This window comes from Diospyros lotus, chromosome 13, assembly GCF_014633365.1.
Source record: "Diospyros lotus cultivar Yz01 chromosome 13, ASM1463336v1, whole genome shotgun sequence".
NCBI classification, from domain to species: domain Eukaryota; kingdom Viridiplantae; phylum Streptophyta; class Magnoliopsida; order Ericales; family Ebenaceae; genus Diospyros; species Diospyros lotus.
Genome location: NC_068350.1, coordinates 17,083,460 through 17,151,052, shown reverse-complemented (window position 1 = coordinate 17,151,052; position 67,593 = coordinate 17,083,460). Strand labels below are relative to the sequence as shown.

Sequence of the window (67,593 nt, the reverse complement as noted above, 5' to 3'; positions counted from 1 at the left end):
CAGCTTCCACTCGGGCTCGTCCATAGTTAGGGGAAGCTGCCAAAGTATTGGCACTCATCTTGGCCATGATATTCGTATCAACCACCCCTAGGCAAAATTGGAATTCCTTACCCCTTAGTTGTGTGCCATAAGGAAGCTGAATCGAGGTCATTGAAGGCTCCCCAATGGAGGGTTGCTTATCAAGGACCTTTCCTCCCCTAATCTCTTTCGGTTCTTGCAATGGGGAACGACAGTTTGGCAGCACTCTTTATGGATCCAGTGGAGATCTTCAGCAAATCAAGACAAAGTAGCTTCTCCTCCCTGGGAACTGGGAACTCAAGGAGGGTCCTGAACTGTGCTTTCAAAAAGTAGAGGCGCCTGCACGAGAACCTCCACTGATGGGGTAGACTGTTCCGTGTCAGGAGCGTCTACGAAAGCACCCGTTTCCGCATCTCTGAGGCGCTGACACTTATGAGATGACGTGCATGTCCTTTTGGATGACACGCCTATCTTTTTTCGAGCTTGAGATCCAGCGGGCTGGCAAGCACCCTCCGGATTGGCGTCTCCCTTAGGTTGGCAAATAGGATTGGCGCTCCTCCAGGATCTGTGAGCATCCTCCTCGTGCCTTTGACGGTTCGTCTCCCTAACAAAAGCAAGAGAAGAGAGGAAGAGTTAGTTAAAGGAACTGGCAAATGAAAAGAGACTTCAACAACATGGAGATTTCGGTTAATGAAATATGAAAATAAAAATATTATTTTTGTGTTTCTACTTTTCAAAGAAATAATTTTTTTTTTAAATGTAAACATCATTTGCTGTTTTATTTTCCAAAAATTAAAAATTGAAAACAACAAAATAGGCCTTAATTAGTTGAACATATAAGGTGTGATAAAGTTATTAATTTTACTAGTGAAATTCATTTTTACATCAATAGTATATTATATATTACTTACCTATTAGAGTGATACATTCCCCCCCCCCCCAAAAAAAAAGATAAATTACACTTGGAGGCCCTATTATTCGAGTTACTTGTACTGAGATCCCTATGGTTTAAAATAATTGTAAAGATCTCTATGGTTTAATTCTTTTTCTCAAGCAACCCTTCTGTCTTGAATGGTGTTACTTAAACATAATTAACTTAAATTAAATGAATTTAACTAAAATAAAATTAAAAAATTAACAAAAAATAAAATAAGAATGAAAAAAAAAAAGAATTGACACATCAACTGACAAAACCCATAGAGGGAGGGAGAAAGTGTTATGTTGTGTAAATAATGTCACCACACATTTAACCGAAGGATGAATTGGATGTTTTAAAAATTATTGAAGCATTGAAAAATGTATTCTTGGCGATGAGCTTTTAGTGCAATAAGATAATGAGTGTAAAATGATGCTTAAAAAGATTGAGGAAATGAATGATAAATATGAAAATGGCACAAGTGATTTAAAATGGTTCGACTAAACTGTCTAATCCACTACCTTAAATTTTCACTAAAGATTTTCAAAAATCATTAAAATCTACTACCAAGTAAGCCTCCTAATACAATCACTAGGATTATTACCTCTTACTTCACAAAATAGGCCTTCTAACAATCTTGTTAGGCAATATATAATGAATTTTGAAAAAAAAAAACCTAAGAGATAAATTTCTCAGTTACAGTATCACTAAAGATAAAGTTACTAATTTTACTAGTAAAAATCATTTTTATGTATATTACTAATTTTATGTGCCTTCAAGAGACGAGATGGGTAGGGAAAAAAGCAAAAACTTTGTCAGAAAATGGATATAAAATATGGTACACAGGAAATGATCGAGCAAAAAATGGAATGGGGATCATTATGGATAAAAGCTTAGTAGATGAGGTAGTAAATGTAAAAGAAATAGGGGATAGGATTATTATGGTGAATGTTATTTTAGAAAGAATGACTATGAATATCTTTAGTACATATGCACCACAAGCGGGGTTAGGTGAGGAGATAAAAGCAAAATTCTGGGAGGACCTAGAGGGACTCATACAAATGATACCAAGATGAGAGAAAGTGATTATAGGAGGTGACTTAAATGGTCACGTGGGTAGAGACGGAAACGACTATAGAGAGGTACATGGAGGGTATGGATTCGGGGAAATTAATAATGAGGGTAAGTTTATTCTCAATTTTGCAATGGCATATGGGCTCATCATAACCAATACTAGATTCAAAAAACGGGACGAACACTTAATCACATATAAAAATGTCATATCAAACACCCAAATAGATTACTTTCTCATGAAACAAGAGGATCAGATATGTTGTAGGGATTATAAGGTAATACCGGGAGAGTATTTGACTACTCAACATAGATTTCTAGTACTTGATGTTCAAGTAAGAAATTGGAAGAGAAAAAATCACATAAAACAAAATCCAAGAATCAGGTGGTGGGATTTAAAAGGGGAGAAACAACTAATCTTCAAAAAAAAATTAAGGGGTAGAAGAGAATGGAATGGAGAAGGACAGACAAACCAAATGTGGAGAGAAATGGCTAATGCCTTGAGAAACACAGCAAATGTAGTGCTTGGAGAGATAAATGGTAGAGCCCCTAACCCTAAGGAGTCTTGGTGGTGGAATGAAGAAGTGCAATTGAAAATTAAAAATAAGAAAAATTGCTATAAGTTTATATATCAGTGCAACAATGAAGAAAATCAAAAAAATTATAAAGAATCAAAAAGGCAGCAAAAAAAACTGTTAGTGAAGCAAGGTCAAAAGCATACGAGAATCTATATAAAAGACTTGATACAAAAGATGGAGAAAGTGATATATATAAATTAGCTAAAGCAAGAGAAAGAGAAATAAGGGATTTAAATCAAGTGAAATGCATAAAATATGAAAATCAAAATATATTAGTGAATGAGGGAGCGATTAAGGAGAGATGAAATGAGTATTTCACAAAATTATTCAATGATGATGGCGACACAAGAGTTAGGTTGGGACATCTTAGTAACTCCGAAAGGAACGTGAGCTATACATTTTATCGACGCATAAGTCCAAATGAAATAAGGCAAGCATTAAAAAAGATGAAAAATCATAAGGCGGTGGGACCGGATAATATACCAATAGAAGCATGGAAATGTATGGGAGAAGAGGGTATCTCCTGGCTAACGAAATTATTTAACGCGATTCTTAAATTAAAAAAGATGTCAGATGAGTGGAGGAAGAGTACTTTGGTCCCTATATATAAGAACAAAGGAGATGTTCAAAACTGTGAAAATTACAAAAGAATTAAGTTAATAAGCCATACCATAAAACTCTGGGAGAGAGTAATAGAGCAGAGGCTCAGAAAAGAAACAGAGGTCTCAGAAAATCAGTTTGGTTTCATGCCCGGTAGGTCAACAATGGAAGCTATATATCTACTGAGGCGCTTAATGGAAAGGTATCGGGATCATCAGAAGGACTTACATATGGTGTTTATAGATCTAGAAAAGGCCTATGATAAGGTCCCTAGAGAAGTATTATGGAGGGTTTTAGAGAAGAAATGAGTCCGAATAGCCTATATACAAGCCCTTAAAGACATGTATTATGGTGCAGAGACAAATGTCAGAACATGCGGAGGGGATATTGAACCGTTTAAAATTACAATAGGATTGCATCAAGATTCTGCACTAAGTTCATACTTATTTGCTTTAGTAATGAATGAACTCACTAAAAATATTCAGACAGAGGTGCTATGGTGTATGCTATTTGCAGACGACATAGTGTTGGTGGATGAAACAAAAGAAGGAGTGAACACTAAGCTTGAGTTATGGAAAAACAATTTAGAATCTAAGGGATTTAAACTAAGCAGAAAGAAAACAGAATATATGGAATGTAAATTTAGTAAGAATGCAAGAGTGGAGGATGTTATAATAAAATTGGAAGACCAAATCTTACAAAGAAAAGACCATTTTCAATATTTGGGATCAGTGATTCAAAAAGATGGAGAAATTCATGAGGATGTCACACATAGAATTAAGGCAGGTTGGCTAAAATGGAGAAATGCATCGAGAGTGTTATGTGATGGTAAAATCCTATTAAAATTGAAAGGAAAATTCTATAGGACAGCTATAAGACTAGTTTTGTTATACGGCTCAGAATGTTGGGTAGTCAAATACCAACATGAGCAAAAGATGAGTGTAGCGGAGATGAGGATTTTAAGATGGATGTGCGGTCATACAAGAAAAGATAAAAATTAGAAATAAAGTTATTCGTAATAAGATAGGAGTAGTGCCAATAGAGGAGAAGATGAGAGAGACTAGACTAAGATGGTTTGGTCATGTGAGAAGGAGACCAAGAGACACTCATGTGAGGAGAGTTGATGAAATGGAACAATTAATCAAAAAAAGACGTAGAAGCAGACCTAAGAAGACTTTGAGGGAGACATTAAAGTTAGATATGAAGTGTATGAATTTTAATAAATATATGACAAAAGATAGAAATACATAGAAGTCTAGAATTCATGTAGCCGACCCCACATAATGGGATAAAGGCTGGATATGTTGTTGTTGTTGTATTAGATACTCCAAAAAAATAAATAAATAAATAAATTACACATAGAGCCCTATTATTCAAGTTACTCTTATAGTTTAAAATAATTGTAAAGATCTCTATGGTTTAATTATTTTTCTCAAGCAATCCTTCTATCTTGAATGGTGTTACTTAAAAATAATTAACTTAAATTAAATAAATTTAACTAAAATAAAATTAAAAAATTAACAAAAAATAAAAATAAGAATTAAAAAAAAAAGAAATGACACATCAACTAAGAAAACCCATACTGTGAGGAAATGTTAGGTTGTGTAAATAATGGCATAATACACCTAAAAGGGTGATGAATTAGATGTTCTAAAAATCATTGAAACTTTAAAAAAAGATTGCTTATTAATGAGGTTTTAGTGCAACAAGATAATAAATATAGAATGATGCTTAAAGAGATCGAGGAAATGAATGATAAATATGAAAATGTCACAAGCAATTTATAATGGATTCATTATTTTAACTTCTCACTAAAGATTTTCAAAAATCATTAAAATCTCCTACTTGATTCCAAGTAAGCCCTCTAGTACAACCACTAGGATTATAACTTTTTACTTAACAAAAGTTAAGATTGCTAGGCTCTCTAGCAATCTTGTTAAGCAATATACAATGAATCTTGAAAAAAAGATAACTCGAGAGATAAATCTCCCTATTACAATGTCTCTCAAGATTATAGACAAATGTTTAAACAAATAATACAAATAATATACAAAGTCTTTTTGAAAGAAAAATTTGAAATCGTAAGTGCACTTGAGAATAATATGACTTGAAGGTTGTAATAGTTTCTCTAACCCCTCAATTGAACAATCTTGCTAGTATTTATAGGTTTCTCTTGATAGAGTTGTTGGTCACATTTAATGCTAGTAAAAACTAGTCGTTTAAGGGAACTGTCGAAAGATACAAAATTCGGTTGACAATTTTCATTGAAACATTTGAAATAACCCAAAGCTTTTTACAAATAGTCGGCATTCTTGATATAAAAGTTGACTTCTTTGAATAAATTGTTGACATTATAGAATAATAGGACGACAATTTTTAAGAAATGTTGGCACTATACAATCATTATTGTTGAATAATTTTGAACGAAAATCAATTGGATTGAGAACATCAATTTCGGTTGTCGATAGATTATGAGGGTGGCCAATTATTTTTTGTCAAAGATAAAAACGATCGGACTTCTTCTTTAAGAAAGTCGACAGTTGATGAAATCAATTTTTCAAAAATCTTAAAGGTATAAATCAATCGACTGTTCTAACAAACAAGTTGATAGTCTGTTTCTTTGAAAAGAAAGAGATGCAAGATTCTTGAAAGAATTTTCTTGGGGTTTGTCATGCATCATTTCAAAAGCATATGTGCATACCTTATGATAATTTTGCAACACTTATGATTTATTTTTCAATTTGAATTTTCAAACATACCAAAGATTCATTTTTCTTCTTATCAAAATAAATCCAAAAGCAAAACAACGTGAAGAAGAAAAGAAAGAAGAAGAGGATTGATCAAGTCTAACAGCGCTAGGCATCGGTGAATGTAGATATGCAAAGCCGACTGGATTTTCTCCAAACCGTGATGGATGAAATAAAGCGTTGGTTGACGGTTGTAGTGGCTTACAAATGTTAGGTCTTCATTTTCTTTGCTATTACTGCACTATTTCTTCTTCCTTTTTTACTCTTCTCCTCCTTTACGTGAGTTTAATTTCTAAAAATGGTTACGAAAGCATAAGTAAAAAGTTAAGGTTGCGTTCTCTTTATTGTTTTCAAGTTATTTTTAGTTTTTAATTTTCTAAAATAATGAAAATGCGTTATCTTTGTTATTTTTAAAAATATATTTTTGAAAACAAAAAAAAATTTGTAAAGAAAATTCAAAACAATAAAAAATTGTTTTGAGTGTTTTCATCCAAAATAAACTCTAAACTCAAAACACATTTATTTATTTATATTTTATTATTGTAATGGAAAAAAATATTACAAAATTTATTAACTTTAAAATATATATATTTTTTAATAATATATTAACATTAAATATTTATAATTTACTAAATAATCAAATTTATTGAATAAGATATCATTAAAAGATTATTTTCAAAATTTCAAAAATAATGCACTTTTTAATTTTTTGTTTTGAGAAATAGTTTTTTAAAATAATAAAGAGAACGCATTTTTAATTTTCTAAAAATAGACTATTAAAACAAAAAACTGAAACTAAATTTAAAATTCAAAATTAAAAATTGAAAAGTAAGGAGAACACAGCTTAAGGGATTGTTTTTTCGTGTTTCATTTTTTAGTTTGAAGTTTTAAATTAATTTTTCAATTTTTTATTTTACGCATTTATTTTAAAATTACTAAAAATACATTTGTTTTGTTTGTAACATTTTTGTATTTTAAAAATTTTGATCGTGTTTATGATAAAAAAAAAAGTTAAAATGACTTTTCAAAAATGTATTTTTTAAAATATAAAAATAAACATATTTTTATTATTTTAAAAAATTAAAAATAGTAAAGAGATCAGTACCTAAATAACGAGGACCTTCAAAACTATTTTTATACCATAACGGATCTCGTGTAAATAACCTAAAGTACGGGAGATTTGAATATAATTAATTTTAACAAAAAAACTAACTATTAGAGTTATATTTAAAAATAAAATCTGGGTATTATTGAGCTGTAATGCAATACTATTTGATAAATTCAAAACCACGACGCAATTGGTATTTATAATTATGAGGAACTTTTTTTGTATAGAAAAATAATTTTAAATAAATGAAAGAAATTAAGCTGCATTAAATGAAAAATCAAAATAATTTGCTGGCTTGGCCAAAAAAGCAAATTATTTAATTCACATATATATATTCAACTACAAGTCTACAAATATGCCAAGAATATCTGGTTCCATGTATCTGGAACTCCAGGCAAGCACCAATGGATGCAATCTGCGTAGTGCACAGGATCGGCTTTTTGCTCATCCGTCAACATCTTACCGCCCAGCTCACCGTAGACGGAGGAATGGCCGTCTTTTCTGTACTCCGAGAGCTGAGTTATGTTGATGAAGGTCACCGGAACCTTCATCTTCTCCACCACTTGGGCCACCACGCTCATCATCCCTTTGTCGGAGCCACTTCCCCAGTGGCCCTTCTTCGTGATCGGCATCGTCTCGTTGAAGCATCTTGTCCTCTTCTTGCGCCTCCAGTCTGCGCTCCTGATGATCGCAAGAGACAAATTCGCCCAACCAGCCATTTAGGAATATGGTATATTTATTCTAATATTAAAGCATATCTAAAGTGAGAGAGAGAGAGAGAGAGAGAGAGAGAGAGAGAGACCTTGCGTGAGTAGGGGACATGGTGGTGAAGAAGACCCTAGTTTTGGTGGGATCAATGTTTGAGTCAACCCAATTGGCCCAACTCTTCAATCCTATCTTATAAGCGACCACTGTCTCCAGATCTTCTGACCCTTCTTCTCCATTTGCAAATGATCCCCATCTGTGGCCCCAATCACACACACACACACACACATTCATCCAACATTTTCCATCAAAAATTCATTTCTTCAACTAATTAAAAAATTAATTGTTAGTTGTTATGACAAGAGAATTTTAAATGTATGAATTAAAGGAAATTAATTAATTTTAAAAAAAAAATGTGACTCACAGTGACTTGACCTTGGTGCCACTCATCCACCAAACATAAGTATTGAAGGCCAATATATCCACTCCCACCCAGAACTTGGCATGCTTCGACACCGAATCCACTTTCATTACCCGTTTCTTCGGGTCCCTTATTATCGGGTTATCCGAATTCGACTCCACCAGAAACGGAGCCCAGTAGAACTCCACTGTAGCCTTGTATTCCTTCATCCCATATCCAATCCAATCAGTATCATAGTTAGCTCTTAATCAATTTTTTTTAATCTAATTAATTAATACGTAGAAGTATCACATTTAAATTTTCATAATCTTATTTACACACTATCTTCTACAATTTAATTACATGACAATTAATCTTAATAATTAATGATAAGGTAGTCGTAGATAATTGATCACATGCACCTTTGCACTGAAAACAGAGTAAGAGCGGCCACGGCGCATTGATTTTTGGTTTTCCGGGATGACAGACTCAACCATGCAGACGAACGATTCCCATTGGTTTCGTTGCAGTGAATCCCCGACGAACATCAGCCTCTTCCCCCGGAGCTTCTCCAGCGCAAGTTTTGGATCAAACCTGCATTTATATATATATATATATATGCAAATTATTCTACGGATGCATATATGTGGTCAGAATGAAGATCATGCGTGATGATGATCTGATGCTAACAAGAACCTGGGCAAGATACAGTCGTCGGGCTGCCACTCCCAGCGGAGATAGTCGAAGTCCGGCCGGCCGTTCTTGATGCAAGCAAATTGCGGGTCGAGGAAAGGGCAGGTCCGGTCCGAATACAGCGGCTTGAGCGAAGAGTTGAAGACCCACTTGCCATGAGTGACGCTGCACTCGTTCGGGTCGAACTCAAACCTGTCGTCCACTTCTGAACCGCTCTGGTCGGCGTCGACTGCACAAAATCCCAATCAGTTTAACTAAAACCGTTTTCGGGAACCAATATGTGTGTGTGTGTGTGTGGTTTTTACCTGATGTAATGGCGCCGCCTCGGTTGGAACAGGAATAATTGAGGCTGAAAATGGAGGCGGAAGAAAGAAAACCGATTCTCTGGGAGGAGAAGAGAGCAATGGAGGCGAAGGTGAGGAAGACGACGGCGAGAATGGAGAGAAGAGGGAGCCTTCTCCGAAGAGCCTTGGCATTAATGGCGGCGGCGGTGGAGGCTCCCATTGTCGGCGGAAGCAGCAGAATGACATGGAGGGGAGTAATTTAAAGAGACATGCATGGAAATGATCTGGATTTGTAAGACAACTTCAATTAATTAATTATTATTTGAGTAGGAGTGAAGTTAAAGCCAGCCAGCCAGCCATCTCTCTCTTCTGTTGTTCTTGCTGTCGTCGTCATCGTCGTAGTGGTCGTTGGAATGAATTAATTGATTAATTTCTTCGAAGGAAGAATAAGATGATGGAAGTTGGCAGGTTGACATCGTGAATTGGTGTGAACATACTGGTAATTTGTGTGCAAAAATTTTAGTTAGATTGAGCAGGACTAAGATTAGAAGTCTACCAACCGTCGCTCCGGTTTGGTATATTCGACCCAAATCTACTAATCAAACAAATTGAATTTCAGTAAAAAAAAATTGAACCCAACTAACAGAACATAACCCCCAACCCCCCAAAAAAAAAACCGAAAAAACCAATAATCCAAACATATCGAGAAATTGAAAAAATTGACTAAACCGAAAAGAACTAAAAATACCAAAAAACTGAATAAGAGCACTTACTGTAAATTACAATCACTTGCTGTAAATTTGTGCAGTTCATGCAGCTTACAAATTACAATCATTGATCGGTTTACAAATGAGAGCAATTGCTGTAAATTACAATCAACAATCAATTTACAAATTACAATCAATAATCAGTTCAGAAATTACAATCAATAATCATTCCAACAACCACTTTTGTAAAACAATTGAAAAATGAAAACCCTAACTAAAATCCAATGAATGTGATCCAAAACTACAAAACAATTGAAAAATGAAAAGGTTAACTAAAACCTACATTTCTCAGTCACCAATCACAGTAAAAAGAATGGGGAAGGGTGATTAATCGTGAGTCACCGATCGAAGAAAAACAAAAGGAAAGGCAGAATGGAAGGAAGGTTAGAGATGAGGAAAACGACAACGACAATGAATGGAAGACATGGACAACGATGGTCATTGATTAAAGGTCAAAAGCAAAAGGTAAAAAACTCGAAGGGAGACAAAGGGTTAGGATTTTTCTTCTCTTTGACTTTTTTTTTTTTTTTTCCTTGTCTTTTTTTTTTTTTCTTTTCTTTTTCAATGTGTGCTATAAATAGTGTCAGCGTAGATCAAATACGACACTATTTAGGAAAAATAGTCGATTCAGTTTGTTCAGTTATTTTCAACCCAAAAACGAAATTGAAATCAATTAAACAAAATTTTTAAAAAAATAAAAAAATCAAAACCAATCAAATTTTATCAAAAATCAAACTGAATTGATAATTTTAATTGGTTTGATTCTATTATTTTAGGCACCTCTAAATAAGATTGATGACTTTAGGTCTAGGTTATAAACTTTAGTGGGATTGGGGGTTGTAATTTAGTGATGTCACTCCTTCGATCAAATTCAATCACTAAGCGAGGTGTTGTTTATATAATAATAATAACAATAGATGATCAAGTAAAAATAAGTTAATTTATGATTATAAAATTTTAATTATTTCTTATTTTACGATTGCCATGTAGAAGTAGAAAGGACGTTTGAGTGGAGAGATGATAATTTTAATTAAGCTGAGTAATGTTATTTGGCTAGCCTAACGCCACCCTCAATGTCACCTCACGATATATCGCGACATATTGACACGAAAAAATCGCGATTTATCGCAATGAAAAGAGCAGCCCATTTCATTAACAAAATTCAAATTTCTCCCCTCCCCTCCCCCCCCCCCCTCTCTCTCTCTCTCTCTCTCAGTGGCTCTCTCGCGACCTTTCCTCCCCCTCTTCTCTCGTTTAGGCCGTCAATGTCTCTCCCTTCTGGCAGCCCTTGGGTCGTTCCAGATGGTGCTCATGATAGTGGGGGGCTCGACTACGGTGCTCGCTGTGGTGGCAGGTGAGAAGGGGCGGTGAGACAGATAGATAAATAAATATAGAAAGAGAGAGGAACTCATCGGCCTTGAAGGAGGAACTCATCATTGCCCACATCCGGCCGACCTCAGCCTTGAGGGAGAAACTGACCACCGTCGTCGCTCACCATCTCCATTGCTCTGATCTACAATGAGGTAAGTCTCTCCCACAATGATATATGTATATATGCATTTTTTGGGTTTGACCGAAACTTTAAGTTTAGATCTACGGAGTTTCGACCGTTAGATTTTATTGGTTTTTGGGTATGTTGGTCGATGGACCCTTGGGTGTCGGGTGGTTGCCTCTGATCGCCAGAAGCCACAGGCCATGGTGGCCGGTGGCCACTGGTAGTGCATTTTTAAGTTTGCCCGAAAATTAAAATTCAGATCTACTAAAATCTAACCGTTAAATAAGTCCAATTTTCTTATATGTTAACTCTCTTGACTTGGTGTTTCTGATGGTAGGCTCTGATCATAGAAAGTTTCGGCCAACAGTGGTCGTTGGTAGGGTTAGTGGTGGCGATTCTTATTTTCGTCCGTGCATATATACATATATTTATACATATTTACATATTTTTTTTGTAATTATTTTAATTTATATTGTAAATGTTGATATTTAATTATAAGTTTGTATTGGAGATGTTGAAGGTTAATATTGAATTTGTGATATTAGAATATTGTGAAGGTTAAAATTAAATTAAATTGATTCAAATTTAAATATTAATAAATTGAATTGGTTTGTATTTGTTTTGTGAATTTTTGAATTGAAATGATTAAGTTTATTTAAGAATTGAATGGTAAGTAGTTATTGTTTATTTTATTTGAATTTAGTTATTTATTAGTGTGTCCATGTATTTTAAATTTATATTAAATAAAATTTAAATTAGTTTAATATCAAATTTAAATTTATTTAATATAAATTTAAATTTTAAATTAGTTTAATATCAAATTTAAAATTATTTATTAATGTGAAAGTTGCTTACGGTGAAAATTATTTTTGTGTAGATGATATAATAATTATACAGTAAATTAATACTTAAAATGTATCATACATTTTATTAAAAAAAAAATTAATTCCTTGCTCGTAACAAAGAAAAGTCACTTAACATGGCGTCATCCACATGTAATACATTTATATTCACCCATTAGCGAGTGGATTTATCCCTTTTTTTTCATTTTTAAAAATAATTTTCTAATTCACTTACTTTAAATCAAAGAAAATATATTTTTAATTATTTTTTTTTCATTTACCAAAACACAAGAAATATTTATGAGTAAAAACTAACTTATTACTTTTACCATCAAGGTTGGTAGGTCCGTTATTTATTTAAAAAGTGTCTTTTATCTTTTATAATTTAGTAATGCTCTGATTATATATATATATATATAATTTATAGATCTTAGTACTAAATAAAATTTTTAAAGAATAAAATTCTAATCAAGTGAGATGCATAATTTGGTAAATTAATATAGAGCCAAACTCAAATGAACAAATTTTTGAACAAACAATTGGTATCCATAGTGGTGTTTCTTCATTTGGTTAGAAAAAATTAAAATAGTACAACTGGTCTCTATGTATTATATAAAATTATTTAATTTAATTTAAAATATATATACACATTAATAAATATCTAAATTCAAATAAAATTAACAATAACTATTTAGCATTTAATTCATAAATAAACTTAATAATTTCAATTCAAAAATTCACAAAATAAAACAAACCAATTCAATTCAATTTTAACCTTCACAATATTCAACTTCAATATCACCAATACAAATTCATAATTAAATAACAACATTCACAATATAAACTAACTAAAATATATGTATGTATGTATGTAACTGCTGTCACCAACGCCACCGGTGACCACTGTCGGTCGATTCTCATACGATTAGAACCTACCATCAAAAACACCAAGTCAAGAGAGTTAACATACAAAAAAATAAGCCAAATTTAATAGTTTGATTTTAGTAGATTTGAGTTTTAATTTTTGGCCAAAACTTAGAAATGCACTGTCAGTCGCCACCGGCCACCGTGGCCGGTGGTTTCTGACGATCAGAGACAATCACCTGACACTCAAGGGCCTATCGACCAATATACTCAAAAATTAGCTAGATCCAACAACCGAAACACTGTAGATCTAAGCTTCAAGTTTCGGCCAAACCCAAAAAATGCATATATACGTATATCATTGTGGGAGAGACTTACCTCCTTGTAGATCGGAGCAATGGAGATGGCGGATGACAATGGTGGCCAGTTTCTCCCTCAAGGCTGAGGTCGACCGGGTGCGGGCAACAACGAGTTCCTCCCTCAAGGCCGACGGGTTCATCTTTCTTTCTGTATCTATCTATCTATCTCACCGCCCCTCCTCGCCTGCCACCACCACGAGCATCGTAGTCGAGCCCCCCGCTGTTGCGAGCACTATCCGGAACGACCCAAGGGCTGCCGAAAAGGAGAGACATCAACAGTCGAAATGAGAAAGAGAGAGGGGGAGGGAGGAAAGATCGCGAGAAAGCCAGTGAAAAAGAGAGAGAATAGAGTGAGAGACTGAGACCTCTGGTGTGAGAGAGGGAAGAAGCATTGGCTGTGGTTATTTTTGTAAGTGGCTTAATAGATAATTTAGTCCCTGAACTAATAAAAAAAATGGCTTTAAGGATATCAACTAAATTGTGTTCACTGTTCATCCCCAGACAAAATAATTTATACACTTTTAGTCCCTGATTTAACCGACCTTAACTGAGATGTTAACTTTGCCACGTTACGCTGCCACGTCACCTACACCTTACTCTTCAGTATTGCCACGTCACCATGGCTTAATGCATTTTTTAGTTCCTGGACTAATAAAAAAAATGACTTTAAGGATATCAACAAAATTGTGCTCACTATTCATCATTGGACAAAATTTTTTTACACTTTTAGTCCCTAACTTAACCGACGTTAACTGAGACGTTAATTTTGCCTCGTCACGCTGCCACGTCACTCATAATATCCACATCTATTGTCCATATTTTTATAAAAAAAAAAAAAAAAAAACATCTCCACAGTTGGGCTCCCCGACCACGGCCATGGGGAGACTGGGTTCCTCGACCCAGCTGTGGCTAAAACCGGGAACCTAATGGTCGGGCGACTGGCCACCATGGCCGTCAGCTGTTAGGGGTCGGGGAACCCCAGAACCTTGGTCCCTGACCCCTAGCTATAACACCTGAGAATAATTTTGAAGATAAAAATGATGTTTGATAAAGGGCATAATTGGAATTTTGAGAAAAATAAGACTATAGGGCACACTAACATAGCTTTCGACTATCGAATTAATCAGAGGGAGTACCTTGGACCCTAGATAGCCAAGGAAAATGGTATAGTATCGACGAGCAATTAAAATTATGATTTTTAGTGATGAAAGAAATGAGATCGGGAACAGTTTTCGGTACAACAAAAATACAGCTGCCAATTAGGTCGTATTACCGAATTGTTATAAACAATGTCCAAGAAGTCAAAGGAGGGCATCCAGGACTAGTATTCGATGTATAGAACAACCCTTAAGAGGTTTCAGGTTGAATCGAGTGGATTTGAGGTCAAATAAATTAGTCGGGCCTAAGTGTAATTTTCTAAAAATGCCCGAGGGAGGTCAAAACGGTAAATTTTTGAAATTTCAAGGGAGAAATGAGAATTTCTAATCTTGTGGGTCTTAGTGGTATAGTTGGATAATTAAGGGCCTTGAGAATAAGGGCCAAAATGTAAAAGGAAATTCAAAGGGGGCCAAATCGCAATTTTTGAAAATCTGCCAAAGCATGGCAGATTTGGCCGAGATTTTGGCCTAATTTTCTGGCGATTTGGGCAGCCTAGGGTCATCAGGGAGTGGCCTAGGGTGGTCTAGGAAGCGTGGGGAAGAAGCCTTGGCTGGAAATCGGCCATGTGGGGGTCGAATTTGGCTATAAATAGCCAAGGGTTTCGGCCGAAAATGAAGCATCAAATTGCTCGGTTTTGAGAGCAAATCGAGGGAAACCAATAAGGGGCTTTTGATCCTTGAGGGAAGAGGATCATTTCTGGAGATTTTGGGAATTTTTTGGGTAGTATAGAGGGTGTTTTCACATATATATACATTCGGCCGTATATATATATATATACATTTTGCGTGAAATACCAAATCGGGTTGTAGAGTGATCGATCGAGCGATCTAATAAGGGGCTTTTGTTCGCAAGGTGATGGGTAACTGATCTGAAAAGTTTCGTGCCAATCGGAGTTCGAATCGAGGGTCAATTTGATTCGCCGGAGTTCGGTGGCGGGATAGCTTCGGCCGACTGTTTTTGGCCAAATCGGAAGGCTTTCGGTGGTCTTTTCCGAGCAAGATTGGTAACATTGGGATCGACTAAGGGAGAGGAACAGCCTGGTGTTGTTGCTTCAATTTTCCGGTGTACCGTCGCCGGAGAAGATGGCCGGAGGTATTTTTTTGTATTGTTTAAATACTAAAAATAAAGAAAATTAGAGGAAAAATAGAATTAAAGGAATTAAAATTCTGGAAAAATATCCAGAAATTCTAGAAAGATGAATAGTTTATTTTGATGAATTTTTATCTTGGAAATTTCTTGAGGAAATAATTATTTTTGATTTTTGAAAGGAAATGTAAATAGAAAATAAATAGGAGGAATTTTTAGAAAATTCTGAAAAAAATTCCAGAAGTATAAGGAATTTATTTTATGAGTTTTCGTTATTTTTCTTGAAGTATATTCGAAGTAAATCGATGAGAAATAAATTTTCTCAAGGAAAAGTAATTATGGAAATTGAGAAAATAGGAAAAAAATCTGGAAAATTTCCAGAAAATCCCAGAGGCTTATAAATATTGTTTTATGAATTATTATGTAAAAATATTTGAGAAAATAGTTGTGTAGATATTTATTTTGGATTCTTAGAGAAGAAAATGGGAGAAAAATAGGAAAATTGTGAGAAAATTAAGGAAAATTATAATTGTTGGATAAATGTGATGATTAGGGTGCCTTGAGGGTTGAGACGAAGTGACTCGTGCAAAGTTCGAAGAAGGCACGCAAATCGAGGTAGGCACGCAAATCAAGGCGTACCGCGCTTGTCGAGAAGAATTTGAAATTTCGCCAAAGGTGAGTGTTCGTCCCCAACTTTGTTTTGACTTATGAGTGGTTCTACCCGAAGGGACCTTGAATGACATGTGAATGGTTTACTGTGAATGCTCATCCCTATGGCTTGGTGTATTATGGTTGTCCAAACAGTTATTTACACATGCATTGAATTTCGTACAGTAAATTGCATACATTGAGATGTTGATTTTTATGCATGTTATGATTTTTCGGCATTGGCTTGTTTTGTGTCGTCCATGTGGGACGTGGGTTGGTAACTTGTGACATAGCCCAAAGTGACAGCACTCGGGATGCGTACCTAGGATTAATGCTAGGTGACCCACTTGGGACGGGGCTGAGACGGACTTCACCCCACGGGACCCAAGTGGCAGGGCTGAGAGTGGACAGCACCCCGGTTGTTGGCTCAAGTGGCGGGGCTGCGAGTGGACACCACCCTAGGTTCCTTTGAGCAATAGCATTAATGCCGAGGTGACGTCGATTTCGAGGATAGTGCTGATGTGACACTCTTGGGGCTAGGGTTGCGTTGGGATTTGGAATGCTTTTGAGTTGGAGCGTAAAGCCTACAATGACAATGGGGTGATTCTCGGGTTCATATGCCGAGGTTGTCCCTCTTAAGTAAGATTGTTTTGCCAATGGGCCAAAGTGGTTGTGTTGCCTTTAGAGAGATTGCATTTTCCCCGGTTAGGGTTAAGTGCTATGTGGGATTCTCTTAGGCTGGTGCATGTCGGGATTTATCGATTTTGTATATGATTTTTCATATCTGCATAAAAACGTTTTTGAACTCTCACTTAGATGATTCAACATCTAATTTGGACTATGTCCCTGGAATATTCAAACGTTCCAGGTGAAAGCAGTGGCGCCAAGGGAAAGAATATCATCGAGATGTAGCGGCTATGTTTAGTTTTCGTAAGTTTTGTCCATGATTACGATGTTCAGAGGTTATGTAATATTTTGATATTTTCATGTGAAACATCGACTTGGTTATTGTAAAGGAATTGTCGGTTATATATCATTGAGGTTTCGATCTTGTTTCCGCTGATGTGATTGTTGATACCTGTCTTAGTTTATTATTAAATTTTGATGTGCTAAGAAGGTACGACCGGGATTGACGGGAAATAATTATGATGAAGGTATATGTATTGAGAGACTTATGTTGTGTGTTCGATGTTGAAAAAAAAAAAAAATATATTCCCGAAATCTCGAGTTAACGCTCGTTGTGGGAAAATGGGGCGTTACACTAGCCGTTCCCTGATTGCTGGGTTTAGGGTCCCCGACCCCCAGTCGTTCTGAGGCAACCGGCAATGGCTGAATCGACGACGGGTGCAGAGGCAAGAGTAGTCCAAAACGAGGAAAGAGGGAGAAGGGGGAAAAATGGCTCCCCATGGCCATCGACAACCATGGCTGGGTGTGTGTTGAAGTTATTTTTTTTTTTTAATAAAAATATAGATAGCATACGTGAATATTATGAGTGACGTGGCAGTGTGACGAGACAAAATTAACGTCTTAGTTAACGTCGGTTAAGTTAGGGACTAAAAGTGTATCAAATTATTTTGTTCAAGGATGAATAGTAAGCACAATTTAGTTGAAATCTTTAAAGCCATTTTCTTTATTAGTTTAGGAACTAAAAAAAACATTAAGTCGTGGTGACATGGCAGTGTTGAGGAGTGACGTGTCGATGACGTGGTAGTGTGACGAGACAAAGTTAACGTTTCAGTTATCGTTGGTTAAGTTAGGGACTAAAAGTATATAAATTATTTTGTCTAAAGATGAACAGTGAGTATAAGTTAATTGATATCCTTAAAACTATTTTTTTTTATTAATTCAGGGACTAAATTATGTATTAAGCCTTTGTAAATTGAATCATGCTAGATCTACAATCATTTTATATATTTTAGGCTACATAAGGGGGTATTATGACTAAAATACTCTGCGCCTCACATGCACCTCACGCACCTTTATGGGTCTCATAAGAGACTTTTTTGTCATTAATATACTTTTATATAACTTAAAATATATACAAAAATATACTAATAATATTTTTCTTATAAATTTACATTATGAATAGATTAGTAATTTGATGGAGGGTGCATTAAGGGTGGCGTTGAGGATCGCTAAATATCATTACTCTTTTAAGTTTACAAAGTGATAATTTCAAGGTGGAGCAGCTTTATCCAATGAAACCAGGAATTGACGTTTTATCTGAGTGACGTATGACTATCTGGCATGGCAGGTTAAGATTATCCATATCCTGCTTCTGTTAACATGTAATTATTAAGGTCGGCCTTTTGATAAAATTGTAATTTTGCTATTTTTAATTTTAAAATTTGGTTCTCCACTTTCATTTAAACAAAATGACATGTTTGTCAATTTTCATCTCCTCTTCTATCATTTGTATGTCTAATAGTTCACATGTTTTCTTCACAATTTATACGAGTTGGACAGTCCTATATTTTTGTCCATAGATTTTTAATTTTTTTTATAATTATTCAAAATTTTCTTTATTTCAATTACATCTCCAATCATGTATTTTTTATTCAATTACACACCTCACCAAATTTGAATTAAAATGTGCAATACACACATGCTAAAATACCCAAATTAATTATCTCTCTCGCATTTTATTCCTGTACTTTTACTTCTTTTTTTTTTTTTTTCATATGATCACTTAAATTTTTCGTTGTTTCGATTATATTCTGAAACTATGCATTTTAAAATTAATTACACATCTCACCAAAACTGAGTTAGAGCGTGTAATACATGTGCACTAAAATGCCCAAATTAATTAACCTTCATGCAATTTGTCTTTGTACTTTCACATTTTTGTTTTCTTATGATCACTTGAATTTTTCGTTGTTTCAATTATATCTCTACATAATGTATTTTCAAGTCAATTACATACCTCACCAAAATTGAGCTAGAGTGTGCAATACGCGTGTGCTGAAATGTCTAAATTAATTACCCCTCACACATGTGCAAACTCTTATTGTCGACCACTATCTCTACCACAACTTCTTCTTTCAATGGTGATGTGTGATTTATGTATAATTAATTTGGACAAGTGTACCCTATTCAAATATGCATATAGTGATGAAAAGAGTGTCAATTCCACGAGAACTAAATCACAATATCAGAACAATTTTAATTAGCCTAAGTTGAACTAATTAATTAATCAGATCAATAAAAAGAAAAATAAATGGAAAATTGGATTCTTTGTGAGAAAAATTAATTAATGAGTGCACTAGGGTTTAGATTTCATTTAATCTGGGTTATGCGATTATTTATTCAATTCAAAACCAAAAATACCCTTACAATATTTTATAATTATTTGCATGTAATGGTGGATTTCCCTCAATTAATTAATAAGCTTTCTCAAATCATATTAATCCTTTATTACTTCAATTTTACTGTCAGATTTCTGAGCAGATATCAACGAAATAAATAAGCATTAAGTTATTTGAAAATCTCTAATTGCGTAAAGGGATTTGACTCACTAAGTTTCCTTGATTTCTACACATGAGCTAATCATCTTTCGATCTCATAATCTAACATGTGATTTATATTGCCTATGAATCTAATTTATAACAATCATTTAATTAGTCATGTTAAACATTAAATCATTAAAAAGTGATCAATCTTTTAAAATATTAAATATAATAATATAAATTTCTCACGCAAATAATAATTAGGTTTTAAATCAAACTAAACAAATAATCACTTAATTCCAAAATCAAAATCCACCCAAACCCTAGCTAAAATAATTTAGTTCGATATTATTAAAATAAAAATAAAATAAGAAAAAAGTTCCCTGCCCAGATCTAAAATAGATCTGGGCGCGAGGCGTCTTCTTCCTTGCGGCTTCCACTTCAAATCCAATTCTTCTTCTTTCTTGCGGCTTCCCAATTTCTTCCTCTATGCGCCGCCCAGAGCCCCCTTCAATCTCACTGGCCTTGTCTCCCCTCAATTCTTTTCTCAATAGATAATATATATATCTATGCGTGCTGCGGCCTTTTTCCCCCAAATCCCCCTTATTATAATATATATATATATATATTTGTGGGCATGGAGTTAGCCCTAGCCAATTCCAATTCAAGTCCCTGCCATGGACTCATTTAATAATATATATATATATATATAAATATGCACATGGCATTCATGCCATTTATTTAGTATAGTATATAATAAATATATATAAATATTATAATTTAATATATAATATAATATAATATATCATATATAGATAAAATACTATAATATATATTTAATTATTAATAAATAAATATTTTTAATTATATTGTAATATTAATTTAATATAATATTAACTTTACTAATTACTTTATAATATTTTCTTTTTTTTTCTTTCTTTTTACGCCCAAATCTTCGAAATAATATCATTTGCTGGATTCCTACAAAAAGAGATTAAAATACTGTAAAATCCATATAAACATAGATTAATTAGGAAAAATAACATAAGGTTAAGACAAAACTTAAGTAAAAATATGTAAATAATTAAGCCTTATCAAGTGGGCAGTGACGATTGATATGCAAAGGATGGAAAAGAAAATATTAGGACGTAAGGGGTAAGGGATTGGCAGATATAATACCTAACAAGGCTGGAATTACCCTTCATGCATCTTGTTTCTGTACTTTCATGTTTTTGTTTTCTTATGGCAACTTGAACTTTTCGTTGTTTCGATTATATTCCTACACCATGCATTTTCGAGTTAATTACATACCTCACCAATATTGAATTAGAGCGTACAATACGCGTGAGCTGAAATGCCCAAATTAATTACCTCTCATGCATGTGCAAACTCCTGTTGTGGACTACTATCTCTACCACAACTTCTTTCAGTGGGTAGTGACGATTGAGATGCAGATGATGGAGAAGAAAATGGTTAGGATGTAAGGGGTAAAGGATTGGCAAATATGGTGCCTAACAACGAGGCTTGGTGGGCAGTGTGGAAAAACAAGAAACAATTAGGGATAAGGCATGAGAGGTGGCTGGTAACAAGTACAAAAGATAAAGGAAATGGTATGGCAGAAGTTGTGGCTGGCAACAAGGCTGTGTGGGTAGTGTAGCAAGACAAGAAGTAACCAGTGACGAAGTAAGAGAGATGGCCGGTGACAAATACAGAGGATGGAAGAAAATGTTTATTCAACATCGTTGACCGCTGTCAACCTTTCATAGACGTCGTCGACTGCATCAGTTGGCATTTCCAATAATTGCGATTGTTCAATCGATCATTGCTGTAATACCCCGAGAGCCCATAGAAGTTAGTATATATCGAGGATAGTGTAAGAAAAGAAACAACACTAGCTGGATATCTTTTGGGCTGAATGTTGGCAAAGAACTCCCAAGTTAAGCGTGCTTAACCTGGGGTAATCCAAGGATGGGTGACCCCCTGGAAAGTTCGTGTAGGCCCATCAGGGTAAGTTGTTCCGGTCCTTCCTATCGCTCGAACGGAATGTTACAGGTAGTATCAGAGCCGACCCTCGAGCCTCTGAGGGCGATGGTGGGGCAAACCTCAACGAAGAGGCTGTATAACATCCCGAAATTATGGAGATAAATATTGATTATTAATTTTGGTGTTTGAAGTCATTAAGAAATATTTGAAGAATTAAGAGAAAATAATAATTAATGTTGTTTGAGGCAATAGGAAATTAAGGGTGATCAATTAAATTATTTGGAAGTATTTATAAAAATAATAAAATAATAATAATAATAATAATAATAATAATAATAATAGTGTAAATTATATTAATTTAATTTAAATGAATGAATTAATATATAAATATATATGTATATGTATATGTATAGGTGCGTAGGGGCATCAATTTGTAAAATCAGAGGGAGCCCAATTATTATATATATATATGTGTGTGTGTGTGGACGCGTGGCGCGTTGAGGGCCGCCGAAATTGCCTTGGCCTCCAAGCTCCTGGTTGTGTCATTTATAAGGCCAATTCAGCCACTTTTGCTACCAAAACGGAGAAGGAATTGAGAGGAATTAATGGGAGAAGAAGAAAGATGCGAGCAACCATGGAAATGGAAGAAAAAAGTGAGAAAAATCAAGGGATTTTGGTGATTAATCGGTGTTTAAAATATTCAGGTAAGTGGGTAAAATTGATATAAGTGTTATATATTTAAATCATGAATTTTATACGGTTAAATTATACAGTTTACGTGATTAGAATTAATTAATTTAAGCCACGGTTGTGTTAACTGCTAGGAAATATTTTACTTCGCATCGGGAGCGCAAAAAGACAAGAATCAGCCAAATAAAAGCAAGCTCCTAACCCTCTCATCGCGTTATTTATTTCTCGTGAAAGTCTTCGAGATTTCTTGTATTCTAAACCCTCCTTCATCGACTCGGTTCCACGCTTTAATAATAATAATCCGCATGGCAACCACCTTATGATTTATATTTTATTAATGAGGTTATTGTTAATGGAATAAGTTAAGCAGAGTTATCTTGGTGTCTTTCATTTTGACCGTTACGGAGCTTTATATCGCTCCATTTTCCTTGGGAATGATGCCGAACCTACTAGGGATAGGTTCTTAGAAAATGATATGATATTATGGAAATATGTTAAAAGTCTATTATGTAAGTTGAGATGGTTTTTCTGCGAATGAGAAGGAAATGAAAATAGTACCATGATGCTATGTGGTTATGTACATGAAAAGTTATGGAGAAATGTTGTGTAATGTTAAGTTTAGAGGATATAAAGTTAATAATGTCAGTAAGTGTGTCTAAGGGTATGGGTACAAAACCACTGATTGTCGATCGTGGGTCGTGGCAGTTGATGGCTGGATATATGGGCGCCAGTCATCTGTTGTTACGATAAGCACTAGACGGCCAGAAGAGCTGGTACTCCAGATTCCCGCCTTGGTTTGTGCATTTCATGATGTGTGTGCTACAAAGGGCTGTGTTGCATTCACGTGGGGACATACTTTGTGTGTGAAGGGATGTATAAGCATTTGCATGACCCGGTTGGTCTAAGAGCCAATTTGGGTATCCTAGGTGAGCATATGCATTTAGAGTATCCTGTATGTGTGTATTCCTATGTGAGGTGTAGCAGGGCCTGATGCTTGGTTTATGGGGGCCTTGTCATCACGTTTATGCTACAATGGCCATTGCATTTCTTATGTGTTACATTGCATGATCTTATTATTATTGTTTCTCTGGACGGGAGTACCGTGCCAGGCGTCGGGAGTACCGACTCATGTCAGGATGTAACAAGTATCAGGAAGGATCATATGTTGAATGTCAGGAAAAGTCGACCATGTCAAGAAAAAGTGGGCCTTTATGGATAATGAAACGGTAGCCTATGTTAGGCTACAACAGGTTTGTATGTGGGACCCGGGTGCCAATGTGTGACTTATGTGGGTCCCTGGTTCCTTATGTGCAGTTAATTTTATGTTATGCATGTAGAAGTAAGGTACGTATAGCTCATGACATGGCGTGATTGCATTGGCATAAATTGCATGGGGTGTTATAGGAAGAGTCCTATCCTAAACCCTCAGCCTTTCTTTCATGAGCTTGCTGAGTCTCGCGACTCATGTTGTTTTACATCATTCCAGGTACGTTCATCGGGGTTTGGGTCCAGACTGTCGCGTCATGATAGCTAGTGCAGAGCTCTCCCGAAACTAGATCCTGGGTGTCGTTGCACTTCTGTTAAGGTTAATGTTTACGTTTTTTTTGAGATTGTCGTATGTTGTGTAAGCCCAGGTGGGCCCAAGAGATGAATGGTTTTGTAAAGATGTTTATGAGATGTTATAATAAAAAGAGATTATGATTTTAATAGGGATTGTGTGTGAGTTGTAGATGCGTCATTGTTCGATATCATTTAAATAATGACCCTCTCACGAATCCTCTATCCGCGGTAGGGGCTCCGGGAGGCGGGCCGTTACAGGCTGAGTCCCGAGAGGGGTGTGTGTAGGCCTCTATGGGGGGTGCATGTAGGCATCTTAGGCGAATCCCACATCGACCATGCAAGGGGGGAGATTTGGGACCTGTTGTAAGGTCGCATGACGAGGACGTCATATGCTTAAGGGGGGAGAATGTAATACCCCGAGAGCCCATAGAAGTTAGTATATATCGAGGATAGTGTAAGAAATGAAACAACACCAACTGGATATCTTTTGGGCTGAATGTTGGCAAAGAACTCCCAAGTTAAGTGTGCTTAGCCTGGGCTAATCCAAGGATGGGTGACCCCCTGGGAAGTTCGTGTAGGCCCATCAGGGTAAGTTGTTCCGGTCCTTCCTATCGCTCGAACGAGATGTTACAATTGCGATCGATTGTCAGTCTTTTCCTATCAAGGAGACCTCTTGTTTCATTTTATCTAGTCATTATCTTCCTAGTCTGTGGTGCTTCAATAGTCTGTCTTTTTCTTTAATTGAAGCAATTGTCATTCGATCGGTTCGTCTTTTCCAACCGATGGCTTTTTCGCCTCTTCACCTTGCACCACTACCGGCCTCTTCACCTTTTGCCACTATTGGCCTCTACACCTTTCGCCACTATCGATGCCTTTTTACCATTAATTGCCCTCCGCCATAGCTAACAACCATCTTCATGTTCTACTATAGCCGTCAGCCTGTGTCTTTTCCTCCATCATCTATACTTGTTGTGCAGACACCTCTTTTGCCTCGTTGCTGGTTACTTCTTATCCTGCCATACCGCCTACCTAGACTCATTTCTTGCCACCATCTCCACCAATCCTTTACCCTTTACAAACCCCCTTCGTCCTAACCCATTTTCTTCTCCATCCTCTACATCGCAATCGTTGTCACAAACTGAAGGAAGAAGTTGTGGCAGAGAAGTGTGCAACTGACTAGAAAATGCATGATTTGGGGGTGTAATAAAAATAACGAAAAGTTTGAATGGCCACACGAAAAAAACTTGAAAGTATAGGAGTAAAAATATAGGGTTTGGCCTTTAGGTGTTAGTTGGTGACACATATGCCAATCATCAACATCTTAATAATTCTTATTAGAGGGGTGTGTTATTTATATATAAAAATAAATTAGAAATTTTAAATAAAACTTCATTAGTTGACCTTTTATCGTCACAGTTTCTATTTTAATTTTTTAGACAAAAATTTTAAATAAAAAGATATTTGGTATAACAGTAAAGTTATTTGAAAAATCAATTATTCTTTAAAAGTTATGAGTCCAAATTTTATTGATGTATTTAATTTTTATATTTTAAAAAAAGATACATTAATGATATTTAAAAAAAACAATTTATTAAAAAGACTGCATAATATCAAAACCTGGTTGGTTTGGACCTCTACTTAGTTTCACTTAAGTTTCATCCTGATTATAGATAGATAGATCACCCAAGTTTGAGTATATAAACAGTACCAAGTGCCCTATGAAGACTTTCTTTCCCTACCAATCAAGTGGGTTCCCTTAACCAAGCCATTTCTTAAGAGTCAATTCACTCATTCTTTAGTTGGCATGCTATCACGGCTTAGTACTCCTTTCACTGGTTAGGAGTTTATGATTTCATGTTTTATTTGACTCATCGATAGGGGTTCTTTTCATCCTTTCCTCAGGATACTATTTCGCTGTTGGTCTCCTAGGGAGGAACATTTAGTCTTATAAGGTGGTCCTTGACAAGTCATACAGAATTCCATGTGACTTGTGCTACGATATGAGCTAGTGATGCATTTAGCTACTAGACTCTGCCATCTAAGGTGCAACGTACTCTATCGCTTCACCTAATAGCATGGTGATTGTACTACTCTCCCAAAATCCCCTACTTCACTTTATTGATATATATATCAATATAGATAGATAGATAGATAACAACTGAGGTCTTAGAAGAAGAAAATAAATTAAAAACAAAATAAAATGCTACTAGCCAAATAGCCATTCAATAGTAGACCTTGGAGAAGTGAAATTGCCTTAACAAGTGTGGGCCAAACTGTGACCTAAAAGTTAGGTTACAAATATTCCATTACCTAATCAATTAAATCTTTGAAAAACACACACACACACACACACACACATATATATAAGTAGGTCAATTTAACCCAGCTACTTGCTAATTAGAGGTACTCAATAAACTTTTGTATAAATTTGAATTTAAACTAATCAAGATGGAGTCTAGAATTTTGGGCTAATTGCAAAGCCAAATTGATCCAACTTAACCCAATTTTTTGAACAATCATATTAAAAAATTTTAAAAGCCAAATTTTTTTGTACTATTTATAAAATTTTCCTTTCCTGTCTCTTCTAGTCTTCCTTCATTTGTAGTGATAAAGCTATCTCCTTTTTTCCTCACTAACGATGATAACATTTGCATAATAAGCCAAAACACTTGCTACCAACACTTAACTACATGTGAAACATCTAGACTAGTACAAACACTAGAATATGGAAACACCTTAGACATGTACTCCCTATCTATTAATTCATCGATCTATGGGTGATTTTAAAATAGAAAGCTTGAAATGAGAAGCTAACCATGTGCTTGTAAGTTTGACATTTTTCATGACAAAACACTGAAAGCCTTCTCAATATACCTTTCTAATTAACTCAACCAAAGTTTTCCTGCTTTCCTATTTCTATGGATCTTCATACCAAAGATCTTCTTAATTACTTTCAGACCCTTCATCTCAAACTCAGCCTAATATTTATAGTCCAGTTAGGCACCAATTAATGCCACCAAGTTAACAGGTTGAAGGCACAGTTGCTTTGAGAAGTTAAGGATTGTGTACCCTAATATTTATAGTCCAGTTAATAATCTCTGTTACTACTCGTTTTTTCATCTGAACTCTTATTGTATTTTTTATTTTTTTTTTAAAAAGAACTTATAATCTTTTTATTAGACTTAAAATGTCTTATTTAGAGCCTTCCTCTCGGGCAAACCCCCTTCACCAAAAGGCTACCCTTCTTCTTGGCCACCATCATTGCCGCCGGAGGAGAATCTTCAACTCAAATTTTCTATTGATTTAGGTTTGCTGGTAGTGTCTGGGTTAGGGTTTACCCAAATCCCAAATTAGTTTATCCTATCCTAATTTGATTTAATTATATTTCGGGTTAAATTATTTTAGACTTAGCTTATCCTATTCCTAGACTGGTTTATTAAATTCCAAATTGGGTTCCCAGCTCCATGAACTTTATGTACACGCCTGAAGACCCGACAAGAAGTGGCGTCAATGGTCTCTTATCTTACGTCGCCCTACTCACATCAACATAGTGCCATAAGTCATCACGCATTCACGCTTCCTTTAGGTCGCTTTCATTTGCCCCAATGATTAGTGGTTAAATATGTCAAATATTATCATATTTTCATTCATCTTCTATCTAATAAATAAGATAATTTGGCATATTTATTTATTTTACAATGACTTATCAAAATTGTGCCTAAGCCATGCAAATAACGAAAGTGATCAAAATCATATCTGAGTGTCTGGAGAGAGAACATCTGGATGTTGCTCAGCACATCCGAATATGAAGATGTCGCATCCGAACCATCCGGATATGAAGATGTTGCATCTGAATGTTACTCAGCACATCCGGATACAAATGAAGAAGCTGCCAAGAGAGATATCTGGATGCCTCACAACGTATTCGGATATGAAGAGTATATATCCGAATGTCCATCAACACATCCGAAAACAAGAGCAAAATCCAAAGAAGATACATCCGAATATCATACAACATATCATAATTTTAATGAAGCCTTATCCGGATGCGTCACTGAAACATTTGAATACAAGACACAAGACTCGTGCAACACATCCGGATACCTCACAAAGTATCCGGATATCAGAGAGAAGAGCCAAAAAGTAACATTCGGATGTCGCACAATATATCTAGATATTAGTGAAGCTATATCCGAATATTACATTACATATCCGAATACATGAGAAATATTTGCATAAAGCACGCCTTCGCATGATGGGGACAAATTGAGTGTACATCTATTTTCATCTGAAAAGAGAGTATGCGTGGAAAGACTTTTGCAGGAGTATGGGCAGAGGAATGATGAGAAATGATAAGGAATTGTCGGGAGATTTGAAAATTGAGAGTTCCGTTAGCAGAAAAATAACAAAAAAATAATATAAAAGGACTAATGCTCCTTTGTGAAGGGGGGATTATTAGTTTTTTGTGGGGTTTTCCAAATCATGGCTATCATAAAAAATCTTCTTACCAGTTACCTTGGAGCAGAGACGCAGACGCAACTATTATCAATTTTTTGTTGTTGTTTATTTTCTTTATTTTCTTGTAATGTTCTTTTCTTCCATTTTTGATTAAGCATATTCATTTTGTTTTTCTTTAAGAAACTCCATTTCAAGCACTTCCAGTTGCATAAGTTCATTTGTGCCTTCGATTTTGAAAGTTAAGTTCTTGGCACTTTAAACACTGCAAATTACACACTAAAAATTTTTATTCTATAATTTTATGTTCTTTCATACTCTATAATCTCTTGCACATAATAATGGAGATTTGTGGCTAAACAACACTTAGGTCAGGGCAAAGACAGTGTCCAGTGCCATAGACTGCCCATAATAGCCAAACTTCATATGCGTGAGTAGAAATCTAGTTAATTTAAGTGTTGTGCGTGCATTGCATCTTTGGATCTAGATATTAAGCATGAGTCTAGCTTAGAGTCTCCATATCATGTATGGAGGTTACTAAAACTAGAAATGCTATTATTCCCATATCCAAATGAATTATCTGTTATCCATTCTGCATACTAACTGTATCTTAATTTATGGTAGTTACTTAACTTAGAATTTCCCATATCATGTATGGAAATTGCTAAACCTAGAACTATCATCATCTTAGAATACATTGTAATAGCAGAACCTTAAAATTGTCTAGATTTGTGCTTTAGTTATCTAGCTATTTGGGAAGTCATGTGTAACACCCTACCTCACACAGGCACGTCGCTATAAGGCAATTTTCGAGAATCTTTTTTTTTTTTCAAATCCATCACGCGCGATGTATTAAAAACAATCTTCACATGCAGAAAACATGCCCGACACATACGACGACCAGCATCCGCGGTGATTTCAAGAACAATTGTTACATGTAGATAAGATCCCGAAAACCCCAGTATTGCCCGTTTAACTAACAAGATCAATAATCTTAAAACTAAATGAGACATAGTATAATGCAACAGATACATTAATATCAAAATACCGTGGCCTACCACGAGTTTCATACAACGTGTTTCCACACAGAAATACGTATTACAAGACTACCAAATGATAACAACATTATTATACTACCGTTCATACATATACCAAAATAAATACTAACACCTCCGAAATGATACAACGATTATCAAACTAAACACCATTGGCCCTCAACTGTCCATGTCCTCACCCTCGCAGCAGTCCCTGGCTGGAACACTGAATGTTCCAGGGGCATAACCTAGGTTAAATGATAAAACATCTAAGTGATGGCATGAAACAGTTTACTGAATGCATGGAAAACATATGAGCATGGCATATACAGACAACAACGACATGCAACACGTCTAACTTGAGAAATCTCCCTAACATACTCAACCTCCCGTGGAAAATCTATTCCATACACCTTTGGGGTTGACCTTGTCGTGACATACTTAATCCCTGAGTGCCCTACCATGTCACCTAACCACTAGGATTAACCTTGCCCCATTCTCAAGTAGACCCCATCTCGTCCCCTATGGACATAACAATGACACGAAAACCAATACCTCGATGATATGAAAAATCACACGCCATGCACTGACTCATTTAAAAGTAAAAACAATTGATGCAATATACCACATATTCAATATGCATACGATGTTATAAGTACTTAAGTAAAACTCCTATGTATAACACCCTAAGTTCTGGAGGGTATAAGTATTCATTTGAACTGGTTCAATCACATGCAACCTAAGGTCGGGAGGGTAAAATCGCTCACCTAAACTCACTACACGTACACCTAGACACTTCCAAGCAAGGGTAAGACTGGAATCAGACCACTCCCATCAATTCGAAAAAGTTCAGTTTTCACCTTGAAAAATGTGTCATACCTCGAAAAATGTGCAACCTTTTCCTTTAACAATCCAGTCATCTCCTGTTGGCCATTATGACTATAGAAATCAATATTTCTATTTTTCCCATAATTTTCTCAATTTTTCCTATTTTTTCCAAATATTTCTTCCCTTTGAAAATTCATAGAAAATACCAAACACCCAATTTTTCCAAATATTTTTGCATAAACCCTCCTAAAATAATTTTACAAAAATACTGAAATTAATTTCGGACTAAACACGTACCTCACGCACCTGGCGCGTGGCTGATGGTGGAGTCTACGCGTGCATACACGTGGACTGTCTTCTCCGGTCGTATTCTCTGACGATGGCCAGTTGCGATGGTCTCCAATGGCCAAACAAAGTACATGGGCTTGAAGCTCTCCTCAAGGTGACCCCAATGGAACTTTTAGACCCCGAAAACTATCACCAGAAGAGGCCTTAAAGGTCGATTGTAGGTCGTGGCTCTGGAGAGCCCGATTTTCCGGTAACCTTGCTAAATCCCGATCATTCATATGCCAAATAACTCCAAATTCTCCAGATTTTCTCGCTATCCCTCAAAGATCAAAACCCCCTTATCTGTGAGGCTTGATTCAAGCAAAAATGCAAGTAATTTTGCCCGATTTCCCTTTTGATCTCTCGACCTTTAGCCCCTATTTATACCCGTTCTTGACGCCAAAATCCACCAAATCTCGGCCATTCTTATCCTTTTAGCACCATATCTAGCCTCCAAATGATTCAAATAGCCCTAAATCCTCCCAAAAATCTCTCAAAATTCTCGGCTAAATCGTCGGTCACCTCCGCCATTAAATTTGATCCCATCACCACTGTTCTCGGCCAACGGCCTTCCCCAACGCAACCATCATCACCTGGAGGCTACTCCCGAGCCTCCAAGTGAGCTTCCCGACGCCCCAGAGGTGGCTGCTGGTGGCCATGTGTGGTGGTCGGTTTCACACCACCAATTTTCCATTTTTGCACTTTAGCCCCCAAGTTTCTTCAAACTTCATTTCCTCCTTATCCTTGATGCCCCTAGACTTTTTGTTAATTCCTTGACTACCCACAAGTTCTAAGCTAGTCATTTTCCTCAAGAATTTTTGGAAAATCCATTGATTTGACCTCTTTCGGGCATTTTATGTAATCTGCATTTTTACCCAGATGCTTTAATCACGTGTTTTCGACCTCAAACCTTCGTGAATCTCTTGATTTTTTTAAATATAACTTATTTGGTCAATTTTACCTTCATTGACTTGCTTTGACATAGACCCTCGCCTTTCGTTTACGTTTCGGATATTACACGTTGGCCTGAAACTTTGATAAATCCCATTTTGACCCCTCAATCTGCAACAATACCTTTGATATTAAATTATGGGTATTACATCATGGGATTGGTACTGAAATTTATTTGACTCAAGGTTCTCTACACTAGGTTACCGTTTACTTTATTTTGCAACTCTTAGCTTAATCAAACACCCTACTGTTCAAATCCAAAAATTCTCGTATAGTTATTTATTTCCATAGACAATCTCCCAGTGAATCGACCTAGACTCATCTAGAAATTAAACTTGCGCTACACATTCACTCGTACACTGACGGGTATAAACACCTCACTTTTACTTCCGATAAATAGCGTACTAATTATTGAGTGAGTGTTGCAATCACCCAAGCAAGAGAAAACTAAGAAAATTTCACCTACTTTATTGAGATGAATGTGATAAATAATAATATTATTAATGTGTATATGGATCGAGAATCAGTTAACTAGGCTCTCAAGGGAAATCCTGAAAGAGACCGGGCAAACTTGATAGACCTTTGCATGGGTATTCCCATGACAGATGTGCAAATATATATCTCCGAAATCTTATCTGAAAAATATGTAATGGATTGGTAAACCAAATCTAAGACAATCTCAAAATATCAGAGAAGATGATCATAAATCTCTTAGTTCAACTGTAAATAGGCGAGTCCTGAATTCACAAAGGTAAGTCACTTTTTATCCTTTCAAGAGCTTTACAACTTCCTAAGATTTTATTGAATATGACTTAAATATCAAAGTGTTTGTACATGAAATACCTTGTGCCTTTTAATGATTTTCTTTCTCGTAGAGTGTTCGAAGCTTCAAGACAATTCTTCCTCGGCAAATATATTATATTATTGTATTCAAACAACAACAATTGGGACCGTCTTGAGAATTTGATCAGAAAGCTAAAGATAAAAAAATCTTTAGAATGATTTGCATAAGATCCTAAGTAGTTGGAAATAAACAAAGTGAAGAGGGTCGCGACATCAACAACCCTCCTAATCCTCAAAGGCAGTGAGAGACTCTATCGGTAGAGGTTCTCGAAGCCTTTGGGATAGCCCCTCAAATTATCCCTTTGAGCAAGAATGAAGCATTACGACAATAACATGAAGAAAGCATTAAAGCTTTCCAGGAAATGGTAGTTGTTGAGTTATGTTTTGATGATAATGTTGATAATGATAAAATCTTAGGCAAAACTTTAATGAATTTACTAAATTTAATATTAAACTAATAATTGAGTTAAGCCCTATATGAATCGAGTAATATGTTAACCTCGAGTAAAACTCTCCAGTAATCGAGTAAATGTGACTAGGAAAGTTAGTTTTAACCAACTTTCAAATTATCATTTGAGTATTCAATTCTAGTAATTGAGTAGATCAGTTTTTGGGCTTCCTATTAATAGAGTAAGAAAAGGATAAGTTGAGTAACAAGTTGTAATACTCGACTAGCTGAGATTGCTACCCGGAGGGGTCTTCAAGATCTTTGGGGAACCAAGATTGGAAGGGTCCCAGAGGCTTTTCAGGGAAGGTCCCTGGTGTGACATCTCCAGTAAACTCACCGAAAGTTTCCCAGCTCCGACAAAGCATCGTGGTACGAGCGTGGTGTGTCATGGCGAGATATGGGTGGATAACAAGCTTAAGTGTTGCATGGCACAAGGCTATCATGCCAAGGTGGAAACAAGCATGCGAGAGAATGCAACAAACATACGGCAATGTGCCAGGGAATTGGCCTCGATGGATGAGGCGCTTGCACACGAGGCTATAATTGGCATGGTTGGCGCGCATGGATACAATTGGACCCGACTGAGTAGGGGTAGATGCCACAGGGTAGCCACATAGGCTGAGAAATACAGGAGATGTATGCGGGCTAAGTTGGTCAAGATGTGTAGGATACGAGGACAATCCACGTAGCCTTGGTGGAAGGTAATGCCAAGAGACGGGAACAATTACAGCACCATCCATGCACTTCTGCAATATGCAGAGCATGTCCACATGATATGCCCCTATGAAGGCCTTGCACACACATGCAACCAAGGAAGTTATGACAGGTGTCAGCCAGGTGAGCCATGTGACATAGCAGATTGTTTTCCCACGTGGTGCATGCGACCCTTATGGGTCTGAGGGGATGGTTATGGGGTATAACCGCTTGTAATTTTGTACCCTATATATATGTGGCTAGATAAGCGATTTTGGTAACTTTTAGAGAGCAAAGCCTGGGCTATTCTTTGTATTCTTAGATTTGAATATAAAGTTGGGATTTTTCTTGTATTTTTTATGTGGGCTTCCATCTATTTTTTGCTTAAACCCTATAGGGTTGTCGACTAATCTAAGTGGGTGAACCTAGAGCCATCACAAGGTTGCCAATTGGAATTCAAGGCTAGTCTTGTGACAAGTTGGTATTAGAGCACAAGGTTTAGTGTTGTACAAAGAAGCAAAGAAATCAATGGCTAATGGAAATGAAGTTGTTCATGACTGAGTTACTCATGTTAAAGCTCATGTGGGGGAGAGGGACCCTACTGATGAGATCTCGTTGGCCCAAAAGATGGCTATAGCGGCCTCGTCCATAGAGGACTTGTAGGCTCTAATGGACGAACTATGCACTTCCTTTAAGGATTGGACTATGGTGTGGGAATAAAAATTGGTGGCCAAGGTGGCTGACCTTGAGGCCGAACTAACCGCTCAGGCAATGCATGTGAGGCAACCTTGAAGGATCAATAGTCATGTTGAAAGGAGATGTTTCCTTTTTGAAGCGAGCCTTGCTGAGCGAACCCTCTGGTGGGGGTGAGGTGGCCCCTAAGCTAAAGGTGCCTAGCCAAAGGCCTTCACGGGTGTGTGTGAATCAAAGGCTCTCAAGAATTTTCTGTGGGACATGGAGTAGTATTTCAAAATTGCTTGTATACTAGATGGTGGGAAGGTGGATCTCGCAAGTATGTTTCTGGTTGGTGACACCAAGCTTTGGGCGCACCTGAGTTTCTGTCGATGACAAGGATAAGCCACGGATTCAAACATGGTACGAACTCAAAGCAAAGCTAAAAGCCCAATTACTGCCTTCCCATGGCTTGTGGCTAGCTCGTGAGGCTCTGAGAAGGCTAAAATAGACGAGTTCCATGAGGGAATATGTCAAGCAGTTTAGCTCCTTGATGCTGGACATTAACAAGATGTAGGAGGAAGACAGGTTATTTAACTTCATGTCAGGTCTCCAAGCGTGGGCTCAAGAAAAGTTGAGAAGACAAGATGTGAAGGACCTCCATTCGACAATGGTTGTGGCAGATGCCCTCATTGACCTTCGAGCCTTGAAAGCCACAAACGGTGTTGGTAGTGGTAAGACAAAGGACAAAGGAAAGAAGGGGGATGATCGTAAGTCAGAACAGACGAGCACCTTTAAGGGAAAAACCAAAACCGTGGTGGGCGAAGCAAGCAAACCTAAGACATATGGGTGCTTCATATGTGATGGGCCACACAGGGCATGCAAGTGTCTAAGGCGGGAAAGGCTAAATGCCTTGGTTACAGATGAAAAAAAGACACCCGAAGAGGAGGAGGAGCAGGTGCAAGTGAGCCCTCTCCAAGTGTTGGTGATCCAAGCCTCGACTCTAGTTGGTGGCTTAATCTGGGTACAAGTTGTCTTGAATGGAGAATACTGTTGTGCACTAGTGGACAGTAGGGCCTCACACAACTTCGTTGCTGGCAAGATGGCGGTGGCATTGGGGCTGCAAGTGGAGCCATGCTAAAATCGTATCAAGGCCGTTAACTCCATAACCTAAGGTGTGTTAGGCTTGGTTTCAGAAGTTCCTATCTCGGTTGGTCCATGGAGGGGGGTGTTACCCTTCATGGTGGTGTAGTTAGAAGACTTCGACGTCATCCTTGGAGTGGAATTTCTAATGCGGGCCAAGGCAGTGCCCATGATACACCTTGGAGGTATAATAATTTATTATGAGTTGCAATCATGCTTTGTACGATAGACGATATTCAACAGGTTGCAAGAAAAGGGCAAGAGCAACATGTTCTCTACCATCCAGGTTGAGCAAGGCCTTAAGAGGAGGGAAACGACATATTTGGCAACACTGATAAAGATGAAGTCAGATTAGTGGGTGGAAGTCCCAAATGCGGTGGTAGATGTATTGATTGAGCATGTAGATGTCATACCACCTGAGCTACTAAAGGCCTTGCCACATAGGAGGCCCACTGATCATCATATTGAGTTATAGCTTGGTACACAACCTTTAGCTAAAGCTCCCTATAAGATGGCACCATCAAAGCTGGCTGAGTTGAGGAAGCTGCTAACATATTTGTTGGATGCAGGCCTGATCCATCCATCCAAGGCATAATATGGAGCCCCTGTGCTTTTTAGAAGAAGTAGGATAGGTCCCTTCAGATGTGTGTAGATTACAAGGTACTCAACAAGGTGAACATCAAGAATAAGTATCTGATTTCGTTGATAACAGACTTGTTTAATAGGCTGGCAAGGGCCACCTTTTTCACCAAGCTGGATCTGCGTTCGGGATACTGACAGGTGTGAATAGATGAGGGGGGTAAGGGGAAGACTATTTGTGTAACCAAATATGAGGCCTATGAGTTTCTAATGATGCCTTTTGGCTTAACCAATGCCCAAGCTACCTTTTTTAACTTGATGAATGACGTTATTAATGAATATATAGATCAGTTTTTTGGCGTGTATCTTGATGATATTGTGATCTTTAGTGAGACCCTGGAGAATCATTTGTTTCACTTGAGGAAGGAGTTCTCTCGGCTTAGGGAACACCAGCTCTTTGTAAAGAAAGAAAAATGTGAGTTTTCCAGGAAGGAGATCATATTCTTAGGGCATCGTGTGAGCAAAGGGGGTGTCCGAATGGATGAAAAGAAAGTGCAAGTGATGTGGGAATTTATTCACACATTTATTGGTCATAATTGAATAGTGTTTAAGTATTTTATATGTGTTTTATCTATAATTGTCTAGTATTTTGAGTTTCTTTTATATATATTTAATTTTTAGTATTTTTTTTGTTATTTTACATGAATGTTACTTTGTGTTTGGGTTGAAAAAAATAAAATAAAAATAAAAGTAAAAAAATAAAAAAGATATTATAAAGTTAATACTATAAATTAATATTACAATATAAATAAAAAATAAATATTATAAATAATTAAAATTAATATAATTAAAAGTATATTAAATATTATATTATCTATTATATTATTTATATATAATATATATTATATTATATTATATATATATGTGTGTGTTTGTGAAGTGGCGTGCGTGAGTCTGGTGTGTGCATATAATAATTTATTAATATAATAAATGGAGTCCAATTGCAATGCAATTGGAACTCCATGCCCTACATATATATATATAATAATAATAACATAAATATGATTTTAGACTTGGCAAATAACTTGGGAGGCGGCGAAAACGGAAGGAACAGAAAGAAGCGGCCATTGAAGGATTTGAAGATTTAGCAGGGACTTTGGACGCGCAAGGACTTGGGTGGCAGAACAAGGAAGTGGTGACGAAACTTTAAGGCTGCGCAAGCAAGGGACACACGCAATCGTAGCTAGTGACACAGCGGATGCAGGCGGCAGATGCTCCAGCACCCACCCAGATCTGGAATAGATCTGGGCATAGGGAATTTGTTTCTTCTTCTTTCATATTTAATTAATTCTCCTATGCTCCTAATGTCTCTTTGGATTTTAATTAATTATGCCATGAACTAATTTATTAAACTAAGGCCATGTATTAACTAAAATTATGATGATGCATTTTTTATAATTTTATGTGATTGAATAAATTGGGTTATGTTGAGTTGTATGGTATTGAATTTAATGCTTGTAAATAATTGGCCAATATTTATATAATTTGATGCCTAATCTTGAGACTGAAAGGAGATAGTTTAGGGATTGCATCGTAGGTACCATACACCATAAAGTAAAACCAACTAGAAATAGAATTCGATTTCTTTGTGTAGCTTTTAGCGATAAGCTAGGAATTTCACAATTTGAAATGCGTTTTCATTTAATTAAACTTTCATAGAAATATAGGAAGTTATTAAATGAAAATAGACTCGTTATAGCCTAAAAATAGGATAACGAATGCATTAGGAGATTTTGTCGTCACATACTCAATTGACCAATTCATTTCCATAAAAATCTATTATTTGCATTGCATAGCTAGGTTCATACATGTGCCTTAGTTATTAAAATCCACTAATTTCTTTATTCAAGTTTCCTTCCAAATCAATTTTATTTTATTAATCTAATTAATTTATTTTTTTTTGTTCTTTATTAAATCTAAAATTTTTATTATCTAAATAATAAAGAAAGTTTATAAATTTGGTATTTGAAATCTTTCCCCGTGAGAACGATATTCTTACTTACTATTATATTACTTGTTCGACCCATACACTTACGGTATATTTTAGGGTGATCAAGTTTTTGGCGCCGTTGCCGGGGAAAGTATTCTTCAATATCAAATTAAAAAAAACAATTCTTTTTTAATTTAGACTACATACATTTTTTTTAGTGTCCTTGTCTTTTGTGATTTTTTTTATTTTTTTAAATTTTGTGATTATTATTATTATTTTTTATTTTTTTAGCACTACTTTGCCTATCTTACATAGTCTTGTTTTACATTGTAGGCTGAGTAGTGCATGCTAAGAAAACGTGGAGAAATTCAACCATTTGATCCAGAGATAGAAAGAACCTGTCGAGCAATAAAGAAAGGGACGAGATTAACACGGCAAGTAACAGTTATGACAGAAAACCAGAACTTGAACCTGAACCAGAATCAGAATCAGAGATTACTACGTGATTATGCCATGCTAGACCCAGTTGGAGCTCAAGCCAGCATATTGAGACCAGCTGTCAATGCCAATAACTTTGAGATCAAACCAGGACTCATTCAGATGGTTCAGCAGGGGCAATTTGGTGGAAATCCAATTGAAAATCCTAATGCACATTTAGCAAACTTTTTAGAGATATGCGACACCATCAAAATGAACGGCGTCAGTGAGGATGCAATCAGACTGAGGCTGATTCCTTTTTCGTTGAGAGATAAAGCTAAGGTGTGGCTAAACTCCAAAGCTCCAAATTCATTTACCACATGGGCAGCCGTATCACAAGCATTCTTGAGTAAGTATTTTCCACCAGGTAAGACTGCTAAACTCAGGAATGATATTACTAGTTTTGTTCAATTTGATGGTGAATCTTTGTATGAGGCATGGGAAAGGTTTAAGGAATTGCAAACACAGTGTCCACACCATGGTCTGCTTGACTGGTTGATTGTGCAGACATTCTATAATGGTCTATCTCATTCAGTTAGAATCACTATAAATGCTCCCGTAGGGGGTGTTGAAAGTAAAGCAAGATCGCTACGGGGCAAGCAGCGTAGTTCAAAAATTTTGAACCTTACCCCGATCCCGGCGATTGGATCAACGTCGAAATCAAATCATTCACAAACAAATAAATAAATCTAACCTTTAGATTATCGAGTCGTTCGCGGATTCGAGCCGTCCAAGCGTCCGGCCTCTAACTCGTGATACGCGGCACGCGTCCGTTGGCAAGGAGAGCGGAATAGGAGTGCTAGCTCCTTCTCCTTTGCGCGGCTTGTGTATGGACGGTAAAAGAACACTCACGTTTCAAATCGATGCCAAAAGAAACGGGGAAGAGTGAACGGCAATGCGTTTTTCAACTCTTGAAAAATGACACCAAAAATCACCTCCATAATGGGCAACCTATAAAAGGATATTTATAATGAAATATCCTAGGGTTTCTAAAACCCTAATGGATTGGGCTAGCCCATTAATTCTAATTTAATTAGAATCATAAGTGGGCTTATTCTAGTCCAACTAGAAATATAATTAAATGGCCCAATCCTTTTATAGGTTAAATAAAATATTATGGCCCAAATCTAATTCAAGCCCAAATATATTTTATTTAATATTTGGCCCAAATCTAATTTGGTCCAAATATAATATTTAATATTTGGCCCAAATCTAATTTAGTCCAAATATAATATTTATTTTAATATTTGGCCCAAATCCAATTTAGTCCAAATATAATATTTAATTTAATATTTGGCCCAAATCTAATTTAGTCCAAATATTAACTTAAGCCCAAAAATATTTTATTTCCTATTTGCCACTCCAACAAATAGAAAATCATTAAATTAGAAACTCCTTCCTAATTTAATCAAATGCCATTTTTAGGAAACTCTTTCCATTACGACGACTCCTCGTCATATCGACATCATTACGTCTATCTGTTCTTTTTCCGTGAGAACCTACGACGGCACAACTTCTTGCCGAAGTGTCCCACTTAACCATACGTCCACTCTCCTGGTTTAAGCCAGGGACCGTGCCTATTGCATATGACTCATTAGGCTTCCGAATATGTTGGCAATGTGTCGGTACGAACACATAAGACAAGATTGGCCTCTAGCAAGGCGTCATGCCTACCCAATTATTCAGAAGGATTCATAATCCGCAAATAACCTTTCACGAGCATGGTTACCGTGTAATACGATCCTCTCGTCAATGTATCTTATGTGATCTCAAGTATGGCGATGTGTTGCTTGATAACGATCACATGAGTTTTCTTCGGACTTTCGGATATCTTCACTTAATCGAAAGTGAATCAATAACTCCTTATTGATCTCTTTCACCATGGCCATGGATTTAAAGTGAATATCCACCGAATGCGCCTTAGATACATCATCCTCTATCAAGGGATAGACGAGTCCCATCTTGACTATGCGCCCATCTCCATAAGCCTCATGATATACCCAACGATCGCCCACGTGCAGCCTTTGTCTAGGCCCATCGAAACGATGTCAAAGCATACCGGTATTCTTATGAGATGACCGTGACAACCTCAGGTCCAAGGATTAGTTACACCCATCTCGTATGAGAATTCCATCAACATATAACCAAAATGGATTCTCATGGCGAGTCATGTCCAGTGACACGTTCTCCAACATTGGTCACCTATGTACTTGTCTAGGCATCCCCATGCCTATGGGTGTGAGACCCCCATTGCTATCACATAGCAAAAACATAGCACATACAAGTTTTACCGCAATTGTCAATGTCCATTCTTGACATTGCTACGACTTGGGACGTTTAATGATGTCTATAAACTGTGATGCATCATCTCACATCTTTATAGATTATTCACAGTATACATCATATGGACTTCTATCTAGTTTCATTTGGTTATTACAATAATAACAAGAAACTAATAGAATGACTTCTTGTGAATTTGAATAACTCCTTATTCAAATAATAACATGATTACAATTGTCAGTGTACAACATGCCCAATCTGATTGGGTCTAGAGCACCTACACTAACAATCTCCCACTTGCACTAGAGCCAATCACTCATGTATCTTATACCTGATGATCGAACATGACTTTCATGTTTCTCCTGGATAGAGCTTTAGTCAAGAGATCTACGACGTTGTCATCCGTCGACACTTTCTCTATATATGTCACCACAGCTGATAATCTCCATTATCATATGGTGATATCGCAATACAAATTTGGTCCGTTGATGAGACCGTGGTTCCTTCGCTTACGCGATGGCTCCTTTGTTGTCCCAATAACTGTTATTGGATCAACAATGCTGGACACTACTTTAAGTTCATCAATGAACTTACGGATCCATACAACCTCCTTAGCTGCTTCGAAGGTTGTTATGTATTCGACTTCAGTTGTTGAATCTGCCACTATCTCTTGTTGGAACTCTTCCAACTCATGGCCCAGCCATATAGGCAGAATATGAATTTCGACTGTACGTGATTTAAAATCATCATGGTCAAATTGGAAACTGGCATCCATGAACCCCTTCATGGTATGCTCTTATTCTCCATATGGCAAAAAACATCTCTTTAGTGCTTCACAAGTACTTAAGAATGTTTTTCACAGCAATCCAGTGTTTCTAACCTGGATCAACTTGATATCTACTACATATGCTCAAAGTATATGCGATCAGGCCTCGTACATAACATGGCATACATGATCGAGCCAATAGCCAAGGCATATTGCGCTCGACTCATCCTATCTCTCTCATCTTGTGTCTTCAAACACATAGCCTTGGAGAGATGTATTCCATGTGACATGGGAAGACTTCTCCTCCTAGAATCTTCCATGCTAAACCTCTTTAGCACCTTGTCAATGTACGCACTATGGGAGAGTGCTAGCAACCTCCTGGATCTATCTCTATAGATCCTTATTCCCAGAATATAGGCTGCTTCTCCCAAATTCTTCATGGAGAAAATATTTTGAAAGCCATATTTTAACTAATTGCATCATGGGAACACCATTCCCTATGAGCAATATATTGTCCACATATAGGACTAAAAGGACTACCACGCTCCCACTAACCTTCTTGTAAACACAAGGATCAACTTCCTTTTTGTGAAAAATCAAACTTTTTGATCTTTTCATCAAAACATTGATTCTAACTCCGGGATGCTTGCCTTAGTCCATAAATGGACCTTTGCAAGTTGCAAATCTTATTTGCATGTTTATGAGTAACAAAACTGTCAGGCTGTGTCATATACACATTCTCGACCAGGTTTCCTTTAAGGAAAGCTGTTTTGTCATCCATTTGCCATAACCCAGAGTCAATGTCAGACATTGCCTCATCATAGGTAGTAGGCTCATCGTTCACAACCAGAAGCACATCTCCATGTGCCGAGATGAGAAATCCATATCTCTCTTGCTCGCGACGAACCCTTGTCGACCTATGAGGTTCTTGTGTAGAAGGTTGGGGAGTTGACACAACATCTTGTGTCTGATCTTTCTCAGGTTCATGGAGGGAAATATTTGTTTGTGGTTCGCCTCGAATCTCTTCGAGCTTAACATTCCTCCCACTAGCCACAGCATCTAAGAATTCCTTCTCAAGGAATACCACATGCTTGGCAACAAAACACCTTTTGTTCACATGGGTGGTAAAAGTAATATCCATTTGGATATCCCACAAACAGATATCTCGTCGATTTGGGTTGTAGCTTATTACTGTCAACACGTTTAACATAAATTTGACAACCCCAAATCTTAAGAAAAGACAAATTTGGCTTCTTTCCTTTCCATATCTTATATGGAGTCTAAGTAACTGATTTACTTGGAACCCTGTTCAAAACAAAGATCGCGGTGAGGAATGCGCATCCCCAAAATGAAATAGGGAGTTCAGCGCGACTCATCATGGACCAGACCATGTCCAACAAGGTCCTATTCCTCTCTTAGACACACCGTTCATCACTGGTGTTCCAAGTGGAGTCCATTGTAAGAGAATCCCATTCTGCTTCAGATGATTTAGAAACTCACTGTTCAAGTATTCACCACCTCGATCTGATCGAAGTACTTTGATACTTTTCTCAGTTTGTTTCTCTACTTCAAATCTGAATTCCTTGAACTTTTCAAAAGCTTCTAATTTGTGTTTCATGAGATACACATAACCAAAACGTGATCTATCATCAGTAAAGGTTATGAAGTAGACATACCCACCTCGAGTCTGGGTGGACATGGGCCCACACACATCAGTGTGCACAAGCTCTAGCACTTCTGTGGCCCTCTCTCCCTTTCCTTTAAAAGGAGATTTAGTCATCTTACCAAGTAAACAAGATTCGCAAGCACCATATGATTCATAATCAAATGTGCTAAGGTATCCATTTTTATACAAATTGGATATGCGAGTCTCATTTATATGGCCAAGGCGACAATGCCATAAATAAGTGCTATTTAAATCACCTGATTTCAATCGCTTAATATTTATGTTATTAATAGGAGTATCAACATCAAGAATATACAAACCGTTACATATTGTTGCTTTACCATAAAACAACTCATTTTTATAAAATGAACAACTATTGTTCTTAAATAAAAATGAAAATCCATCTTTGTCCAAACAAGAAATAGAAATAATATTCCTAGTCAAACTAGGAATAAAGTAACAGTTATGTAAATCTAACACAAGCCATGTGGATAATGTCAATAAATAGGTCCCTACAACTAATGGAACAACTTTTGATCCATTTACCACGTGTAGGTACACTTCTCCTATTATTAATCTCCTCGTACTCCTAAGCCCATACACGAAGGTGTAAGTATGAGCATTAGATCCAGTATCTAATACTCATGTGGACTGATCAGAAGTAAATAGATTAATTCCAATAACATAAATACCTGAAGTGCCTTGAGTAGAACTCTTCTTACTCTACACTTCTCGGTTTATCACAGTAGAGATATATTGCATCCTTTTTGCCTTTTGGGTTTTAGTCTTCTGAACTCTTCCAAATTGCGCTATAGAAGAACTCTTCTTCCTTTTTGGCTTTCTTACTCTTGGGCTTACCCTTGTGCGCCTTGGGCCCTCCAACTAAGAGAACACTTCCCTTAACCTATAATCAATTTTAGGTTCAGTCTCCCTTAGTATGGACAACCACTCTCCAAGAGTCTTTTCCATAACTTTTAGGGAGAGACTATAGCAGCGAATCTAAGGTAAGTTTCAGCATCCATACCCAAGTTCAGCTCTAGCAACCTATTGATAAAACATATCATCTTCATGACATGCTTCTCAACAGATGATCCTTGAGCCTAGCCATGATCTCATAGGCATCATAACTCTTATGTGGCGACCTATGTTTCGGGGTCATGGCAGCCAAGACGATATATCAAGCGATGATCATATCACCCATGTGCATCGTCCAGGCCTAATGTGCTATTATTTCTTTAACTGGTGGCTTCGTAAGAAGATAGCTCTTTATCACATAAAGAATCTTATCATACATGAGGACTATCCTCAAGATGATCTCCCAGTCAGAGAAATTAGTCCGTTAAAGGTATTATTGCCCTCGAGTATCGATCTTATCGACATGTTTCCAGACATTCTGGATCAACAACTGAATAGAGATATTATTATAATCATATTGAATTACGAAATCATAAATTGCAAGAAGTAACATTTTATGATTGCTCCCACTATTTTCTACGAGTTTGCCACCCTCTAGACATAACTCAGGAAATCCCGTTGGAAGATTTCCTAGTGAGCTAGGATCCCATCTCCCCTCGCACAACCTTGAGTGACTCAACAAATTGTGTTAGGATCGATTAGGTAGGTACTTGCTACCAATTGCATCTCCATGCAACTCCTAGATTTATTGGGTTGACAACTCCTTGCCAAACACATCTTATGTGACTCCCAATCTTTGCCTCTATACTCAGTAAGGCCTTGAGTGACTCAACAAACCCCACCTTTCTAGTTAAGTCGGACCCATCATTCAGGGACATCTCATGGCCCATGAAGCATAGGAATCATAGGTGACACATGACCTTGAGTGACTCAACAAATCAAGTGCCAGCTAGAAACCTAATGCTTCATAATGATGGAAGGCAAGTTGGCTTAATATTAATGAGGGATTTATTATTTATTTATTTAGGTCTCATCACATGCAATTAATCAAATTAATAATGCATAATAAACGACTCAAACCGGTGTATGGTATGGATAACTACGGCTAGTCCCCTCGAGCCATAGAAGGGAAGCTAGCTGGTCAAACCTAGGTGAAGAATCACATCTTGCTTCATAAGCACATTCTTCAAGCCTTCATTGGTCTTCGAATCTTATCTTCAATTTGGCTCCATCTCTTGCTCTTCATACAAACTACAACTATCGCTACTCTATTCTATTCTACATACATTACATAGAATCAGAAACCCCGAGTTACATTCGGGGGGAGTGAGATGAGAAGAGAATGTACATCAGAGTATAAGAGAGGCAGGACACGCAGGCCCTATTTCAAAAACCAAATTTACAAGCATTCATTCCCAACATAAAATAAATGGTCAACTCGATCCATACCATACACCCATGCAATCAATCACATTGATTCATTTAGATTATGTTAATTAATTGTCGCATTTATTTCAAACTTAATGAAACGCTTTCAATAAATTGAAAAATTTGTATGATTTTGGAAAAACAAAATTATTTTAATTGTGTTGGGCTTGGGCTCCATCCATTAGTCTAACTAACAAGGCTCAACAGGCCTTGGATCAACCAATGTATGTCAAATATACATTAGCAGCCCAATAATTAATAAATAACCCAATTAATGGCCCTGGCCCATTTTTAATCACGGCCCATAAGTGTCATACACTCATGGATCGGATAAAAATAATAAAAATAGCCAAACAATTTGGCCGGGCCCCACCAAAAAGAACGGAACGCACTGGGCCACCGAAGGGTCAACCCGGGTGCTTCACGGGGACCCCCGGGAACGGTCAAACCGAAGCCCGAGGGAGCGGGAGGGGCCGGGAGGTGGCTGGGCAGCATGTCACACATGCTGCCAGCCCAAACAGGGCCAAAGGCCGCGGCTGGCGCGCGTAGGGCGCGCATGGGCCGCGGCTGGCGCGCGCTGGGCGCGCATGGGCCGCGCCTGGCGCGCATGGGCGCGCGGCAAAGGTCGCGGGGCGGCAAGTGCGGGCCACTAGGGCCGCGCGCGGGCGCGCAAGGGTCGCGGGTCACACCCGCGGCCGCGCGCGGGTCGCGGGTCGCACCCGCGGGTCGCGGGTCGCACCCGCGGGTCGCGCCCGCGCCGCCTGCGCCTTGCGCGCGCACGGCCGCGCATGGGGGAGCCTTGCGCGCGCGCGGCAGCGCCTGGGGCCGCCTGCGCACGCGCGGCCGCGCCTGTGCGCGCCATGCGCGCGCACGGCCGCGCACCAGCGCGCAAGGCCGCGCCCCAGCGGCCCCTGCGCGCGCCCAGGCCGTGCCCAGGGCGCGCGGGCCCCGCTCGGCTGCGTCTTTCGATGCCCCGGTGCATCCGTATGCACCCCGAACCCCGTTTCGCCCTTTTTCGTGTCATATACGATCTTTTGCCCTTCACCCAAAAACGTTTTGCAATCCAAAAATACAAACGCAACAATCATTTAATTATTTCACAAATAACAACATAACCGAATCCGCACGTAAGGAATTGAAATATTTCGACGATGGCTCTGATACCACTGAAAGTAAAGCAAGATCGCTACGGGGCAAGCAGCGTAGTTCAAAAATTTTGAACCTTACCCCGATCCCGGCGATTGGATCAACGTCGAAATCAAATCATTCACAAACAAATAAATAAATCTAACCTTTAGATTATCGAGTCGTTCGCGGATTCGAGCCGTCCAAGCGTCCGGCCTCTAACTCGTGATACGCGGCACGCGTCCGTTGGCAAGGAGAGCGGAATAGGAGTGCTAGCTCCTTCTCCTTTGCGCGGCTTGTGTATGGACGGTAAAAGAACACTCACGTTTCAAATCGATGCCAAAAGAAACGGGGAAGAGTGAACGGCAATGCGTTTTTCAACTCTTGAAAAACGACACCAAAAATCACCTCCATAATGGGCAACCTATAAAAGGATATTTATAATGAAATATCCTAGGGTTTCTAAAACCCTAATGGATTGGGCTAGCCCATTAATTCTAATTTAATTAGAATCATAAGTGGGCTTATTCTAGTCCAACTAGAAATATAATTAAATGGCCCAATCCTTTTATAGGTTAAATAAAATATTATGGCCCAAATCTAATTCAAGCCCAAATATATTTTATTTAATATTTGGCCCAAATCTAATTTGGTCCAAATATAATATTTAATATTTGGCCCAAATCTAATTTAGTCCAAATATAATATTTATTTTAATATTTGGCCCAAATCCAATTTAGTCCAAATATAATATTTAATTTAATATTTGGCCCAAATCTAATTTAGTCCAAATATTAACTTAAGCCCAAAAATATTTTATTTCCTATTTGCCACTCCAACAAATAGAAAATCATTAAATTAGAAACTCCTTCCTAATTTAATCAAATGCCATTTTTAGGAAACTCTTTCCATTACGACGACTCCTCGTCATATCGACATCATTACGTCTATCTGTTCTTTTTCCGTGAGAACCTACGACGGCACAACTTCTTGCCGAAGTGTCCCACTTAACCATACGTCCACTCTCCTGGTTTAAGCCAGGGACCGTGCCTATTGTGTATGACTCATTAGGCTTCCGAATATGTTGGCAATGTGTCGGTACGAACACATAAGACAAGATTGGCCTCTAGCAAGGCGTCATGCCTACCCAATTATTCAGAAGGATTCATAATCCGCAAATAACCTTTCACGAGCATGGTTACCGTGTAATACGATCCTCTCGTCAATGTATCTTATGTGATCTCAAGTATGGCGATGTGTTGCTTGATAACGATCACATGAGTTTTCTTCGGACTTTCGGATATCTTCACTTAATAGAAAGTGAATCAATAACTCCTTATTGATCTCTTTCACCATGGCCATGGATTTAAAGTGAATATCCACCGAATGCGCCTTAGATACATCATCCTCTATCAAGGGATAGACGAGTCCCATCTTGGCTATGCGCCCATCTCCATAAGCCTCATGATATACCCAACGATCGCCCACGTGCAGCCTTTGTCTAGGCCCATCGAAACGATGTCAAAGCATACCGGTCTTCTTATGAGATGACCGTGACAACCTCAGGTCCAAGGATTAGTTACACCCATCTCGTATGAGAATTCCATCAACATATAACCAAAATGGATTCTCATGGCAAGTCATGTCCAGTGACACGTTCTCCAACATTGGTCACCTATGTACTTGTCTAGGCATCCCTATGCCTATGGGTGTGAGACCCCCATTGCTATCACATAGCAAAAACATAGCACATACAAGTTTTACCGCAATTGTCAATGTCCATTCTTGACATTGCTACGACTTGGGACGTTTAATGATGTCTATAAACTGTGATGCATCATCTCACATCTTTATAGATTATTCACAGTATACATCATATGGACTTCTATCTAGTTTCATTTGGTTATTACAATAATAACAAGAAACTAATAGAATGACTTCTTGTGAATTTGAATAACTCCTTATTCAAATAATAACATGATTACAATTGTCAGTGTACAACATGCCCAATCTGATTGGGTCTAGAGCACCTACACTAACAGGTGTGCTAATGGGTAAGTCTATAGAGGATGCATATGAGCTACTTGAAGAAATGGCTTCCAACAATTATCAATGGCCTACTGAAAGAGGTATGCCTAAGAAAGCCAAGGTGGACAATCTTGTAAAAATGTTTGGTAAGTTGGGGAATGTCAATGCTGTTTATTCTAATTTCAATTCTGCCAGTAATTGTGATTGGTATGAGAATTCTCACTTGGGTTCTGATTGTATGTAGGTTGAACAAGCACAGTATATTTGAAATTCTAATAGGCAAAACCAGCAAAATAACCCATATTCTAACAGCTATAATGCAGGTTGGAGAAATCACCCCAATTTTTCCTGGAGGGATTAGGGCGGCAGTAGCAATTCTAGGCCTAGCAATCCTCCTGGTTTTCAACCAAGACCTCAAGGAGTGATGCAACAGCAATAAGAAAACAAGCCATCTTGGGAGTTGGCAATTGAAAAGTTAGCAAATGCCACTGTGGATAGATTTGAAAAGCTGGAGGCAAAAGTAGACCAGATGGCCAGTTTCAACAGAAATTTGGAGGTTCAATTGGGGCAGATATCAAATGCCATAAATTCGAGAGATCAAGATAAATTACCCAACAAAATTGAGGTGAATCCAAGAGATAAGGTCAAGGCAGTGACATTAAGAAGTGGTAAGCAACTTGGTGAGGTAGGTAGTAAACATGTTACAGGTGATGCTGATAAAAAGAATAATGTTGAGATTAGTGATGAGAATGAGTAGAACAAGATACCATCCCTAACACCACCTGTTAAACCTTATGTGCCTCCTATCCCTTTTCCTCAAAGGCTTAAACAAAACAAGGTTGACAAACAGTTTGAAAAATTTCTTGAAGTTTTTAAGCAATTGCGCATTAACATTCCATTTGCAGATGCTTTAACGCAGATTCCTGCTTATGCAAAATTTCTGAAGGAAATTATGTCGAACAAGAGGAAGCTGGAGGATTATAAAACCATTTCCTTGACTGAAGAATGCAGTGCTGTGATTCAAAAGAAGCTGCCACCAAAGCTGAGAGATCCAGGGAGTTTTTCTATCCCTTGTACTATTGGTGATATTGATTTTTCTAAAGCTTTGTGTGATTTAGGTGCAAGTGTTTCATTAATGCCTTTTTCTGTACATGTTATTTGGTGATAGTCGCTATTGGTGGATCGGGAACTTGTATATGATGGTTAGCAGCTTGTTTGTGAAACATCACGATGATCGAGGAGCAATCTCGTGCCTAGAGGTGGGGTCGTGCCTAGAGGTGAGGTTGAGGGATTGGACCACGATCACGTGCCTACAGGTGGGGCTGAGATGTTTCACACAAGTGCTGACGGGCGTGAGGGGTTGGACCACGATCACGTGCCCAGAGGTGGGACTTAGCCTGGAGGTGAGGTTGAGATGTGTGACACAAGTGTTGGAAGGGATGACGGTGACTCGGGGAGGTTTTATATTGATATGATCTTGGAGGTTTATACTTATTTTTGCATGTTTCCTGGCAAAGCTACATATTGCTCTTGCATGCATAGTTTCTTTCCTTATACCGCTCACTTAGATATAATATCTAACTCGGGTGTTTCCTACCCCTGGGACATTCATTGTCCCAACTTTATCAGAAGTATAAAGTGTTTCAGGTTGCAGATCAAAGCGTGGGCAATGAGGTGGAGCTACGATAGCTTTGGGATTTTGGTTTCATTATGTACCCTTGTAACCTAAGTAATATATTGTGAATAACAGCTAGGGTACTCAAAGTTGTAAGAGGTGTGTATGGGTGTCTTACAATTATACCTATAGTGGTATGTTGTGTTTTGGCGTATTGGAAGCCATGTGCATATATTATGCTTGGAAATGAAGTCTAGTGGAAACCCGCTTTATTTAGCTTTGGTTAAGCTTGCAGGTTCGATCCAATGCTTCTGTTGGTAAGGGTTTCCATAACGCTCGGGGTGATGTTGGCTTATATTTTACATCATTGTATATTTGAAAAAGTGGGGCGTTACAACGACAGTTTTGGTGTGCACTAACAACATGGCCAACACTTACTTCTCAACACAGAAGAAGTTAACAGCCAAGCAGGCACATTGGCATCCAATTTTGTTCAAATACGACTTTGTGTGGCAGCATAAGGTAGGGGCCAACAATCAGGTAGCTAACGCTTAGAGTAGGAAGCATGTGCAAGTGATTGTGGCATCCATTAGCAGCTTCAATACTCTATTCTGAAACTGGGTGGGAGTAGGCAAAGGCTAACAGTCAATATCAAAAATTGGTGCAACAGGTAACTAAGGGAGTGGTTTATGGCGCAGGCTTGTGGCAGCTGCTAATGCGGGAGACCCATGACACGACATGGATTGGCCACTCGGGAATCGCAAGGACGAACGCATTGCTTTTAGGCAGCTATTATTGGCCCAAGATGGATGACAACATAGAAGCCTATGTCAAGACCTTCATGGTCTGCCAGTAGGACAAAGTCAAAAGAATAAAGGAAGCAGGTTTGCTATAGCCTCTTCTAGTCCCTAAACGATCGTGGGTGTTAGTCTCAATGGATTTCATAATGTGTTTTACCAAGGTGGATGGGAAAGACATGATTATGGTGGTGATAGATCGGTTCTCTAAGTATGCGGTGTTTGTGGCTACATAGAAAGCATGAAAGACTGAGACCACTACTGAGCTCTTTTTCAAGCATGTGGTCAAGTATTTCGGGTTGTCTGATGACGTGGTCAATGACTAGGATTCAAAATTTATAAGTCGGTTCTGGACTTCATTGTTCAACATAATGGGCTCTGAGTTGAAGTTCTCAACAACAAACCATCCTCAAACTGATGGTCAGACCGTGAGGGTGAATGCACTATTGGAGGAGTATCTCAGGCATTATGTGATAGCAAGCCAGAGGAATTGGGTAAATCTCTTGGACACTGCTCAGTTTTGCTATAATTTGCATATGTCTTCAGCAACGGGTAGGAGTCCATTTGAATTGGCCATAGGCTAACAGCCTTTGATGCCTCATGAAGTGGCTAGGATGGATGCAATGAGTCGATGCCTCGCTGCATACCGATGGGCCAAAGAGAGGCAGGACATGCTTGAGGAAGCACAAGACAGCTTAAACAAAGCTGCTCGCCGCATGAAAAAGTATATTGATCAAGGGAGACGACCATTGGATTTGTTGTGAAGGATAAGGGTATGGCTGAAACTTACTCCCCAGATTTGGAAGCAAATAACTAATAAGAAGGTGCATCGTGGGTTGATTCCGAGATTTGATGTACCCTTTGAGGTATTGCAACGAGTTGGTGCTGTGGCATACAAATTGTTATTACTCGAGAGGCTAAAAATCCACCTAACTTTCCATGTGAGCTTCTTGAAGCCTTATTATGAAGACAACACACCTAGTCAGGTGTAGGCTAAGAGGGTCCCTCCAACTATTTAAGTGCAGCATGATCGTGAGATTGAGGCAATCTTAGACCATCGCATGTTAGAGGCAAGCAAGAAGAATATGCGTGTGCAATACTTAGTAAGATGGAAGGGGGCTCCAGAAGAGGAAGAAGGTTGGGAAAGGGATACAACTCTATGGCAGTTTGAAGACATCATACAATAGTACTTGTCTTCACTTCCAACGAGGTCATCTAAACCTTTTTGTGGGGGTGGTCTGTGACGTCTTCGACAAACTCATCGAAAGTTGCCCGACTTCGGTGAAGCATCATGGCACGAGGGTTGCGTGTCATGGTGGGATATGGGTGGATGATAGGCTTAGGTGTTGGGTGGCACAAGGTAGTCGTGCCAAGGTGACAGCATGCGAGGGAATGCAACAAATGTGTGGCTGTAACACCCCGCCTTTCTCAAGCATGTCACTATACTGAGGCCCAACATATAAATACACATTCTCTTTCTTAAATACATTTCTTAAACCTCAAATACCGAATTACAAAGAGAAACCCCCAGCATATCATTACAAATGCGAAAGCAATAATCGAAACCTGATATGGTACATAATCAATTTACTACAATTATAACATAAGAATTCATACCATTACATCATATCTTCAAAAGCCTTAATACATAAATACATGGAAACTCATTTCCCAAGATAATAACTAAACATCTCAGGTGCAATCTAATGATACCTCAATCATACATTTCCATTTCTCAACTCATCTGAAAACATATCTGGATAGACAAAATACCGAAACCACTTGCTGAATCCATCGGACACGTCACCCCGTGTCATCATATCTCAATCACTTCCTTGCCTAAGTTGCAAGTCTCAACTGGAACGTTGAATGTTTCAAGGGCATAACCCAATTAGAAGATGAAACTTCTAGTGAGGGTCCAAAAATACATACATGAATGCATGATACAATAACATGAACAATCACATACCCTATTATAACTTTCCTGGCCCATAAGCCCGACACAGAACCCTAGGCAAAATCCTGATACCTTCGGCAGGATAATCCTAACGTTTTTCCATCAATTGCTCTTGAGGAATTACGGCTACACTATTTGAGTGACATCTTAATCCTATGCATGTATATCAATATGCCAATAATATCGTGCCACGAAAATCACGACTTTCCATGCAATATGACAAAATATCATAACTTCATAAATATAATGCATAATATAAGCAAACATATCATACATAAGCTCTTGGGATAAAACCACTCACCTTAGCACAAAGTTCGGAATACCTCGAAAATGCGCATCGCCTCGATTTGGGTGTTCGGCCTTGATTTTAGTGCCAAACTTCAAAAGTTACACAAACTACTTAATCTTGAGCACAACAATCCTATAATGCATATTTATTCACTAAGTATCTCAATACTTTAATTTCTTCCTATTTTCCTTCATTTTTCTCCAATTTTGCCTTCTAAAAATCCAAATAAATACCTCCTTAACTTATTTCTCAAATCGTTTTCCACAACACTTCATAATGTTCTAAGAACTTCAAAAGAAAATTCTAAAACTTACCTCAAAGCATCATTTGCATGCAAAACGAGGCTGGTTGTTGTAGAAATTGAGAAACCAGGAAGGCCAAATCCAAAACTTTTGCACAGGCCTCTAGAGCTTGATTTTAGAGGAATTTAGCAATTTGTTTCAAAATTTTTGAAGTCCAGATGCACCTCACGCCCCCTAGAAGTTGGCTCACGTGCCCCTACTCACACGGCCCAGTTGGCGAGTGTGTTACACGCACCGATCTTCTTCCTCTTTCAACTCGCTGACATCCCGCGATCCGCCTAGTTTTATGCCATATCTCTTTCATCTGAACTCTGTTTTGCCTCCCGTTTGAACCTACGACTTTCTTTTTTTTTTTCCCTCTACTGGATAATTGCTTAAAAACCCTCAAACGAAGCCATTTTCAAACTGCTCAAGCTCATTTTCTAGTGAAACTCATTTTTTCGATGAGGCTTTGGACTTTCCTCATCTCTCAACCAAAATGGGTCAAATTTTCTATAATTTCTCCTCTGGACATGGGGAATAAAAGCCCCTTATTCGATTCTCCCAATTTATTATCAAATGCTCAGATCTAAAATTCTAATTTTTGAAGGCAATCAGCTACTTCTATTTATAGGTGAACCGAGCTTCTAAACGCTCGAGGCTTGCTAACCCGATGCCTTTGAGGCTTCTACTGCCCCTGGATCAACCAAATTGCTGCAAAAATTGACCGTAATGATGACTTTCATTGCTTTCAAAATTAGGCCAAGAACTTGGTCGGAAAGCTTCAAAATCTAGCCAACCCAAGCTTCCTTGTAGGCTCAGACCTGACCCTAAGGCATCCCTGACCCATTTTCTCAATTCCCCATTGTCGCGATCAGATGAGGATGGTCGGCCATAGCAACTTAGTTCCTTTCCAAGTTTGAAATATTGCACTTTTGCCTCTCCTATTTTTTCTCTTATGCCTTTAAGACCCTCAAGTCCTAAAACATCTATTTCATTCCCAAAGGTTCTGAAAAAACATCATTCCGATCTCCCTCCGATAATTTAGAAAAACTACACTTAGGCCCGAATCTTCGTTTTGGCCATAAACCCTTTTGTTTCTTCTTGAAACCACTGAAGGATTTTTCTACATGCCGAATATGAAACTCCTCAATATTCCATTGACTTCCCAAAAGTCTCCTATAATGATTCATTTTTTAGCCTAAATCGCAGCTGTATTTTAGCTATACCAAAAATTGTTCCCGATCTGATTTCTTTCGATGCCATAAATCATGCCTCAAAATACTCATCCATACCATATCATTTTCCTTTGGCATCTCAGCTCTAGGGCACTCCCTGCAGTCGATTCAGTCATTCATGTCGGTAAGAAATTAACCTATAACCTCAATTTATCTAAAATTTTCATTTTTACCCAAAAATAATTTACTCTTGAATCCTTTAGAAATTCTTGGGTGTTATAGTGGAAATGTGCAGGGGAATGGGCCTCGATGGCTAAGGTGCTCGTACACGAGGAAATGGTTGGCATGGCTAGTGCACACAAATATGGCTGGATCAGATTGAGTGGGGGCTGCCACGCAAGTAAGGAAATGCGGGAGACACATGTGGGCTGATTTGGATGAGATGTGTGGGACACAGGGGAAATCCATGTAGACTTGGCGGGAGGCAAGACCAAGAAGAGGGAACAATTACAGCACCCGCGCGGGTGCGACCCACATATTTTCACAATATAAGGAGCACGTCTGCATGATGCACGCCTTCGAAGGCCCAGCAAGTGCGCGCGACTGAGGCAATTATGACAGTTATGGGGCATAACTGCTTGTAATTTTGTACCCTATATATGTGGCTAGATGAGCGAATTCTGTAGCTTTTAGAGAGCAAATCCAGGGCCATTCTTTATATTCTTGAATCTGAATATAAAGTTGGGAATTTTCTCGTATCCTTTGTGTGTGCTTCCGTCTATATTGTGCTTAAACCTCATAGGGTTATCGACTGATCTAAGTGGGCAAACTTATAACCATCACAAGGTTGTTGGCCGAAATTTAAGGCTAGTCTTAAGACACCTAGTCACTATGCGTGGTTGTGGCTCTCGATGGATTTGCAACAAAAGAGACAGTTAAAAGGCACACGGGGATCTTCCCGACTCGAGCCCTCTGATGCCTAAGTCATATAGTGTTATATTTAAAGCAAAGTGCAAATACATGCTGAATGCGATATGTTAATATATGTAAGGTAGGTCGTCGGGGAGAAAACTCCTGGTGAGTTACGTATGAGGTAAGAGTCTTAAGGCATTAAGTCTTAAGCCTCAAAGAGGAGATATGATTCTAGACAGGTGGTCTCCAAAAAGATCCTTTTTCCATGGAAGAGGCAGATACTTATAAACGCTCGGTGGGGTCAACAAATGAGTTTTTAGATTCTTTTGGGAGATGCATTGGGTAAGGCCGGAGGGCCTGGAGATATCGGGGCTACTGGGTAACTTGTGCTTGGAATACTATAGTGGAGTCTTAGGGCCATGAAGATTAGAAGGGCAGACTATCCGGGGAACCCTCTGGAGGCCTCGGGGGACTCTCGCCTTGGAGACTTTCTGGGGTCTTCAGACTTCAACGGGATAATTTTTAGGGGTTAGGATTTTCTAGGTCTCTAGGGCACCCCACAATAGTTGTACTTGAGTTATGCACTGAAAAATACTTAAATCGAGTGAATTAAGTAACTGAGATATTAGTTAAATGAATATACTTAGTACTTGAGTAATAAATAGAACTGAAATAGCAAACCTATATGCTTATATTCTTTATCAACTGAAAGAAAGAAGTAATCTAGTATATTATCTTTTTAGTCGAGTAATAAATTCTCTTACTTGAGTAAAATATTGACTTAAAATGTCAAGTATCTGTATTTTAACATTAATCAACTAAGAGTTATCCATAAAATTGAGTATTTTGTTTCTTAGTTAAGTAAACATGTACCTTAGCCAATTACATTATGCTGAACAGAAATTGAGTCTTTGTATCTCATTATTAATCAACTATTAGGTATATCATAATCAATTAATGACATGATTCAACCAAATACCAAAAATGGCAAATCGAGTATTCCTTCTGAACACATATGCTAATCGATTATGATCTGTTCAATATTCGGCTAATGTTATTATATAATTAAGTATCTATGTGACTTAGTTAAGTAAAATTAATTTGATAGAGTGGGTCTTTGTATTCAAAATAGTAATCAACTAAGTGGGTTAAGCAGTCGAGCAAAGTTTGAGCTAAATCAACTATCTTCAAATCTACTCGAGTATTTGCTAAAAGCAATCAAGTAATCTTGTTTTTCACTCAAGTATTTATGTACGAAATTTGAAAAATATACCCATTACATAGAGCATATGCACCTACTTTTGACCATTTGAGCTATTCTTATTGGGTTTTCAAAAACTTTTTAATTTAAAGACTTTTGAGTAAGGAAAACTATTTAACCTTTTTAGAACTTTTGAAATCTAGTAATGAAACTATTTATTGAAAGATTTAACTTTAGATGATTTAGGAAATAATGATGTGAGTATGATTTAAGTGAAAATGGATTTCTCAAAATCAATTTTAGAACAAGTATAGCAAACTATAAATGATGGAAATAAAATATGGACAAGCTGTAATAAAAGACAGAAATGAATAGCAATCCATTAGAGAACAAATAATAATTTTATAATGGTTCGGCTCAACTAGCCTACTCCACTCCCTTGGCTTCTCACCAAGGATTTAAACAATCCACTATAGCTTTTGCAGGCTCAGCTATAACCTTAACTTTTCACAGGTGCAACTATAACCTCTGCTTTTCAAAGGCTCTACAATAACCAATACAAAACTTTACAATAGTTTTTCAAGACTCAACCGAAACCACTGCCTTTTAAAGAATAAGGCATAACCTCTTGCCTTTTAAGAATCAGGTGGAATCACAACAAGATAAGGAAAGTTTAAAATTTGAAACACTTTGAGAATCTTTTACAAAAATAGAGAACAAATAACAAGATTGGCTTTTCACAAATAAAAGTGAGATAGAAAGATTATAAAGATAATAACCACTCCTTCTATCTTTTTCTAATTGAAGATTAAAGTTTGAAGAATCTCTTTGGCTCAAGAACGACAACCTTGTTCTTCATCTTTATCTTCTTTTATAGTTGCTATCAAAAAACTGAAATTTGCAAGTACAACATTCTTTTTTCCATAAAATAATTATTATAATATTTAAATATCATGTTAAATAATTGGGGGGAAATTTAGAGCCTTTTTGGAGTCTAAACGGTTAAAATGTGCATTAAAAGTATTTACAATGGCTAGTTTAATGGTTAGTTCAATGACTATATTTTTTAACTTTAACACAAAAATAATCAACTAATATAGGTCTTTACTCGAGTATTATAGCTCATTAGTCAACTATTATGTTTCATTAATTGAGTAAGATTTAACTGCACTTGAGTATACTCAATAACTACTCAATTATATTTATTAGCTACTCGATTATGTTTATCAGCTACTCAATTGAACTTGTTCAGCTCATAGCCAATAGAGAAATATAAAAGATACTCAATTATATCTCAAAGATAGTTGATTATACATCAATTTTTACTCGATTGCTAATAAAAAATACTCGATTAAAAATAGATAAAACCTTATAATCTTTGATTAAGCATAATCAATTGACTATTGAATCGAAATACTTGACTAATACAAGATTTTACTTGATTATGCATATCTCTTAGCCAATTAAAAAATGGATAACACTTGACTACAACTTTGATCACTCAATTGCTTTTGCCATAGCCGAAACTTGCAATAAATACACAATTTGTAACATTTGGGATTTTTATAGAATTTGTCTATTTTGAAGAAAATATTATACCTTGAGGATTCAAGGAGAAATGAGTGAATTTTGGGGGAAATATAATTTTTGGAAAATTTGGGGCAAAAGTGTAATTTTTCAAAAGTTTGAAAATCATTCAAAAAGATCAATTTGATAGTCAATAATTTCTTAGAAACCCTTTGAAGGATGGGAAATGAAGCTTTTTGGGGAAAATAGGATTCCAAGGTCAAAGGAGATCAAAATACAAAATAATTTAAATAACAGGCCAAAAATGTAATTTCTCAAAAATATTTGGAGATCGTTTTGGACAAAGATTGATGCTCAAGGGTGTAAGAAGTCTAGTAGAATCCTTGGAATATTTTTGGAAATGGAAGAATAGCATTTCAAGAGGGGAAATGAGGTTTAGAAAGTTAAGATAGTGGAAGTGAAATTAATAGAAACTTGGGGATCGAAATAGTAAAATGGAGCAAAACTAGCCATCATGAAGGCCAAAAATATCAGCAATTGGCCATTCAGAAGTATACAAGTGTCCTCCCCAGGTGTCCTCAATGTTGGTAAATTTTGATTGGTCCAAGTTGCTTATAAATATGGAAGAAAATTTGGAGGATGTAGAACAACCCATGAAACCAGTCCAAACTGGGAGAAATCCAGGTTGATTTGAGGTATCCCCAGGTGAGGAATAGAACCAAAATAGGGAGAGGAATATTTTTCAAAAAACAGAGAAAGTTCTGGTGCTAAGATGAGAGAGATATAAGTGAGTGATTAGATTTTTGACCTTCGCTAAAATCTGGGTTGGATCGACCAAAAAATGGCTCCAAATGAGAGGTTGAAAGCTATAATCTTGTAGAGAATGAAAATAGAAGTCCATAGGACCAAACGAGAGGCAAAGTGGAGCTCAAACGAATAAGATATGGTTGTTTTAAAAATCGGCTCGAAAGTCTAATAAACGGCCACAAGGAAGAAGACCAACGAGTGAAGAACATGCGCCAGGCAAAGCTATGCATTGATAGCGCGTGGGCACACTTCTCTAGGTGCATGTAGGCATGTGTGAAGGTAAAAAAAAAAATATGAAAAGAATATAAAAAAATAGGGGAAAAAATAAAGATGTTTATGTAAAGATATTAGGTATTTGTTTTACAAATTTCTCTATTTTTGCAGCAAAACAAGCCTTGAGAAGTGTGTAAGTTAGATTTTAGGTAAAGCAGCAAGGTGAGTGGTTCCTTTCCTATGGTTTCTTACATCATGGACATTTTTGGCTTCATTTGTTATGGTTTGCATATCATATTTTCCATTTGGCAAGCATATCTCTTTGTATTTGGCATATATCATAGCATGCAGGCTAGCTGACACGGGGAACTCATCATGGGTGATGCCAAGCATCGTTTGGCTGTGGGAAAAGACTGTGGGACATGATGAGTTAGCGGGGATGATTGCTACATCCTAGCGTTGCTATTTGGGGACAGATTTCATATCATATTGCATTTGCACGCACGGAACTAATTTTAAACCCTCACCTAGATGTAATTATCTAACTTTGGTGTTTCATACTTCTGGAATATTCAACGTTCCAAGTATATAAAAGGTGCTAGGTATCCCAAGGTCTAGCTCAAGAGAAGGAGAAGAGGTTGCTCAAGTTTAGTCTTTTTGTTGTATTGTTGTACCATGGGTTTTGTAATAATTTTGCAAATGATGTATTTGAACTTTGGACTCTTTGTTATCATGTTGTATAAGGAAAAAAAATAAAAGAAAAGACATATTTATAATATTAGAAAACAAACAAGATGCTTATGTATACAACTAAATATTTGTTGAAAGTCCCTACATGTTTCAGGTTACAGTCCTAGTTGTATTTTTATGAGATTTTCCATAATGCCCATGTAAGTATTTTGTACCATATGTCTTAGTTGGGATGGGCCGTTACACGATTACTAAGAGTATTTACGTGTTATTTAAACATACTCGATTTACTCTATGCCTTACTTGACTATCATTCAAATAATATATATTGTTTTGAATATCATCAAAATAATATCAAAGATATCATAAACAATGAGCTTAAATATATAAAACACAAGTGTTGTTTGTGAAAGTTGGTTAGGACTAACTTTCCAATCACATTTACATAGTTACATAGAAAGTCTTAGAAGATAAAGGAGATATTCTTAAAGGACATGGCTTTTATACAACAAAATATGTTACTCAACTAATGACTTCCTTTTTGGCCAAGAGTGGTCAAAACAATGGTTTTTCTAAGTCTTCGGGGGTGAAATGAAGATTTTGGAACTTATGGGGCTTAGTGGAATTATTGGATAATTCAGGAGCTCGAGGAAAAGGGCCAAAATGCAAAAGAAAATTTCAAGGGGTAAATATGCAATTTTCAGAATTTCTGCACAAAAGCATGGTCGAACTGCCACCGCCGCCTGCTACCGATCAAATTGCCATCTCAGGGGCATGGGGAAGGCAGCCTAGGCCATCAGGGTTTGAGGCAGGTTGCCTAGCATGTTAGAACAGGTAGGTTCTATGGCACACACCAAGAGGGGGGTGAATTGGTTATTTTAAAAACTTAAATGATAGAACATTAATATAAAAACTTTTTGATACAGATTGAGGATTTAGAGTTTTAAAGCGTAAACCATAAAAATGACAAATGAACAAAGATAAATATGAGAACCGAGGAGGAATAATGAAATGCTTGGAAAGATAAATATATCAAAGAACACAATCATAAGAAAACACAAGGATTTATAGTGGTTCGGCTTAACCAAGCCTAATCCACTACTTTAGCTCCTCACTAAGGATTTTTCAAACCATCCACTAAAACCCCCTACTTAAACCAAGTAGGTCCTCTAGTCCAAGACTAGGAATTACAACCTCTTGCTTATATAAGCAAGCCCTCTAGCACCTAGCTAGGAATTACAGCCACTTGCTTTAACGAGCAAGTCTTCTAGCACAAAGCTAGGAAAGTAAGAGTGATACAAATGTAAACGAGATGCTAAGAGTGGGCACTCTTAGTTACAAGTTCTCTCACAATAAAAACAAGGCTTGAATGAATTAATACAAGTTAAAATCAAAGCCTTGAAGAGAGAAAAAAATTGAAGCACAATCACTGTAAATACAAATGAGTAACAGTAAGCTCAAATTAATTCATTCCCGTCCATTGGCCTTCTCTTGATCATCCATGACATGTATATATAAGTGTCCCACAAAGTTGAAGAGAAATATAGTCGTTTGGAGCCGTGGGATTTAAAAAAATAGCCGTTGGAAGCTTTCTGTGAAACACATAGTCGACAGAGAAAATAGGTTAGTCGACTATTTTATCAAATAATACTAGCCATAGTCGACAGACAGAAAAGCATAGTCGACTATCTTATAACACAAAAAATCCCATAGTCGACAAATCATTTTACATAGTCAACAGATCAAAATTTACAAAGAAAATTTTGAAATTCATGAACAAACATAGTCGACAGATGAAATAGCATAGTCGACTATCCTTCCACAATAGTCGACAGACGCAAAAATAGTCGACAGATGCAAGATATAGTCGACAGACTGAACAAGCATAGTCGACTATCCTTATGCATAGTCGACAGCACTAAACAACATAGTCGACTATCTTCTTGGAAAATCTGGAAACTTGACAGATAACATGAGAAGCACACTTGATTAATACAAAACATCACCACATATTTACATGTCCTCATTTTGTTTAATTTATATTTTACCTTCCATTTACCTTAATACATAAATGTAAATAAGAAAGTACCCCCCATTTGGATTCAATAAAAATATCAAAAAAATCAAAATCCCTAAGAATAAAAAAGTAGAATTTGGATTTTAGTAGGAACTTAGGATTTTGCTATTTTACCACCTCCAAGATATACACTTTTCATTTCTTGAAAAATTCGTTAAAAATCATTTTATCGCTAATGAATGTTAGTTATTGAATTACCGGGAGTTAGTTTTCTAAAAAGAAAATATTTTCATATATCTCTCCTTGTAAGGTGCTAGTTTTCCAGACTTAGAAAAATATTGAAATGATATCAAAATGAGTTTCAAGACATGATGCATGAACTAAAGGATTTTTCATATGATTAAGACTCAAACCAAAACCTTTCATGCATGCTTCAAAATATGAAAGCTTATTCTGAAGGATGAGATTAACATAAATGATTTTTCATACTTAAGATTGAATTTTCATCAAACACATTTATGTTCAAGTTGGTCTTTTGCCTTAGAACAATTTTAGCTCTATGTTGACCAACAACTTCAAAGCTAATTTGAAAATCATTTTAGGAGATTCTTTTAAGACTAAAAACTTGACTTTGCAAATCTCTAACTAAAATAGAAAATCATAAATCTTTTTGGTTTTCATTTTAACAATGCACTTGAAATTGATTTTTGTTGAAAACCACCACCTTGATTCATGACTTAGGGATTTAATAACATATGTTTTTCATCATCAAAACTAAGCACAAGGGTAGAACATCAATCTCCCCCTATGTTTTTCATCATCAAAACTAAGCACAAGGGTAGAACATCATAGCACACGCAACTGGCCGTGATTAACTGAAGAACGATCGGGTTTGGCTATAAATAGTCGAGTCTTGGTCGAGGGTTTTCTCAAGATTAAGCTTCAATTTGCTCGCATTTTGGAACATTTTTTAGGGTAAGGATAAGGGACTTTTGTTCCCCAATAGAATAGGGCCATTTTTGAAGATTTTGAGGCATTTTCGTGCTAGTTTGAAGCTATTTTCGAAGGTGGCTGGAAAAGTGCACAGAGCCAAGAACCAAACTGATCTTGGTCGATTTGGAGGCCTTTCGGTGATTGTTTCGGGCCAAAAGGAATGCCATGGTGATCAACTGGAAGAGGGCTTCAAATTGGTGAAATCGGGGAGAAATTCGAATCGCTAGAGAAGAAGACGCATGTGGGCCTCATGCGCAGTTTCACGTGCACAGTCCACGCACTAGCACGTGGAGGCACATGCTAAGGTGATTTTTTCCTGATTTTTATCTTAAAATTTCTAGAAAAATAAATTATGATTTATGGTGGAGAAAAATTTGGGAACATGCTTGAGGAGGTATTTATTTTGGAAATTTTCAAGGGAGAAAATAGGAGAAAAATTAGAAAAAATAGATATTGATATTCCTTTGAACAAATATGATGGCTAGGGATCGTTGAGACTCAAAGTTGAGCAATAGTACACCTGGCACGAGAATTGAGGTCGGGCACGAGTTTTGAGGAATCCCAAATTAAGTACAAGGTGAGGCTCCTATACTTCAAATCTTATTGTTCTCTTATGTGAGACTCCGGTACTCAAACTCTTATTTTTGTGTAAAGTTCCTACTGCATGGAACGTGTTTTGTGTAACGTTCACGTAAGCAAAATCCTATTGTTCTTTTACGTGAAATCATGTTGCATATATAAAATATATTTTCCTGAAAATATATGATGTTGGCTTTTAACTGTTGCATTTATAAAATTTGTGGGGCCATACTATTGTACTTATCAGTTGTTGCCCGAGGGAAAAAGTTGGATATCCCCCAAGTGGCACTATGCGTGCGCCATCAAGAAAACTGTTGTGGGAAAGATCGTGAGCCTAAGGGATAGTGGATGTGGTACTTGTATTGGTTCTATGAGGTCAGGCCAGGGTGGCATGGTTAGGGACCTCCTGGGAGGAGCTATGCGTGCACCATTGAGAAAGCTCTCGTTGGATGAGGCTAACATGTTCACAAGGTACTTCGGAGTAGTCCTCATTGTTTCCTCATACGTTTTATATTTGTTCATGCATGTATATAAACTGTTTTGGAGTTCTCACTGGAAGATTCATCTTCTAATTGGACTATGTCCCTAGAATATTCAAACGTTCCAAGTTCGACAAACAGCTCTAAGGGGAAAAAGATGGTTGAAGGATAAGCTCGTTTTGCTGTTTGTAGCATGTTTTAGCATATATTTAAGTATGTATGAGAAATTCAGTTGATGCGTACCTTAGTACGTTTTAGTTATGTTTAAAGCGTTCGGTTATCACTTTCGAGAGATGATATCCATGTAATACATCTTGTAGACATTTTGAATGATTTCTCATATGATAAATAAAGTATTACGGTTATGTACCATATTAGGTTCGATCTAGCTTCCTCATTTGTAATAATATCGCATTTTTTAGCTATTTGATTATTGGGTTTGTTAGGCTGAGAAGGTGAAATTAGGGTTTCTAGGAATTTGTGTGATGTATGTCAGTGATTGTGGAGTAAAAATATATATATATATATATTCCTGAAATCCTAAGATATAACACGCCTGAGAAATTTGGAGTGTTACACACAATATATATCACAAAGATGCCCTACCTTAATCATTACGATATCTCATTTATATTTATCAAGACAAGAGTACACATAAGACAAATAAATCATATATATGATATATATTCTATAAGAATCATACACAATTTCTACTAATGCATACTTTGAGTAATTCTTGAAAGATAGAAATTTTAGAATTCTATTGCTCAAATGCATTGAACCTAAACTTGAGCAACACTATGAAGTATTGCTTGAAAAATATACAACATTTAAATTCTCTCAAGAACTTAAATGATTTTTCTTATCAAGCAACATACATTCAACATTATAAGTTCTTCAAAAGATTTTTCCTAAATTTAAGGTCTTGAGAACTTTAGGAATTGTAGCTCTATGAAATAGAACTTAGGATCACTTGCCTAAGCATGAATACATTTACTCAAGGGCAAGGATGCTAGATACTTATGCATCAACTAAAGCACATTGCTCTTTAAAATGAGAAATGGTTCCACATATTTTTAGCACTTAAGATATTTCCCAACCTTATACTTACTCTAAGTGTCATGAGGATATATAACATTTATCCATGACACTAATGAATTAGGATACTTAAAATATCCCTTGAGATGCTAGAGAAACTTATCAATATATTAAGCATATAAGCAAGATCAATATTAATCACAAATATATTAAGGTTATTAGCATAACCTTAACATGAAGGATAATATAACATAATTCTACAAATCAAAACTCAAGTATCTTCTTTTCAGTATATGATCATTTACTTAACAATCTTGATGTCTAACACTTAAACATCAAATATGAAATATAGAATACATTAATCTTAAACATTGAGTAATGCTGTCACACAAAACATTTAGAAAAACATGAACTCCACAAAATACTCATGTATTATATTTAGGATGACTCTAAAGAGAGGCATATTAAAAATATATCAATAAAGCATATGACTAAAATAAGTTTAACACACATGAGATTATTACTAGATTAATCATGCTGAAGGACTAAATGATAAACCTATCAAGGTTCCTTGAGCTTATATATTTTCAAAGCAATCTTAACATATATTCTATCAAGATAGACTTACCATGTCCTTAACCAATAAGAATAATAAAATTTATACAAAACATATTAATAAGCCTATGATAACATAATAAGATTATAAGATTCCTTGAGATAATTCTCAAATCATCCTTAACATAGAATAATCCTTACATTAAAGTTTTGCATAAGATAATCATCAAAACATTTAAGAACATAAAACTCAACACACATTATATGCTTCTTCATTTTATAATTCAAGCATTGTCTTTATATCACTAGTATAAATATTCTATCTTAGTGCATTAGTTTTGAAATTACAAATGTTTATCATTACTAATCTTTATTTACAACAAAAGATTTTCAAATAAATGAAATCATTTAAAACAAATTTTGTGCATGATTTTCAAAATTAGAAAAAGTTTTGAAACACCCAATTTACCCTCTCTTGGGTATACACTCCTACGAGTATTCACAACAGTCTTCCTATAGAATGTCATACCTGGAGCTCCACTTCTACCCACTTTACAAAACTATGCAAATAGTGGGCATAATGAACCATTGCCTGAGAACTCTCCAGAGACCTTACAATAGTTTCCTATAGGAACACTCACCTTTCCTAAAGACTTGTTGAGAGAGGGGGGTTTAGGAGACCCTCTCGATTTGATAAGAGAGATTAGGCGCTGGCATAATTCAAAAAGAAGTTATGGTGGCTTAGACCCATAGAGAAAAATACCTAAATATTGTGGAAAGTATGACAGCATGAAAAGCTAAAATCTCACCAAGACCTTAACCTAGGAAGGAACAAGAAGGTGATAATTAGTCCATCTTTAGTGCTGGCGATGCCATAGAGATGAAAATGATGATTGAGCAAATAAGAACAAAAGAAACTGGTATTCATTGAAGATCAACAAGAGAAGAAGATTTTTTTTTACTCTTGAGATTATGGAGAAGCCCCTTCCACCTAAATTCAAGATGCCTCAGTTAACTACTTATTCAAGAAAAGGTGATTCTCATGATTACATTCAAAACTATGAATTTATAATGTTATTGAATGGTTGAGAAGATATTATCATTTGTCAAGATTTTTCATTAAACTTGACGCGGCGTGTAGCGCATGTGAAAAAAAAATCCCAAATAAACCTTTAAAAGAACAAACTTCAATGGCTGAAATTTGGCTTTCAAGAAGACGCAAAAACAAAACTGTTTTGCTAAGAAAACCCAAATAGATTGTCGAAATTTGTATTGAGAAAAACTGATTACAAACTCTAGGTTCTAGGCATGTTTATAGTGTTTGGCTAATCCAAATCCATCTAATATTTGTAAATAAAATCCAATTAAAATCCTAAAACATATGAAATAGAATAAAAGTAAAAATCCTAAAAAATCAAAAATCCTAAAATCTTATGGAGTTCTTGGATTACGAAGTAATGCTTGAGCCCTCAAGACTAGAAAATACCCAGTATGAATCAACAACCTTGGAGTTTCTATAGTGTTAGCAGCATAAACTAGACCTGAGTTTGCAAACGTTGAGGTTGCTTGGACAACATAATGTTCGAGATCAAGCTCTAAATTCACCAAAAAGCCATTCATTAGTTTATACTCATCGTTTCCCCAATGATTGTGTTGTTGCACATTCCTCCTAACCCCTCTTCCACTAGGGTTGGCTATTATACAACTAAGATCATTCTCATCATTGCTATCATCCATCATTAGTCTTCTAGGATTAACGAGGATAGGATTAATGACTGGTCTTCTTCATTTAACATAGC

General features: G+C 37.0%; 1 protein-coding gene, 1 long non-coding RNA gene and 1 other non-coding gene across 3 annotated transcripts; 1 reads left to right on the top strand and 2 right to left on the bottom strand.

Annotated features, from left to right (window-relative positions):
• Nucleotides 1-7,280: 7,280 nt before the first annotated feature.
• Nucleotides 7,281-9,375, bottom strand: LOC127788932 (protein trichome birefringence-like 3). The gene is made up of 6 exons (XM_052317646.1): nt 9,142-9,375; nt 8,840-9,065; nt 8,566-8,737; nt 8,168-8,367; nt 7,841-7,999; nt 7,281-7,719 (listed from the first exon to the last, which is right to left on the bottom strand). The coding sequence occupies exons 1-6, from the start codon at nt 9,338-9,340 to the stop codon at nt 7,386-7,388; spliced, it is 1,290 nt and encodes a 429-aa protein (XP_052173606.1). The 5' UTR covers nt 9,341-9,375; the 3' UTR covers nt 7,281-7,385.
• A 5,773-nt stretch (nt 9,376-15,148) lies between these two features.
• LOC127789120 (uncharacterized) lies at nt 15,149-17,393 on the top strand. Its single transcript, XR_008020505.1, has 3 exons — nt 15,149-15,697; nt 16,245-16,366; nt 17,208-17,393. It is a non-coding gene; the product is annotated as an uncharacterized LOC127789120 (long non-coding RNA).
• Nucleotides 17,394-38,836: 21,443 nt separating this feature from the next.
• LOC127789362 (small nucleolar RNA R71) lies at nt 38,837-38,943 on the bottom strand. The gene has a single exon (XR_008020539.1). It is a non-coding gene; the product is annotated as a small nucleolar RNA R71 (small nucleolar RNA).
• Nucleotides 38,944-67,593: the final 28,650 nt, after the last annotated feature.

Excerpts from the sequence above, each read along its gene's own strand:
- LOC127788932 (XM_052317646.1), bottom strand. The coding sequence starts at position 9,340 with ATGGGAGCCTCCACCGCCGCCGCCATTAATGCCAAGGCTCTTCGGAGA. Across the intron at positions 8,000-8,167 it reads GGCACCAAGGTCAAGTCACT|ATGGGGATCATTTGCAAATG; the intron begins GTGAGTCACATT and ends TTGGGGCCACAG. Across the intron at positions 7,720-7,840 it reads ATGTCCCCTACTCACGCAAG|GAGCGCAGACTGGAGGCGCA; the intron begins GTCTCTCTCTCT and ends TGCGATCATCAG.